We start from the raw sequence: 72,089 nt of genomic DNA on the forward strand, positions 1-72,089 counted from the left end.
GTTCAGCAAAACAACCACTAAACAAAAAAAATTGGGCTCCGGCTATGTCTAGAAGTTTCCTTCATCGCCCAATCCTGTAGCTTAGACCTTCGCTGCATCTTCACCACCAGCTCCACTTGCCTCACCACCCTGATCCTTGCCACTGCCTCCAGCCTCAAGTGTCAGGATCTCCTCAACCTTTTCATCGTCCTCCAGTTCAGCCAGCCTTGCCTTCCAGCCCTCCACATCCCAGGTGCTCTTGTCAAAAGCAGGATCCTGAGCTTCCATGGCCATTTGCAGCTGGATCTTGTACATTGCTATGGCGGCGGAGACCTTGGCATCCTAGGTGATCTCGTGCTTCTCATAATCAAAGTTGATCAGCATCTTGGCAGCCTCATTCTTGGTGGCCTGGAGATCCTTCTAAAGATCGGCTATCTTGAGGTCCTTCAGCACGGCAACCTGTTGAAGATCAGCAATCTTGCTATCCTGATCCTCAACGTGGCCAACATAGGTTTCGATCTCAGCAAATTTCTGCAAGGGAGACAAAGGATAATGTCAGAACCAAATGATCCTCAAACAAGCAGGATATACAAGCAGGCACAGTGATCCTTACCTCATTGAAGTAGTCCATGAATTGTTGGCGGATCAAGGGGAGGCCTTGCAGATCCTCAGCTTCGGAGGCCTTTCTCTTCTTGCCTCCCTTCCCTCTGAGGGGTGCCTTGGGGATTGAAGCAGTGGGGCTAGCAGGAGTCTTCTTTCTCGAGGATTTGACATTGGTGAGATCGGTGATGCTAAACTTCGAAGCAGACTTGGTGGATTTTCCAGCACCTACACAATCAAAACAAGATAAGTATCTTAATTTTACTTGAATATCATTATTTAATTGAATCTTTAAAACAAGGATACTTACTTGACATTGTGACAGAACCAGAGGATACTTCCTGAGAATCTTGGGTGGTAGTCTTGAAAGTTCTTGTTTCAGGATCAAGTCTCTTGAAGGCCAAGAGTCTCTCTTTAGCAGCAGGAGTTAATCTGAGGTGTGAAACGGAGATAGCTGCACAACAAGAAAACAAAAGAATGTCAGTGATCCTTATTCTGAAGGATAAGTTCTATGGTGATCCTCCTCAGGATCCTCCATCCTACCATGGGTAGCCCACTTCTTGGGTAGATCCTTCCCATCAGGGATAGAATCTCTTCTCACAAAAAAGAAGTGCCGCTTCCAGTTGGTGTCATTCTTGGTGGCTTTGAAGATTGGATGCTCCTCTCCAGGCCTTCGTTTGAACAGATAGCGATGGGAACCAAAGGTGGTAAGATCATACAGTTCTCCTAACTCAGCCATGCCTAAATCTATCCCCTCCTGCTCGATGATCCTTTCAAGGGTATACAAAACCCTCCAGATCATCGGCATGGCTTGGATGTAAGATATGCCGGTCAGGGAAAAGAAGGATTGGGTGAAAGCTGGAAAGGGGTATGTGTAGCCTATGGCAAACGGGGTCACAGGGAAGGCAACCCATGAATCAGAAGTGTGATCGCTCAGGGCAGTAAGATCATAGGGTTTGAACACGGTGTTTGCGGGAAAACAATACCGGACCCTGTCAATTTGAGGATCGGTGAAAATGCAGCGTTCTTTAGCGGAATCTGTGATGATCCCTTGACTCTTGAAGGGGCTTACTTTCTGGTGATCCTTAGCAGGGGAATTCCGGAGCAACATTTTGAACGGAATGATGGAAAAGAGAAGAAAAACAGAGCAAGTAAAGAGAGAAGGTGAAGAGGAGAATACCTGTTTGATCTTCTGAATGCGGTTATAAAGGGAGTAGCTCTGGATTTTAAATGCAAACGATCATATCTATATCTCCTATTTATAATGATGATTTTGCAGGGGTGTCACTTCTGTGACGTCATAATGCAACGGATAGTTCGATATTAACGGCTATAAATCCGTTGAGTTTGTTGCAGATAAGATCAAGAAAACATAACTCGTTCATTTTACATTTTACTCCTTATATTTTGGGGGCAATTGTTAGGGGAGGATTTTCTAACAATTAGTGATCCTTACTTGTTATCCTAATAAGTGATCCTTGTTTCTGTGACAGACAGTGATCCTCAGAAGAGCTTCAGGATCAGGATCATGGATCACCCTAAGGATCCTCATACTAACGATTAGCTGTTTGTGTTTCGTATTGTTTTGCAGGAGTATTGAGCTTGACTTGGTCTTGGCAACGTAACTATGGAATATTCCACGGGTATTTCGCACACATTTGAATAGAAATGGACGTTGTGGAGAACGTGGGAGCATGGCACAAAAGTCGGACAATTAGTTAGCTTAGTTAGCTTTCATTTTTAAAGGGGTGACGAGTTAAAATTAGAACACTTAGCCATTTTCGGTTATACACACACACTCTCGTGCAATTGCAGTCTCAAAGCTCTCAACAAACACTTAACAATTCTCACACTTTTACACGATTAACCATAGTGATCCTTGTACTTAGCTCGTCACTATCCGAAGTTGTAAACTTTTATTGATTTATTTGAGCTTGGTGATCGGTAGTTTCCATCACCCGAGGTTTTTTATGCCGGAGATCATTCATTGATCAAGGGCTTTTTCCTCGTATAAATCCTTGTGTTGTTTGTGCAATTTACATCGAAGTGATCCTTATTATTGTTCTACATTTCTAGCATCATTCCCCGTAACTAAGAGTTTGGTTGCATTATCCTCATTAGATTTTTAACCAAAACAAATAGTTACACAGAAATAGGATAAGGATACTCATCTTGTTTTGAATGTGTAGGTGCTGGAAAATCCTCCAAAGCTGCCTCCAAGTTCGGTATGGCTGATCTTGACACTGTCAAATCCAAGAAGAAGGCCATCGCAAGCCCGAGCGTCTCAATCCCCAAGGCACCCAGCAAAGAAGGGGTGGCAAAAAGAGAAAGAGCTCTGATGTTGAGGACCTACAAGGCCTACCGCTGATCCGCCACCAGTTCCTCGAATACTTCAATGAGGTAAGGATCACTGATTCTGCTTACATATCCTACTCATATATCCTCCTCATTTGAGGATCACCTGACCTTGAACTGCTTTGTCTTCTTTGAAGAAATTTGCTGAGATTGAGGATTACGTGGGGAGCGTCGAGGAGTTGGATAAGAGGATGGCTGACCTCCAACAAATCTCAGTGCTCAAGGATCACAAGATCGCTGATCTTGAAAAGGCCCTCCAAGCTGCCAGGACCGAAACAACCAAACTCCTGATTGACATCGACTACGAGAAGCATGAAATCGTGGAAGGTGCAAAGGTCTCTGCTGCTATCACAATGTACAAAACAAGACTGCAGATGGCCCAGGAGGCCCAGGATCCTGACTTCGACAGAAGCAGCTGGGATGTTGAAGGCTGGAAGGCAAGGCTAGCTGACCTGGAGGATGATGAGGAGGCTGAGGAGATGTTGGCGCTTGAGGCCGGAGGCAGTGGCAAGGATCAAGTGAAGGATGCTGGAGCTGGAGAGGATGAAGGAGCAGCGAAGGTGTAGGCTGCGTGATTGGGCAATGATGGACACTTCTAGACATAGCCGGAGCCCAATTTTTTTAGTTTGATGGTAGTTTTTGTTGAACAATTGTCGGTTTGTACTTTGAACAATAGTTTTAGGATTAAGGATCCTGGATCCTCCAGACGATAGGTAGGATTGCAAATGGTGGAGGGATCCTCTGTTTGGGGGATGAAGCCATTGTGATCCTGCCGCCTTTTAATTTCCTGCATGCTATGACCGCACAAACAATGGACACTCGTTGCCAACCCATGTGGACGGGCCACGTTTTGCTGGTAGAAACGTGGGTTGGCAATCTTGACAACTTTTGGTGGTTTAATCTTTGTTAATAAAATAACTATAATCTTTTTTGGCTTATCTTGTGTTGTTATCCTTGTTTGTCTTTTTAATTTCCAATTGTTTTGATGTATACTTGTCTAAATAAGAAATCTTGGATAAGTAAGATAGAAAATATTTAGGATATGATCCAGGATCAAATATCCTATAGTTGAAAAATCCCAAAAAGTAGTATATTTTAAGGATCACAAGTTTAGTTGTCAAAATACAAGGGTTATTCAAATAAACAATGAACAAAATTAAAATAGTTAAGGATCATACCTGAGGATCCAAGTTAGGGTCCTAACCTTTAATACCATAACCAGGATAACTATAAGACAAACCTTAGAGAGAAGTAAGGATCAAGGATCCTTGGTTGTTTAACTTCAAAGACCTGAAATAGAACATAACTTGGGACTAAGCCAATATAAGATAAAAGTTAGCAACTGGGGACAAGCCCAAGGATAACTGGGGATAAGCCCAAGGATCGTTTGTAAACTGGAGTATGGCCCTAACTGGCGACTATCCAAACTTAGTGGCATGAAAATGCCAAAACCTTAGCTAACATGAAAACGTTAGAAACCTTAGGAACGGATGTATGGTACGTCTACCATTATACGTAGGATCCTAGGTATAGCCAGTACAATGGAATTATCAGCCCCTAAAGCGAGTACTGGTCCCACTGCCATGAACTATACCAGGATCATCATGCGCTACAGGCGGAACTGGGGTCAAGCCCAAATAACTGGGGTCAAACCCAAGTGACTGGTTGCTTCTGGGGATAACCAACATTTTGCTAAGGATACCTGAACTTTCAAAACTCAGAATCACGTGAGAAGTGGATAAAGGATGCAGGATCCTTATCCTTAGGTGAGAAAGTAAGGGAATGAAATAGTTTGAGATTAGGATGTTACCAAAGTAAGGATCATCGGTGCTTTAAGGATCCTTCAAGGATACTCATGATGTAAGGATCATCTGATTTATGAGGATCCTATTCACATGAAATATTTCTTCAAGTAGACAACATTCGAGGCTCTTGGTAGCAAATCACCTTCCATAGTCAGTAATCGATATGCCCCCTTTCCTGCCTCAGCTTCAATCAAATAAGGGCCTTCCCATTTTGGTGCCAATTTTCCATCAGCAGGATTGGTGGTATTCTGAAATGCTTTCCTTAACACCATATCACCAATTTGAGACTTCCTGATCCTGACATTTTTGTTGTAAGCACCAGCCATTCTTTGTTGATAACTGGCCATCCTTATCCTAGCCAGATCCCTGATTTCTTCAATAGTATCCAGGTCTTGAACCAAGTTCTCATCATTTTCCACAGGATCACGGATACTTGTTCTAGCAGTTGGAACCACCATTTCTGTAGGGATCACTGATTCTGCCCCAAATACCAAAGAGAATGGAGTCTGGCCTGTAGCATTCTTGGGGGTCGTCCTATCAGCCCAAAGCACATAAGGTAGTTCTTCTGCCCATTTCCCTTTTTTGGATCCAAGCTTCTTCTTCAAATTGTTGATGATGATCTTGTTGGATGATTCTGCCTGACCATTAGCTTGTGGGTGGACTGGTGTTGATGTTATCATCTTAATCCCCCAACTGTCACAAAAGTTAGTAGTTCTGCCCCCAATAAATTGGGAACCATTATCACATATAATTTCAGAAGGGATACCAAATCTAGTTATAATATTTCTTTCAATGAAGGATATAACTTCCTTTTCTCTGACTTGGGCAAAAGCTTCAGCCTCTATCCACTTGGAGAAGTAATCAGTCATAGCAAGCATGAACACTTTTCCACCAGGTGCCTTAGGGAGCTTACCAACTATATCCATACCCCATCTCATAAATGGCCAAGAGGAGGATATGGGATGCAAAAATTCGGCCGGCTGATGAAGGATATTGTTGTGTCTCTGACAAGGATCACACTTCTTAGCATATTCCACAGCATCTCTTTTCATAGTTGGCCAATAGTATCCTGTCCTCGGGATCCTTGAGAATAATGCCCTGCCCCCAGTGTGGTTTCCACAATCTCCTTCGTGGAAGTCTTTTAAAACTTCTTGGATTTCAGGATCCTCAATGCATCTTAAATATGGTCCTGCAAGAGATCGCTTATACAATACATTATTTAAAATTGTGAATTGAGATACCTTAATTTTGAAAGCTCTAGGGTTTTCTCCTATAGGAATCTCTCCATGTTGTAAGTATCTCATGATTGGCAGGATCCATGATCCTGATCCCGAATGAGATCGAGTATCCTCACTAGGGATAACTGCAGAATCCTCTCCTATTTCCATGGCCACATGATCCTCGATGGCAGGAGCCAGGATATGGATAATGGGGATACTTATATCCTCCGGGATCTTCAAAGATGATCCTAGATTAGCCAATGCATCAGCTTCTGTATTTTCTTCTCTTGGTACCTGTGTCAAACTAAAGGAAACAAAAAAGAGTGCCAATTCTTTGACTCAAGATACCTGATCCCCATATGCTTAGCAATTTGCAAACCAGCTATCAAGGCTTCATACTCAGCCTCATTGTTAGTGGTTTGGAACTCACAAGCTATAGAGTGGGGTATTATGTCCCCCTGTGGCGATTTTAGTAGTATTCCAAGCCCTGTTCCTTTGACATTTGAGGATCCATCAGTATAGAGTATCCAAGGATCCTTGGTCTCCTCTAGCTGCTGGACTTCTAACTCAGCTTCCTTTTGCAAATCACTACTGAAATCAGCCACAAAGTCAGCTAACGCTTGGGATTTAATGGCTGTCCTAGGCTCATATCTTATATCATATGCACTAAGCTTCACTGCCCACTTAGCCATCCTTCCTGACATTTCAGGTTTCCTGAGGACATTCTTAATTGGAAAATTAGTTTTAACAATAATAACATGAGTTTCAAAATAATGTCTTAATTTAGTGGATGCCATAATAAAGCGAGGATAAGCTTTTCTAGGTGTGAATACCTGGATTTAGCATCAAGTAAACTCTTACTTACATAGTAGACAGGATGTTGTGTACCTTCGTGATCCTTAACAAGGACTGCACTTACTGCTTTTAAGGATACTGCAAGATATAAGGATAGCACATCTCCTTTTTCTGGTTTCATCAAGGCCGGGGCTGAGGATAGGTAATCCTTGAGAGCTCTTAAGGCACTTTCATGCTTCTCAGTCCACTCAAACTTCTTGTTCTTCCTTAGGATATCATAGAATTCCTTGCATTTCTATGAGGATTTGGATATAAATCTGTTCAAAGCTGCGATCCTGCCTGTTAGCCTCTGAACATCTTTAGCATTGGCAGGAGATTTGATATTCACTAAAGCTTTGATTTGTTCTAGGCTGGCTTCAATGCCTCTCTTTGTCACCATATACCCTAAGAATTTACCTGCTTTAACACCAAAGTGACATTTTGAAGGATTAAGTTTCATGTTTTATTTGTCAAGGATATCGAATGCTTCCTCCAAGTCCCTCAGGTGATCCTCAGCTTTTATGGATTTTACCACCATATCATCTATGTAATCCTCCATAGTTTGTCCAATCTGATCCTTGAACATCATATTCACCAGCCTTTGATAAGTTGCACCTGCATTCCTTAGTCCAAATGGCATAGCAATATAACAATATATACCGGTTGGAGTCATAAAGGCCGTATCCTCTTGATCAGATGGTTCCATCTGAATTTGTTGAAATCCAGATGAAGCATCCATAAAAGTCAACAGTTCATGACCCGCCGTTGCATCCACTATGGAGTCAATGTGGGGTAATGGGAAAGGATCCTTGGGACATGCCTTATTTAAATCTGTGAAATCGACACATACCCTCCACTTTCCATTTTTCTTTTGAACAACAACCACATTGGCCAACCATCTTGGATACTTGACCTCTCTAATCATACCTGCTCGGAGCAATTTCTCTACCTCTTCCTGGATAATGGCATTTCTTTCTGGTGCAAACTTCCTCCTTTTCTGATGGATTGGTTTGAACGACCTGTCAATGCCAAGTTTGTGAGTGATAATATCTTTAGATATACCTGTCATATCCTCATGTTTCCATGCAAATGTAATTTTCCTCCTTTTGAGGAAGGATATGAGGTCTTCTTTCATTTTGCCAAGGATCCCTGATCCGATATAGATTTTGGATTCAGGATCACCAGGATCCATGAGGATTTCTACTACATCCTGCTCTCTTTCCTCCAAGACATCCCTTGGAGGACACTTTGATTGCTATTGTTCCCTTGACTTTGAGGCTGGTTTCATCGATGAAGTGTAACAGTTTTTAGCCTCCTGCTGATCACTATCAATCTTCACTATTCCCCAAGGACTAGGGAGCTTCACACATTGATGGTAGGTGGATGAGACTGCCTTCATATCGTGTATCCAAGGCCTGCCAAGGATAACATTACAACAAGATAAACAGTCAATAACACAAAATTTTTTATAAGAATGTAGGCCTTCGATGTATATTGGGAGTTTAATGTCCCCCAGGGTATTCTTAGTCTCGCCACTGAATCCCACGAGCACAGAGGATCTCGATATGATATCTGATTCGGGGATACCCATCTTCTTTAGAACATCAAGCTGGATAATATTCACAGAGCTTCCTCCGTCTATAAAAAGAGTGATAACCAAACCATCGTGATGAGGATCCTGAATGTCAACACGATCATCCTCATCAAAAGTTATGACTTTTCTTTCGGAGACACTAGATGTTCGGATGGGTCTATCTCCATCATCCATTTTGGTTTCCTTTGCATGCCTTTTAGCTGCTGAGAAGGATGTGCCACAAATGTCTGATCCTCCAGAAATAAAGTTTATTACTTGTGCATCTGCTGGAGGGGCCGGAGCTTTCTCAGGGATCCTTTCAGGATCCTGAGTCCTTGACTTTTTTTTACCCAATAACTCTTTCAGGTGCCCCTTGCTTAACAAGTATCCAATTTCTTTTCTCAGTGCAATGCATTCTTCTGTGAGATGCCCAAAATCTTCATGGTATGCACACCACTTTGATTTATCTTTAGTTGCAGCTGGTCTGTCATTTTTCCTGGGCCATCTAGCTTTATCACCTAAATTCTGCATTGCAAGGATTAGTTCATTGTTATCAACAGAAAAACAATATTCAGAAATTGGAGGATAATCCTCATCATCCTCTTCTTGATCAACAGCATGCACATTCTGGTTATCAGATTTGTTATAGGATCTGAACTTGTTGTTCTTGAACGAGGATTCTTGCTTTTCTTGTTTTGAGGATCTTGCTAATCTCTCCTGGATCCTCTTATCATCCTCTAGCCGGATGAACCTGAGTGCCCGGGTTCTTACCTCATCTAGGTTCCTGCAAGGTGTCATAACAAGATCATCATAGAACAATGAATCCCTAAGCAATCCCATTTTAAAGGCCTCAACAGCCGTGGCTATATCTAGGTTAGGAATGTCTAAGGATTCTTTACTAAATTTAGTGATATAATCCCTTAATGATTCATTATGACCCTGGGTTATCCTATATAAATCACTAGTTAAACGTTCGAATTTTCTACTACAAGAAAACTGATTATTAAATTGGTTAACTAGATCAGCAAATGAGGTAATAGAGTAGGGGGGAAGACTTAGCAGCCATTTGAGAGCTGATCCAGTAAGAGTGGATCCAAATCCCTTGCACAGACATGCTTCCTTTAACCTTTCTGGGATCGGATTGATCTCCATCCTCTCCCTGTATTGTGCTATGTGTTCTTTAGGATCCGTTGAACCATCATACAACTTCATGGTTGGCACGTGGAACCTCTTGGGTATCTCAGCATCACAGATTGGTGGTGCAAAACGAGATATCTTATGGCTCCCATCTGCAATCTCCGGGATAGGTTTGACCACTCCTGGGACACTTGATATCATGTTCTTCAACTTTTGCAATTCTCTGGCCATGGCACGATTGATACCTGTATCCTGCATGAATCCATGGTTAGTAGTAAGAGAATTATTAAAAGTGTTACCTCCCGCCGGGTTCAAATTAGTAACTCCGGATGTGAACCCATATTGTTGAGACTCTGGAATGATCGAAGGACTAGTGGAAGCAATGGTCTGCATTGGGATAAAGTCCCCCTGATGGATATCTGAACTTCCTGATTGCAAACTCCTTAAGGATCCCGGCATCTGGAAGGATCCTTGAAACTGGGATGATCCTGGAACAAAGGAGGATCCTTGAACCTGGGAGGATCCTGGAACAAAGGAGGATCCTTGAACCTGGGATGATCCTGGAACAAAGGAGGATCCTTGAACCTGGGATGATCCTGGAACAAAGGAGGATCCTTGAACCTGGGATGATCCTTGAAACGGCCAGAACCCTTGAATCTGCTGCGCTCCTGGGTATCCTCCTGAGCTTGTGAAGGATCCTGCATGCTGAGGATGGGATCCTGTTGGCTGGAAGTATGAACCTGATGCCTGAGTCATTGTTGTTGATCCGTAGTGCACTCCTTTTGGTCCTCCCACATATTGAACGTCTGGAATCACTGAAGGCTGAGAAGTTATCACCGGAGTATCAAAATTCAAAGATCTGGGCACCAGTGGGGAATGATCCTCTGCCGATCTCTTTTGTTTCTTAAGGTCTCCGATTTCTTTGAGAATCCTTTCGTTGGTCTTATCCTGCTGCTGTATATGCTCCTTCATCTGCAAAATCAAAGTAAACATGTCACTAGTAGTAGGAGTATAAGAAGCAGAAGAAGTTGGAGGTTTTGAGAAAATGAGAGTTGGTTTCTTCTCAACATTTTTCTGAGGTTCAGCAGGTGGTGGAGGCAAAGGTGGAATGCCCTAAGATGAATTGACCGCGGACATTGCAGTAGAAGTATTCTTTGATGATGAAGCCATGTACTTGAATGCAATGAACCAGAATGATCACAAACAGAAAAACTTCTTAGGAATGAAGCACCAATTGCCCCACGGTGGGCGCCAAACTGTTTTGGTCAAAAATCAGATGAGGATAATGCAACCAAACTCTTTGTTACAGGGTATGATGCTTGAATTAGTGAACAACGATAAGGATCACTTAGATATGAATTGCACAAGTGACACAAAGATTTATACGAGGAAAAAGCCCTTGATCAATGAATGATCTCCGGCATAAAAAACCTCGGGTGATGGAAACTACCGATCACCAACTTCCAATTAACCAATAATTGTTTACAACTTCGGATAATAGCGAGCTAGGTACAAGGATCACTACGGTGTAACGTGCAAAAATGTGTAAAAATTGCTAAGTGTTTTGCTGTATGCTCAAGAGTGCGGTTGCACGAGTGTGTGTAGCCAAAATTAGCCAAGTGTTTCTAAAGCTAGCTCGCTACCCCTTTTAAAATAGAAGTTAACTAGCCTAACAAACTGTCCACAATTCGTGCCATGCTCCCACGTTCTCCACAACGTCCATTTTCAATCAAACACGTGCGAAATAACTGTGGATTATTCCTTAGTAACGTTGCCAAGACCAAGTCTAACTTATTACTCCTGCAAAACAATACGAAATTCAAAGTAAACAATCGTTAGTACAAGGATTCTTAGGGTGATCCATGATCCTGATCCTGAAGCACTTCTGAGGATCACTATCTGTCACAGAAGTAAGGATCACTAATAGGATAATAAGTGAGGATCATAGGTCATTAAAAAATCCTGCCCTAACAATTATTATTATTATTATTATTTTAACGACAAAAACACATCACTATACATACTCTTAAAATCTACACCACTTACATCTAAAGAAACTTAAACTCTCCTCACTTAAGATCACACGATATGGGCGTTTACAAGCCGCATGGAAGCTCGTCAACGTCGTGCACACCAGCCCGACCATGGCGTGGGTCATGCGGCGGTGGAAATCCCATGGGCGTTGAGACCAAATTTGCATTGACGTGGCACATTTCAATTGGCGTGGGTATTAGCCGTTTGATAATAGGGTTTTTTTTTTTTTTTTTTTTTTTAAGCTTAACTTAAAAAAAAACAAATTTTACCCTATATAAACCACCCTCTTCTTCCATTTTTTTACAAACTCTCACCTTTCACCCAAATTTTTATAACCTCTCTCCCATTTCCACTTTACAAAACCGAAAATATCAACCATTCCTTGGACCGAGAAAGTGGATATCACAATGTGCGAGTAATGGGTCGAAGCCTTGAGCCACTACACGCCTCATAGCCGCTCAAGCGGTCCGTTTTGGGGGAGAATTTTACAACACTTTTGCGTCCATAGGGGTGAGACCACCCGAACCATGGACTTGCTTTCTTCTCGTTTTAGGGTTAAACCCTTTGGATTGTGAAAGAATCGAGACGGTGCACACCATGGTGGAAAACGCGGGATGGTGACCTTGGGGAGGACGACATCATACAAGTCGCTCTATCAACTTCAGGCACGAACACAATCGTGAATTCCGTCATATTTCGGCTTGGCAGATTGTTAGATTTTTTGTGTAGTATTTTTTAATTTTTAGGTTTTATTTTGATTATGTAATGGTTTTTATTTTTAAATATGTAATGTTTAATAATCAACGTTATTTGTTTAATTACTATTGTTGTATTTTTTTAAATTAAATAGATTTCATAGAATTTTTAAATATAATTTAACAATAAAAAAGTGTGACACGTGTCGAATAACGCTAACGCCACTCTTCTACACCTCTTATCACACGGTTTTTGCTCCACGCCCCCCTTCTGACGCAAGCTGACGTATCTTTTACGTATCGTATAATGCCTATTTTTAGACCCTCCAAACCGTATAGTCTAAAAGTGACATCAATGGAGCATTATAATACCATTGGACTACTAGCTATTTCGTTTCACTATTTATTACAGTGTTAACAGTAATATAGATAAACAGCACTAATTCAAAAAAAAAAAAAACCTATATCTATGGTGTTTTCTCATTTGGTTTTCATTCTAATAAATTTAAAACTACAATGTATGTCCATGACTTTATAGCTTAGTGGCGTCTTGGTGGTGAGATAAGACTTTAGGACATACAGGTCCTGGGTTTGATTCCCATAAGGAGGGTTTTCCCATATTTATTGGGTTTCCTACTGAATTGGTGTATAGGCATTATGTGTGACACCCGACAATTTTGCGGTTAACTCCGTTAACACAAACTTCATTCATGCATTACACTTGATTAGGGTAAATTAAGTGTGTCAGTTATTTCACAAACACTCACATAATGGTAATTCGGGGAATTACTGGATCACACATGGGTTTATATTCGAACATTGGCCAGAACAGTATTCCTAAACAAATAAATAAATATAAATTTGGTGAATTTATATGTTATGTGACTTATATGTGGTTAGTGAACCTTCGTGAAACCGTATTTATTTTCTTGTAACAACGTGTTATTTACGAACCCATACAAGGAGCGTATAGTATATCTTAGCCTAAATTTCGAGGACGAAATTCCCGTAACATGGGGAGAATGTGACAACCCGTATTTTCGACCCTGGTTGATTACGTAAAGTTACCTGTAGAAATATCAGGGATTGTTTTTTAGTAAATAATAATAACTTATAGCGAGCGAACACTTTATTTAATTGACAATTACAGTGACGCCTTGCCACAATTCTATACGCATATTTTTCTACATGTGTGTGTATATATATATATATATATATAGGTTATACATATTCGTTTTTATTAGATTAGTAAACATAATTTAAACTATATATTTAATCGATCATTTATTCGAGCAGATTTATTTAAAGCGAGAATCAACGGTGTTCGTATACGTATTACACACCCATCTAACCCAACGCAAACCCTAGGTATAAAACCATCTTTTTCTCTCATCCTCTTCATATTTCTTTTACACAACTCAAACCCTAGCCCCACTAACTGATCCTAGAGAGAGAGCGCACATTATCGTTTTGTTTTCAAAACCTTCTGCCGCAAAACATCATCACCTTCTACAAAACAAACCGTATCACGTTTTAATGGTGTTCTCCTTGATTGCTTCGAGCGACGGCCTCAAGAAGGTAGGAAGAGTTCCGCCAGATATCTAGTTCCACCATGACACTCAGCTCCAGATTGCAAGGTTCGTCTTTCTCACTTGTTGCATACATCACATGACTAGTACACATTTGTTTATGACGTAACATACGAACACACACTCGTCACTGTAGCATGATAGCATGAATTGATTGCTTGCATTATGATGCGTTAATAGTATGTCATAGTCCTTAGAATCTTGTGATCTTATTGTTCTGATAACCTCTGTTTGGCACTCGAGTTTGAGGAACCATTTGACATGAGTTAGGAGGAACTGAGATGAGCATGCAAATCACAATATTATTGTGGGTGCACACATAATAATGATGTGGGGTGCATGCGAGTCCCAGTGAGGCTTAACAAGTGAAGAAGGGGTTTCGTACCGTCACTTGATCGATGTGAAACATAACAGTCTATACGAGTCATAACAGTGATTGTCTCTTACTTGAATGTGGTCTTTTCACTCCTTTCTGAACCCTTACGAATCCCGATGCTATCGAGTATTACCTGAACACCCATCTGAACGCCTAGCGAATTCTGTAGAATGTTAGGTGCTTGTACGAACGTCCCTGTGTTGGATGTTGCAGCGTCGAATGATTGGTCAATACCTTCTTACTCCTTTCATTGGTTGGAACTCTGTGTATTGACGTCTTAGATTCCGTAAGTGCGATCGTTTCTGCAACACCCTAGCAACGTACTGTGTATTACTTGACCAACTTGCAAGGTCGAGGGGCAAGGGGGTGATTGTGGCATCTCACCGACTTCAGTATTGGAATGGCCTTGGTTTCTGGAAGCGAACATCAGCAATCTGACTCCAGTCGAATCATTAACCTTAGTTAGCGAATTATGGGACTCAACTCTTACAAATTGATCGGGATATAAACGATGACGATAGACCATGGTGTGGAATGTGAAACTGTCAGCACGATGAGTAGTGCTTTAGGACGTGGCACGGAATGTGAGAAGATGGACTTGGTTGGTGAAAGATCGTAGGGCTCCTCAAGCAACGAACTTAGAGGTAAAAGTCACGCCATCATCGCGGTATTTGTAACCATGGCCTACAATATGGGAATGAAGGTGCCTATGACATGGAGTGGCAGTTGTTAAATCAAAACGACAACAACCAAGGAAACGACGGCAGTACTGGGAATCCTTGCAACGAGTATAGCCACACTGGAAATGATACTCATGGAAGGGCATTTAGGATTGGCGTGGGCGACACCAGGATAGTGGCAACATGGAAGCTTGTACGGGTAGCTAATCGCTTCATCTATGTTCTGTTTAACCTTGAAGCTTCTCGAAACCGAACTTGTTGTGGAATCGGTTGATGGCAAGTCAATGGAAGTCTCATATGTTTGTGGGGATGCAAATTCGACTGTGTGGGACAAGTTTTCGACATCGATCTTCCTTCTACTACCCTTCACAGTTTTGATGCAGTAATTAGGGTGGATTGGTTATTCAGATATCGTGCAGATATACCCTGTAAGAAGGTAGTTTTGCATATCCTTCTCCCTAGCAGAGGACCGTTGTCTGTTCTAAAGCGTCTACGGGGGGGGGGGGGGATGACCTCGCTATATTAGCAACCGTTTCTGATGATAAGGCTAAGGAGAATAGGATCAAGGATCCACCAATTGTTATGACGCATCTCAGTGTGCTATTCAAGGAACTTTCAGGTTTACTACCACAACTGTTAGTCGGAATCCCAGTTGATCTCACGCCAGAGGCAGCTCCGAATACTCGTACTCTTACCGTCTTGCACCAGGAGGGTTGCAAGAACTATATAAGCTACTACAAGAACTATTGGACAGGAGTTTTGTCGGACCTAATTTTCTCTTTGGGAAGCCCCAGTTATACCCGTGAGGATAAGCCTTTTTTTGTTTGTGTACTGATTATCGAGAACTCATCAAGGCGACAGTTGAGAACCGTTTGCTTCGACCATATATTGACAACCTGTCGACTAGTTGCAAGGGACGAGCTCTCATTCGAGTATTGATTTACGAGCAAAATAATATCAGAGGGAAGTCCAAGGGGAGAAGGTTATTAAAGCGGCTTATCAGACGCAATTCGGCCATACGACTTTGTATTCCATGACATTTGGGGTAATCATCACACCCGCAGCTTTATGGATCATGTGAACCGACCATGCTATTGGTGGCGTTTTGAACCTTTTCCAGGAGAAAAGAACATCATGGACAGCTTTGTATCTTATCTAAGAGCTCCTGGGGGAGGAGCCACACCGCGCGGAGTCTTGATAAGTGTAACTTCTGAATTCGAAAGGTACCCTTTTTGGGTCATATAAGCAACGAAGTGGAAATGCACGTGGATCTTGCTAAGACCTGTTTTGGTTGGAAGCTGATCGACACCAAAGAGTCCTTCAAGGATACAACAATTTCTTGGTCCCGCTTGATATTATCGCAGATTAATCACAGGATTTTCGAAGGTCGCGTAGCTTAAATCTCTTTAGCACAACCGGGTGCTGTGTTCGTGAAATACAGAACAGGAGGACGTCTTTTCAGCTTTCGAATCCCAACTCTACAATGCACTTAGCATCGTCTTTACCCGAGGGTGCGGGTGATTCAGTGGTATATCATTATGGTTCGAATCAGAGTCTGCAATCCAGTTACACGTCGACGCAACACGAGAAAGTGATGATTTACGTAATGGGGTTACAAAGAGGAATTGCACAACACACAACCGGTGGTGGAAACCGTGGTCTTTGGATTTACTTGGAGGCATTACTTGGACGGTACCGAATGCGTTACTTAGACCGATCACAAGGGCCTCCCATGTACCCTGGTTTCGGAAGAGATAAATCAGTAAATGGCATCGTTGGATGGAACTTTTGGGGAGGATTACGACTGTGGAACTTGAACATGTATGAGCTTTGTAGCTCACTATCGACTCTAACTTATCTGATCAGACTCGCTTTGTTCACGCCGGAGAACTGAAGGGAGAGAATTTTCAAGTTGAACCAATGCGGGGCATGGAGAAGCAACCTTGGCAGGTCGGACGATATTCGCTACCTCATGGAACGAATGTGGATCTCCTTTTACAGCAGCTGTAGGAAAATTTGTGTTGAGCAAAGCACCCCGGCCTCGATATTCTAGTCGTCTGGGTTTTGATGAGAGACTTTAGGATTTATAAACCTTGTACTGGTAATCGGGCATGAAGGCCCACCTAGCTATGCATGGGAATGATGTTTGACTAGTCGGAAAGTCAAGGTAAAGTATCAACAACCAGAAACACCCATATGGAAATGAGAACAGACTGTCGTTGATTCTGGCACTAGTCTGCCTACAACTCGAAATGGAAACAATATCACCTGGGTGATCGTCGATGGTCTCACGTTACCAGCACATTCTCTTTCAACCAAAGAAACTGACGAGTCTTCACAACTGTGAATGTTCCTCTGAGAGAGGCGGCTTTTAGGCACGAGGTGCCAGCTCCAGTTATCTCTGATTTTGATCTATACCTGATTCAGGACAAGCCTTGCACGACACTCTTGGCTCGCGTATGGACATGAGCATTATCCGTCATCATAGGACAAACGGTTAGAGTAAACGAACCATCTGGACACTCAAAGACATGTTGCAAGCATGTGTGATTGACTTAGTGGAATTTGGAAGGACACATACCTTTGGCTGAGTTCTACCGTAGCAGTTACCATTCTAGTATTCAGACAACTCTGTTTGAGGCACTGCATGGACAGTACGCTAACCTCCTTGTTGAGTTAAGGAGGGTGACAACGTAATCGCAGGTCCAGGGCTTGTACTTGGAAACCCTTGGGAAGATTGTTTGGATCGGAAATCGTTTGGCAGCCACGAGTGACCATCAGGAAAGTTGATAAGCTTAGGAAACACTGGAAGTTCGTGTAGGCGGTCGTATCATGTGAAAATCTCACCCTGGGAGGGTGTGGTACGCTTGGGAAGCGTGGCAAGCTTAATTTACGTTATGTTGAGTCATTCAGAACTCTGGAAAGAATCGGTAAAGTGACCTACAAACTCAAGTTACCTGACGCATCGGGTAATGTCCACCATATCATTTATGACTCGAATCTAAAGAAGTATTATTCAATGGAACACTTGTGATGCCCCTACTACCGTCTAAGGTCGACGACAAGTTGCAGTTGTCAAGTTATCTATTGAGAGCATGAACCAGGAAGTCGAGATTCGTTAACACAGTTGGATTCCAAACGAGAAATTTTGTTGGAGCTCAAGACGTGGACCGGAGTTCACAAGGGAGAGCAGTAACCGGAATAAGCTCTAGTATCCTCAGTTGTTCAAACGGTTGTATCAACTTCTGATATCATTGGCAAATTTCGGGACGAAATTTCTTTCAAGTTGGGGATGATGTGACACCCGACAATTTTCGGTTAACTCCGTTAACACAAACTTCATTCATGCATTACACTTGATTAGGGTAAATTAAGTGTGTCAGTTATTTCACAAACACTCACATAATGGTAATTCGGGGAATTACTGGATCACACATGGGTTTATATTCGAACATTGGTCGGAACAGTATTCCTAAACAAATAAATAAATATAAATTTGGTGAATTTATATGTTATGTGACTTATATGTGGTTAGTGAACCTTCGTGAAACCGTATTTATTTTCTTGTAACAACGTGTTATTTACGAACCCACACAAGGAGCGTATAGTATATCTTAGCCTAAATTTCGAGGACGAAATTCCCGTAACATGGGGAGAATGTGACAACCCGTATTTTCGACCCTGGTTGATTACGTAAAGTTACCTGTAGAAATATCAGGGATTGTTGTTTAGTAAATAATAATAACTTATAGCGAGCGAACACTTTATTTAATTGACAATTACAGTGACGCCTTGCCACAATTCTATACGCATATTTTTCTACATGTGTGTATATATATATATAGGTTATACATATTCGTTTTTATTAGATTAGTAAACATAATTTAAACTATATATTTAATCGATCATTTATTCGAGCAGATTTATTTAAAGCGAGAATCAACGGTGTTCGTATACGTATTACACACCCATCTAACCCAACGCAAACCCTAGGTATAAAACCATCTTTTTCTCTCATCCTCTTCATATTTCTTTTACACAACTCAAACCCTAGCCCCACTAACTGATCCTAGAGAGAGAGCGCACATTATCGTTTTGTTTTCAAAACCTTCTGCCGCAAAACATCATCACCTTCTACAAAACAAACCGTATCACGTTTTAATGGTGTTCTCCTTGATTGCTTCGAGCGACGGCCTCAAGAAGGTAGGAAGAGTTCCGCCAGATATCTAGTTCCACCATTGTTGCACGTAAAGCTTAGATTTCGTATCTCAGTCGATCGTTCGTTCCATATTTAGTTCGTTGGTGGTGGTTCCCATTCTTGATTCTTCTTTAATCACATGTATGAAAATTGATTAAAGCAACCTTATGAAGTTAGTTTGGTCACCGTGAGGGAACTGGTTGTAACGTGGTTGTGGGCGTGGGGCTGAATTGTCGACCATAGATCTCACGTCTGTTTCGGTTTGATGTTGCGACTTCAAGATCATCTCAGGTACGGTTGGGGATGGATATTATTGTTTAAGATTTGTGTGTTGATCGGTATGATATAAACATAAGCTATTAATATTTGATAATATTGAATCATGATTAGTAATAATTGGGCCTCACATGCTTAGGCACATGCATTTCTGATTAAGTCAATTTGGGGCCGATTGTGTAAGTAATGATAAAGTTGGTTAGTGTCTTGGGATGGGGCCACTATTTTAGAGAACATGACTTTTATTTAGACTAGGGCCGATGACCATAAATGGCCTGATCATACTCGATTTTAATTGGACCACATGACTAAACTTGACTAAGCAATGGCCGACAATTCAATCTATTAATCTAATGTCATAGAACAGTGTAACAACATGGGGGCTGCTAGAATTTATTAACAAACTGCAAATTGTCGGATCACTTTTTCAATCTTTATCTATTACATGTTAATAATGTTATCTTGGAATGAGGATCATGATTTGATTTGTGTGAGTAGCCGATACATAGGTTAATGGTTATTACGTGATATGCATGATACGTGTTGTACACTAACCCTGTGATGAGTGCAAACTGTGTAATATATGTGACATGGTTGATTGTGAAACTGACTATTTTTGGTAACCACGGTAGGGTTGGTTGACCAACTGAGAACGGATAATGTATCAAAACATACCGAGCAAATCAAGGTGAGTTCACTGCACTTTTCTAAGCATGCGTCCCGGTGGTTTGGGACATCTGGTAAACGTTTCTGAAGGGAATACTGGGTAAACTGTTTATTTGGGATGTTGGTTATTGAACACAGTATAAATCATGTAAGACCCCATACATCTACCGTGTTGCTGAAGAAGCAACGAGGTATTTAGTTGATAGCGCTATTAGGTTTGGCACCCTCACACCGGGCCGAAAGGACGGGCGTGAACTAATTACCTGGACCTCATGACCAATGCCTAGTTAGAGGCATTGGGGTTGGGCATTCACATCGTGTACATATAAGACCCCTTACATCTATTCAAGGTTGTTTGATACCTTGACCTCATGACCAATGCCTAAATGGAGGCATTGGGGTTGGGCATTCACATCTAGTCGCCACATACGGTAATCGAGTAAATAACAACATCAAATCAAATTGTTGAACTATTTTATACACATATCTGGTAACTAAACGCGTTAACAAAACTTTGAACTCACCAGCGTCGTCTGACACACTTGTCTGCATGCTTGCAGGTCGTTAGATTTCTGATTATGGACTTGCTATCTGGGAGCGCTGGAGTGGTCATGGATCGAGACTCTTGGATACTTGTCACATTGGTTCTTGAACACTTGTTTGAAACAATTGATTAACTGTTACTATATGCTTCCGCTGAACACGTACCTTGGTTTTAAACTTATGACTTGGATTTATATTTTGAAATGAATGGAATGTTTTATTTAAATATTATGTGTAGTTCAATGTGATTGGTGGCTTGGATCCTGGTACATCACATGTCCCGCGGTGATTCCGCATATGGTATTTTGGGGGTGTGACATTATGCCTAGTGGAGATGAATATTATCGGGTGGTTCCATTGGTGGCACGATGATACTCTAGTGGTCCGTCAGTGATCCAAATTTGCCGTTAAAAAAAACTATAATGTATAACACAATAATTTAAAAATAGTTCAAACTAGTAAAGTAAGAAAACCTTTGAATGCATTTTTCATATTATTACCTGAACTCGTCAGATTCTTTTTTATTTATATAAAAAACTTTTTTAAGAAAAGCATGAGTTTTTGTTCCGCCACCGGATTTATGTCTACATGGTTTTTCGCTAACTACGTTTTAAGGCTAGAACCATTGGTGACCAAATGGTTGGTTGGTTGCCCAAAAAGTGAAAAAAAAAAAATCACTTTTATCTCACGACTTGGTTGTTGGGGCAACTTTGGTTGTGAAATATTTTAATATTTTCAAGATGACACATGTTGACAAATAAATGGTTAGTTTTTTAATTTTGTTTTTCATTTTTGTTGTATAACAATGAATTCTACTTAAAACATGATTTCCTTTAATAACTTATTAATATTTAATTATTAAAAAAATCTGAAAACACAGTGTTGTTTAATTTTTTTTTTGTGAACATAGCGATATAAATTTTATAAAAAACCGAGTTGATTCAAAAAAAAATATTTTTTAATTAATTTTTCTTATAAAAAATGCATATATCTTTGTTTTCCACATGTTCTAATCTTATTGGTTCGTTAGATTTTTTCGATAACTTTATTATCTAAAAAATCTAACATTATCTGATTAAAGAAAACACAAAATATTAAAATTCATGATTTTTCCCTATAAATATTACATATGATTAACTTATATTTTTGTTATTTATTTTGATTCTATAACAAATCGGTTTCAAATGAAAATATTAATTGTAATTATTTTTAATGCATTTATGGATAAACAATAAGCATAAAAATATATATTTAATATAAAATGTTTTAAAGGTTGGGTTGTGAATGTGAGTAAAAGGTTGAAGTAGGTTGGGTTGTATAGGTGGAAGAGAGAGAAATTAGTTTTTTATTAAAAGGTTGGGTTGAGATTGGTTGTGGATGGAGATAGCAAAATGGTCTAAAAACTAAAATAAATAGTCTTAAAATCACTTTAAAAATGCAATCGCATACACACACCTCTTCTACTGGTCAACCATCTTTGGTTCAAGGGGAGAAAAAGCATAAAGGTTCAGTCTTTTGATCGTTTGAGTGCTAACAATATAATCATTAACAAAAACTATTTTTTCAAAGATCGAAAATGGATCTTACAATGCCTAGAAACCCTTGGAAGTTCAAGCAACTTTGCACACAATCGTTTTTCTTCTTCTAAGCATAAGTTTTCTCCGGTGATTGTTACCGTCTTCAAAACCTCTGCATTCCCCAACACGTATTCCAGAAACTTTATATCACATTTCCACCCTCGCGAAACCGAACACTTGATGGTTGTAAGGTTTGCTAGCATGCAAGCGGGGACCAACTTCGGTTCAATCCAACTAGATTGTTTAGGCTTCTGTTTTTAACACAAGCAACAAAGAAAAAAACTTAATATTAGACTATGTGTTGTGAGAGGTGTGAGATGTGAAAAAAAGTGTGCCACATAGACGCCACGTAGACAATGAAGCTTTAATATATATTTCACACCATGTAAGGTGTGTAGTGGTGTTATGAAATGTGGTGGTGGGCAAAGGTGGATATAGATGATTGGTGTATATATTAATTATAATTAAAAAAGTGAAACACTTGGTGGGGGCGTGGGGAAGTTCCCACGCCCCAACCCCGCGCCTCCGTATGCGCCCCGCCCAAGCAGTTTCCCATCCCCACATCCCACCAACGTGGCACTAAACCACGCCCCACAACGTTCAGTCTTACATTGCGATAAGAAATAGTTAAACAAGTAAAGAAGAAAAATCGTCAAACCTTGAAAAACCGCCCAACTACCTCATCAATACACAAACTTTTTAACTCGGGACAACTTTTAAGATATTGAGGGATTAGTCCATATTGCAAAAAACCCTTCAACTCCAAATGCTTCATATTTGGAAAGATTGGAAGAACTGAAGTGAATTGGACCTTCAAAAAGAGTGTAAAGTTACAACTGATGCAAGAACTAAAAATCATTTAAAGAACTTAAAAAACTTACATCTTGAATTGAAAGATTTTGAACTCCTCTGATTTCGTTTAGAAGCTCAAACCACATATCACTAACCATTCCTTTATAACATGCAATAGATGCCCCAACCAAAGACGACAAATCTTCCATTACAAACAACGAGTGCAATACTCCACCAACAAACAAATATTCAAGATTAGGGACGCGTAAAACAACTTTGTTGATAACATAGTTGGTACGTGATCTAAATATTAGTTTCAGGCGTTTCAAAGTAGGGATATTGAATATGTAATCTCCTTCATTGTTGTGTTTTGCTATTTCCAAAGATAAACTTTCAAGCACTGGGCAGCCGTGGATAAGTTTAAATACATTGATTATCGAACTGCTATAACGTGCAATATCAATAGTTTTAAGGCAAGGAAGATAGACAGAAGACGGACACACCCAATTATAGTAATGATTGAATTTATGTGTTATTCTTAACTTTGTTAGCGTCTTGCAAGTGAACATGCTTAAAGGAAAGTCAAGCTTGGGACTAACTATGTCAAGCTCATGAACGTTTAACCTGACTGCCTTATCGATCAATTTGGATACACATAAGCTTCGAACTTTAGGGCAAAGTAAGTGTAATCGAAATAATTTAACTTGAGATGTTTTGCAAGAATTTAGCACCCGAGCCACAAACTTAATGAAGCTCCTTTCATCGGATGGGTGACGGCCATTATAATAAAAGTCAAGGTTTGTGACCAACGTCCATCTATACCTCCAGCTTTTGGATAAAATGCTAGTTTGCACCGCAGATTTCGTAGGCATCAGAGAGAGTATGTGCAAAAGAATAACTTCAGGCAACCTGTTCAGTCTGGAACTCATGGTTTGTTTCCTGAAAAATCAAACCCAAAAGTTCAGAATATTTCCAATTCTTTTCAAATTAATATGAAAAATGGTTGTAAATATTCACAGCACTTAAGAACTTTCGATTTTAAAGCATGCAACACTCCATGATGGTGTTGAACTATTAAGGAGTTAAAAAGCAGATATTAAACATTCCATACAAAAGCAGGATCATTCAAAGTGACAAACCTGATTAATTGAATTCTTTACTTACGTGCAAAGATAACAAGAAAAGCTATGAGGGTTTGGGATTTAAAAGAAAAATTCCTAGTGGATTACAAATTTGATCTTAAACTCCATCTCAGAGCATTGAGATTCAAATCCTCATCCATATCCATGTAATCGAGCTAAAAATGTTTTTATCTCTAATATTTGTTCTTTAATTTTAAAAAAATCACCCCACATCTCATTTTTTTAAATTTATCTCTATTCAATTAAATAATATTTATTTATAATTTTTTATTATATTTCCACTCACAACTACTCATAAAAATTATAAAGAATAAATAGGAAATGTATCAAATTATTCAGTTTAGTATAGGGTAATTGAATGGATGATGAAATGGAATTGACAAAGGAATGAAATGAATTATTACTTTTTGTTGTTTGGTAGGCAGGAAAAGATGGAGGAAAAAAAATCGATGGTGGGTGGCAGCAGTGGGTGGTGGTGGTTGTCGTAGTGGGTGGAGGTGGTGGGTGGTTGCAATGGTGGTGGGTGGCGAGGGGTGGCGGTAAGTGGTGGCGGTGGTACTTGTGGTCAGCGGCGACGACGATGGGTGACGATGGTCAGTGGTGGTGGTGGTGGTGCCGGTGGTTGGTGGCGGGCGGCGGCGGCGACGAGTGGCGGTGGTGATGAAGGTGAGAAAGGGAATGGAATGAAAAAAATAAGAGGGTGAATAGAATGGATTTGGGGTTTTTAGAATGAATAGAATGACTCATGTAATGTGATTTCATTATCTTGACCAAACAAACACGTTTTTTTTTTTCATTCCTTCGCAATACTCATTTCATTTCATCTCTTATTCATGCACACCAAACACTACCATAGTGTTAGCATATGCCAGTTAAATTTAAGATTAAACTCCTTTTTCAATTTTATTTTTAAATAATTTGTGGTTGTTGATAATAATAATAATAATAATAATAATAATAATAATAATAATAATAATAATAATAATAATAATAATAATAATAATAATAATAATAATAATTGTGAAGTTTCATATAATTATGAAATTAAAATCAACGTAATATAATAATTAATCCAGAAATTTAAAAGTAAGTTTGAATGCAAATCACCAAATCAATTTTACCAACTAAATAACCTACGTAACCTAACTTCAATACATCTAATCTAATCTAATTCATTATTAAATTAAAATCAACGTAATATATATATATACTAGGTTATGGCCCCGTGTATTACACGGGTTGATTAATGAAAACGATATAATTTATTATTTATAAATACTTATTATTTTTAATCTACTCTTGATAGTTTTGATTGAACATTCGTAAGTTGTCATTAATTAATAGCATTGAATTTCATGTGACAAAGCTCTAATAACATTGAATTTTATGGGATAAACCTCCTAAAATTATAAAATAAAAAACCAAGTCATCAAAATTCACACCAACAAAACCGGAAAAAGTTGAATTAAAGAAAGGAATATTGGTTTTTAATAATCCCAACTATTCGTCGTTTCCCGCTAACAGTTCCAATTTCAAAAATAACCACTATCTGTCCCAACTATCAACATATTAGCTTCAAATGATCCATGACTAACAAAACCCTAATGTTATTAGTCTCCGATCGCCGGAAAAACATTTTTAGCCGGAAAAAGATTCCTAAAGGTCTGATCTAAGGTTACATAAAGGTTGGGGACGAAAATATTGAGTTTTCCAGCCAAAAACTTGAGTTTTCCGGGGATGAAAGAATTTACGACGACCTCAATATTTGGGGCTTTTAGTATAAAAATATTCCTAAAGTAAGTAATAAGGTTACAAAGAGGTTTGTGACAAAAAAATTGAGTTTTCCGGCCAAAAATAAGTTTTTTCGGTCAAAAACGTTTTTCCGGCGACCGGAGACTAACAACGTTAGGGTTCTAAAACATTAGTATAATCCATGAGTTACCTATGCTTATTTATTATAATACAATTTTGATAACTCCTATTGTAAAGTAAGCACAGGATAAATATAAATGGAAAAAAATAGTAAAAGATATAATTCATAGATTAAAATAATATATTCTTTATTTGAATATATTTTTTATTTGAATCTTATTAACAAATACTATCTATATCTATTTGTTTAGGGTAAAAGATAAAAAAATAAAACTTATGGATTAAAATAATATATCTATTTGTTTAGGGTAAAAGATAAAAAAATAAAACTTATGGATTAAAATAATATATTTTTTATTTAAATCTTGTTAATAAATATTATCTATATTTATTTATTTAGGCGGGAAAGATAATTGAGATCACCTCATAGAACGCCATGTGTCATTTATATGATTTACTTTATTATATGTATAGATATATTTTTTTGAAATGTATACTTCATTAGAAACAACCAGCCCAAAACCTGGCCAGCGCAAACAAAACAAACTCTACATCAATTCAAATTTACACCAATTCTCCCATATGACATTGTTGTATTTCGATCTATTAGAAAACCACAAAAAACCTAACGCCTTCACTTCACTTGTAATGCTCTCAATTCTAACCGGTCTTCCGGAGAACTTCAACTCGTTCCTCGCCTTCCAAATACTCTAACATATCATGATGATACCGTGTAAAGCTTCTTTCCTTTGCTCCGTCAACCCGGCAGTGTAGTGAAGCTCGAGAAGGTCCTTAAAGGAAAAAGCGAAAACGTTTGGAATTTTACACCAAGCGCTAACGAATTGCCAAACAAAATCAACAACCACTCAAGACGTGAAAAAATGTTCAACCGTCTCATAATATAATAATTAATCCAGAAATTTAAAAGTAAGTTGCAATGGAAATCACCAAATCAATTTACCAACTAAATAACCTACGAACCTAACTTCAAATTCAAATCATCTGATCTAATCCATTATATCAGGGATTGCCGGTTTGTAGCATGCTATTTTGCCCATAAAATATGGTCTGGATGGAAGAGGTGATGTATTTGCTCAATTGAGGACATCCCGGGATGCTTATCCGGTGATTTAGTTGACCGTGCAGAAAAAAAAAATATGGTCCTAATGTCATCTGATTGTTCATTTTTGACGATCTAGTTAACGTATTGTCACATTTAACCTCTTTATCATTTGAAAATTCCTACGCGTCTCTCTTTAATTCCGCCATCCAAATATATTAATTTACATTTTTATATTGTTGCATGTCATTGTCGTACGCTCTAAATTTGGACTTTAGACTTGTTGTGCATTCAATGTGAATTATTAGGTTTTTACTCATTATCACGCGTTCCTTTAATTTGACTTAAACGATGATTTTATACGACTTATGTTTGGCCGTTTGACTGTGATATTAAGTATCGTCAATGACTTGATGTTCCATTTGAACCCCAATACACAAGCAAGCCATGTAGGAAACCATCAAGGCACCGACGTGTTGCACCATCCATAGTGTGATTAGACCAAGACGCCTCCAAAATTTTCGCATTGGACAGGCAATGAGGCATCTTGATTCATCCTTGAACTATATCATATTGGTCGGCTTTTTTAGGCGTTTAGAGCAAGTAGGTAAATACCACTTTATTGCCTTAAACTAATCCAATACACATTTAAGAACATTGAATATTAGGATTACTAAATTCATGTAATTTAGTAATCCAAGCTGCAGCCATTACTACTATTTTTTCTATGTAGTTTACAAATTATTGGCACACGGGTATTTATCTTAGCAGTTAATAAACGATGGGACTGGCATCTCACAGGCACATTCTATCATGTGGAGTGCATGATTGAATCAAGCGATATAATAAACTCATGTTGGTCTCGATTCAGCCCCAAAACCACAAGCACAAAACTAGGTGAATACAATGTAATTGAATTCTTCATCAAATGTCCAAAAGAAATAAACGAGATGCATTGTAAAACGCAAAGTTCGCATCAAGATTTACCAGAAATGGAAACAACTTGCATCTTGAACAGCTACTGGATTCTTGATCTTCTATAGCTCACCCGAACAATTTGCATAAAAGGTTACCAATGTGAAAATGTATTCATTGAAGGCTACTGGTTCAAGCAATCAATAAAATGCCTCTGCTTCATCAGTGTCATCGTATTCGAATTCCTACAAAACAAAGATTTAAATTATATTTCTTCCAAAATTTTCATCTAATAAGGTACTAAAATTGCCATTATATCCATTATTAGTTCACATATAATAGTGCAAATCATAATATTGATAAACAAAACTGAAATCTAGAAACTAAAATGAAAACTATATTTATGGTGTTTTCATCCAAATAATTCAAAAAGAGTAACATTTTAGTCCATGTGGTTTGAGCCATTTTGCCAGTTTAGTCAAAAGGTTTCATATTTCACCTGTGGGTCTAAAAAGGTTTCACCGTTGCCATTTTAGTCCACTGGGTTAACTTCATCCATTTTTTCTGTTAACGAGAAGGGCAATTCGGTCATTTTATATGTAATTCTGTTAACTAGAAGGGCAATTTGGACATATAAAATGACCGAATTGCCCTTCTCGTTAACATAAATAATGGATGATGTTAACCCAGTGGATTAAAATGGCAACGGTGAAACCTTTTTCGACCCACAGGAGAAAAATGAAACCTTTGGGCTAAACTGGAAAAATGACCCAAACCACATGGACTAAAATGACATTTAACTCATTCAAAAACTATTACAATTTGGTAAAGTAAGAAAACCCTTTTGAGGGCATGGTATCATATCGTATTTAATTCGAGTGTTAACAATATAACCATCAACAAAAGCTAACTAAATACCTGAGGCGGAGGCAATTTCCGTGTTCGAAAACGGATTTCACAATGCGGGGAAGCCCTTGGAATCTTTAGCACCTGTGCACAAAAACACGGGTCTTCTTCTATGAGTAAGTTTTCCTGAGCGAATATAGTTACCGTCTTCAAAACCTGTGCATTCCCCAACATGTACTCCAGAAACTTCATATCACATGTATCACCATCGCATTTTGAAAACTTGATTGTTGTCAGGTTTGTTTGCATACAAGCAGGAATCAACATAGATTTTTCAGGCTTTTGTTTCTAACACAAACAAAACAGGAAGTTAATCTCAATATCCATCGTTTATAAAAAAAAAAACGGCTGAGGCATGCGTCTCGAAGCGCCCAAAAGTTGCGCTTCAGGGCGCCTCAGGGGGTTTTAATTTTCTTGACTTTTTATGTCAATTTCAAACATTTCATGTCTTTTTATGTGTGTTTTTTTATGTTTTTGATGATGGAATTAGTTAATATTTTATTTTATATAAGAAATATAATTTTTATATTTATTTTTTAATTCTGCCTCGGACTTGGGCCTCAGTTTGCCTCGAGGCGTACGCTTCGTGAGGCAAAGGGAAAACGCCTCGAGGCACGACTCCGTACTTATAAACCTTGTCAATATCATATAATGATTAAAAAATGAACTGAAACAAGTTAAGAAGAAAAATCAGGTCAAACCTTGAAATCCCTCCAATCTACAAAATCAATAATCAAAATCTTCAACTCGGGACAACTTTCAAGAAATTGAGTGATTTGTCCATGTCGCCAGGTACCGGTCAACTCCAATTGCTTCATATTCGGAAAGATGGGCAGAGGTGAAGTAAACTGGAACTTCAACAATGAATAAGAAAGTCAAAATTAGTCCAAGAACGTGCATAAAATCATTCAAAGAAGAATTAAACTTACATTTTCTATTGAAAGATTTTGAACCCCACTGAGTTTGTTTAGTATATCAGCCCACAAGAAATCAAATTTACTATGCCAACATGCAATCGATGCCCCAACCAAAGACGACACATCTTCCATTTCAAAAAACGAGCACAATACTCCATCAACAAACAAGTATTCAAGTTTAGGGACACGTAACATAATTTTGCTGTTACCATTGCTGGAGCCTGATCTACATATTAGTTTCAGCCATTTCAAAGTAGGGATGTTCAATACGAAATCTTGTTCATCATTGCATGATACTTCCAAAGATAAACTTTCAAGCACTGGGCAGCAGCCATGAATGGCTTGAGGATTGTTACACCCAACAATGTCAAGAGTTTTCAAACAAGGAAGATAGATCGTAGACGGAAACTCCCAACCACCAAAATCACAGGCACTAAGTTCTAATCGTAAGCTTGTGAGGGTGTTGCAGGTGAACACGCTTAAAGGCAACTCATATTGGATAACACATATGTCAAGCTCACGGACGTTTAACCTGACTGCGCTATCAATCCAATTTGATACACTTGACCCTATAGCATGGTGATAATTAGAAACGTGTAACCTAAACAATTTTACGTGAGAAGTTCTGCAATACTTCAATGCCCGATCCACAAATTTTATGAAGTTTCCTTCATTCCCGTCAACAAATTTTTTAATAATCTTTTCATTAGAGCGATGATAGCGAGTATAATCAATGTCCAGGTTTGTGACAGACGTCCAAGTGTACCTCCATCTTTTAGATAGAACGCTAGTTCGCACAGCAAGTTTCGTAGGCATTAGAGAGAGAATGCGTGAAAGAATATCTTCAGGCAACATGCTAAGCATGTCGTCTACATTTTCAGTTGAGGAACTCATATTGTATGGCTCTTAAATTTTTTCCTGAAAAACCGAACCCAGAAGTTCAAAATCTTCCCAATAAGTATCCAATATGAAAATTCACCACAATCCAAATGATTGTAAATATTCACAGCACTTGGCAGCTTTAGGAAAAATGAACGCTAAAACGCATAATGCTCTGTTTATTTGTTTACTATAGTTTGGTTGTAAACTTGAAAAATATATATAGAACATTCATTTGAAAACCAAGATTTACGTTGAGACTGCGAGAACCGTATCATACGCTTATACCTATAGTTTTAAGTTACATAAGGCGTTTACATAACCAGCCCACCCTGTTAACTTTTTCTCCCCTGTTAGATAACCAATGCACCATGTAATGTGTGTGTTTGTGTGTACATATAGATTTGGATTCATCCATCACTTGTGGTCTAGTGGTTGGAAAGACTTGGGTTCTCCTTGGAGACCCAAGTTCAATCCCCACTAGTACCATATTTGGTGGATAAAGGCAATGAAGGCTAGTTCTCCCAGATCCTAGGTCAAGAGTTCGAGCCCGAGCCACCCCGGGTTTTAGTCCACCGTGCGTTACGCCAAAGAGATTCTCTCTTGTGGCAACGCAAGCCCCTGCCGCTGTCAGTGGGTGGTATGGTTTCCCAGGGAACGTCGTTAGCGAACCTCTGACACCAGCGTGAACTCGGTTAAGACAAATAGGCTGACCCGAGTAGGGTTAGGGCCTCTGCGTTAAAAAAAAAAAAAAAAACTATAGATTTGGATTCGGCCAAAAAGAACATTTTGCCTGAAAAGTGGAAAAATGATTTTTACTAAAGCTGTAAACAAACTGAACCGAATCAAACGAGATCTGTTCGTGATGGTTCATTTAAAATTTACCGGACAAACACAATGATTAAAGAACACATAACCGAAGGTGCTCATTCATCATGTGCATATATATAGAAGACAATAGGGATAAATGTAAGTGGTCTAGAAGCCCTAATGGACAGGACTAGTATCGGTCTGTTCCCAAACTATTGAAAGGCTTGTAATTTAAACACAAAATCTGTGAAAATAACCAAAAGTGAACCATAAAGAATCCCCTTCACAATAATAAGTTATGATGCCGAACCAAAAAACAAGCAAACTTACGTCAGAGGAAGCCCTAATCGACGACGAAAGGAAGAATGAAGCTACGACTTGAAGATATAACAACCACCAACGATCCACGATTTGAAGATATTTGAAGCCCTAATCCACGAATGCCATATTTTCCTATTAAAACACAACACACAGCAAAATATTTTAACAGATTTTTGTAGTGTAAACAACGTCATTTTAGTCCGGGCCATTTTGCCAATTTAATTCAAATTTTCATTTTTCGCTTTCGTCTTTGTGTTTAAAAAGTTTTTATCATTGCTATTAGCGGGGGGGTGGGGGGGGGGGGTCAGGGCGCTCTGTGGTGGCAACCCATCACGCATTGTTTAGCGTGAAACACCGCCGTTACCATTGCCCAAAACGCGTGAACCCCATAACTCGTGGTAGCCACAACACGTTGAAGATTTCTTCTGCTTCCTTCTCCTTCACTCCTGCTTCACATGTGGTGAGTGATGGAATCAAGCTCAATAACGTGACGGACAATGATTGGATGTGCTGAGTGATGTAAAGTGGAGCATCCTACCCCATTATAGTCCAACTAACTTAACTTCATTCATTGACCTCACTTAATCATGGACAATTTTGTCATTTCCTTTATTATTTTAATTACATCTTTTATTAAACCCACCATTTTTATTCCCAAATCAAGAACCATTAACATTACAAGCAACTTTCCCAGATCAAGAAGCATTACAAGCAGCTTTTGAGATGGGGAGATTCATCTTCAATGGATCATAATGATCTAGCCCAACAAAGTGTTAAGTGGGTCAGAGTTTTTTTTTTCTTTTTTACTTTTGGTCTAAGATATCCAACCAAATGACCAATAATACCATATGCAACTATGAACTATTCGTATCAGTAGATTCTTATCACCATCTTTTCCTAGTTAATTTTAGATATAACCATTTTAAAATATTCTTATCTTACATAGAGCAGAAAAAAAAAAACACAGTATTTGTATTTTTATAAACAAAAATGATCACCATCATTTTTGTTTTTGTTTGGGGTAACAAGTTTTGGTTTAGCAACATGGGATCTCACTACTAGAAAATGGGACAATTTCCTACACAATTTTTTCATCACAGATTACAACACTTTTTTGACGAATTTCCTACAAAAATTTTTTTCAAGATTTTGTTACAAATTTTCGATGCATCCATGACGAAAAACAAGAAAACCCTAATTAATTGACAGTTACGTCACAAATCTGTCAGAAATAACCTATAAAAGGTTAATTATTATTATTTACCGAATAAATATTAATATAAGCAAAAAATATAAGGGAAAATAATATCGTTTCCTACACATTTGTGACGAAAAATAAGAAAACCCTAATTAATTGACAGTTGCGTCACAAATCTGTCAGAAATAATCTAAAAAAGGTTAATTATTATTTTTTACCGAATAAATATTTATATAAGCCAAAAAATAAGGGGAAATAATATTGTTTCCTATACATTTATGACGAAATATTTATTTTTTAATTAACTTAAACCATCCGTCGGAATTCCATCACAACTTGTGACAAATTTCCGACAAAAAATAAGAAAACCCTATTTAATTGACAGTTCCTACGAGGTGTTTTCCTACATCAGGTGTTTGTCATAAATGCGTAGAAAAGCCAGTTTTATGACGCATTCCAAACCAGATTTTTCCCCATTCTTCTTCACCCACACCCTCCCCCCCCCCCCCAAAAAAAAAAAAAAGAACATCGTGCATTGGACCGAAGAGGAAGAAATCGCACTTGTGACATCAATTGTCGATGCACAACGTATTCTACAACACGGTCAAACCGCGTATTGGGGTCGAGCGTTTCAACAATACCAACAATACATTGGCAACATGCGTCACAACTTAAACGCGTGTCAACACAAATGGCGTTAGCTCAAATCCAAGTTGGATCCATTTAAAGTTTGCTTCGACCGTGTCCCCGCGGTCGACTTGACCCACAACGATCGAGTCGAAATCGCGAAGATAAAGTACAAGCACGATGGGAATACGGATTTTAAGTGGGTTCCCCACTTTAATATTTATCGTATTCTTTAGTTTTTTTTTTAATTTTAGAGTTAAATGCCATTTTAGTCCCTGTGGTTTGGGCCATTTTGCCAGTTTAGTCCAAAGGTTTCATTTTTAACTTGTGGGTCCAAAAAGGTTTCACAGTTGCCATTTTAGTCCACTTGGTTAACTTCATCCATTTTTTCTGTTAACGAGAAGGCCAATTTGGTCATTTTGTATGTAATTCTGTTAACTAAAAGGGCAATTCAGCCATATAAAATGACCGAATTGGCCTTCTCATTAACAGAAAAAATGGATGAAGTTAACCCAGTGGACTAAAATGGCAATTGTGAAACATTTTTGGACCCACAGGTTAAAAATGAAACCTTTGGATTAAACTAGCAAAATGGCCCAAACCACAGGGACTAAAATGGCATTTAACTCTAAATTTTATTAAATCTCTTTTGTTTTTATTTTTTTTTTATTTTTTTTAGGATTTAATAAGTAGGTTTTTATTTTTTAGGATTTAATAAGTAGGTTTTTTTAGGATCTAATAAGTAGGTTTTTATTTTTATTTTTTAGGATTGTGTTTTATGTATTTTTTTTTAAATTAATATAAATTGTGTTTTTTATATAATTGTCAACTAAAAAAACACATGTCACCCTACGTGCCACGCTGCTTTCACACCCCACTTTTTTGGTTGTGGACTAATGGAGCCCACATCTGCCATATATCGAGTAATGCCCCCAACCCAAGCCCCTTCACATCCCATAGTCTAATCCAATACCTTATTTGTGCATCGAATATAGGGCCGTACCAACATTCACAATTTCTAGTTCATGTAGTTCAGGCTAGTGGGTGTGGTGATGACCCATCCTTTGAGGATGTGCCTCCATGTAGGCGTCGAAGGTGTGTGATAACCCTTAAGGGAATGGAGCAAGGGTGTGGAGATGGGTCTCCCCCTTTATTTTATTTTTTTTTTGTTTTTCAAATTTAAATAACTTAGTAATTAAGACACAAAATAACTTTAAAAAATTAGATAACTTCAAAAAACCATTACATTACTTGATAATGCCTCCTCCTCGATTTTTTACCAAGGTTGCGGCTTCGGTTTCAAAGTTTGATCAATGGCTACACATGCCGTTTGATTCCCTTTATTTCGTTTAGAAGTTTGAGGTTGCCTTTCGAGCACAAATTCTTCAACCTCATCTTCTACGAGCTGAGACGATCTTACCGGTGGCGGTGATGATTGTGGTTGCGATTGAAATTGCATCGATTGCATTTATTGCATTTGGTTAATTTGAGTGAAAGCATTGGGGCTTTGTTTGAAACCCGCAAAATAAAATTGCAATGCCGACCAACTCGGATCGACTGTTGAAGAGTAGGCGGGTAACGAGAAAATGTTTGGATTCGGGTTGTTTTAATTGTAGGGATCCATGGCTAATATTTATAAAAATGAAAAGATGTATAAAAGTGAGAGATATTGGGTTGAGATTGTGTGAAAAAATTGGAATAAATGGTTGGTATTTATAAAGGAAAAAAGTAATTTTTTTTAATTAACAGACCCGTTCAACCGCTATAATATTTGAAAAGAGGCCTGGCGAGATCGTCTTGGGGTAGCCGTTTGCGACGGGACGAGACAAGGGGTGCGGTGTAGCCATCCCTCGACGTGGCTAGTCGCCCAGGGGACGAGTCCCACACCCCGAGCCTTATGGTCTTGCATGGGAGTGGGGATTTGTGGACCCACAGATGCTGCACACCTATATCCAGTAACTAAATGCCATATTAAACCCCTTTTAATAACCAACATCGTCAAATGATCCAACATAGACGATGTCATGCCACCAAATGTTGTAATGACATACCTATGGTACCTCCATAACTCCATAAGTAGTTTTAGAATCGGTATCGAGGTCAAGTAAAAATACAGTTTAAAGGCAATTCGTTATTGACACGCTAGGTCCTTTTTAAGCGTTTAGATAGTAAGTAGGTTGAGTAATAACTAAACGAGTTCATACATACGAAACAAGTGATGTTGAGTTCAAGGCAACAATAACTATAACGATGCATAACAAATTCCAAGTTCCAAATTTAAGCAAATTACGATAATGAGACAGAGGATCGACGCTATGCATTTAAAGCCAAATACTTGATGATTAATTTGGATGTATTAGGAATTGCCAAAGGCACAAGAATGTGAAAGGCTTTCAGTGGTCAAACAAAGATTAAGAGTACAGTAACTAATAAATGATATAACGGTAAGACATATATTGTGTACAGGACTACTCTGGACGAGCGGTTAATAATAAATTATTTATTGTGGTACGGAAGTACCCTGAACAAGTGGTTAATGGCAGTGCAAACAAGCCATAAATTGTCTCATGAGAACAAACTCAAAGACAATGAAGCTGGAGTTCAGTAAAATACAGATTGAACAACCGTTATGCAGTGAGCCAATGTTGAAGCTCACATGTACAGCAGTCAAATTATATAATAATTTAACACAACGCAAATATTCCAGCTATACCAAACATTCAGCCAATTTAAGGCATTTATCTCCTATGAAAGCTGCAAATCAGGCGAGGGCCACAAACTACTTAAGAAAAGTGCACAACTGAATCAAGCCTAATAACAAACTTATGTTGATCGATTCGGACATAAAACTGCAAGCACAAAAGTAGATGCACACCATGTAACTGAATTCTGCATCAAAAGTTCAAATAAAATCAACTAGATGCATTGTAGAATACAAAGTTTGCATCAAGATTTACCAGAGATGAAAACAATTTGCATCTTGAACAGCTACGGGATTCTTGATCTTTTATAATTCCCTCGAACAATTTGCATCAAAACTTACCGACGTGAAAACGAGTTCAATGAAGGCTACTGGTTCAAGCAATCAAAATGCAAATCCTTAGTCAGAATCGTCGTATTCGAATTCCTACAAAACAAAGATTTTAATTATAATTCTTGTTATATTTTCATGTGTCCTTCATACACTAATCATACAACAGGGTACTAAAGTTGCCATTATACCCATATATATTCACATATTTACCAATAAATAATGTTAACTCATTAAACTGCCACTAATAATAGTGTGAATAGTAATATAGATTAACAAAACTGTAATCCAGAAACTAAATCATCATCATCATCATCATCATACTCCGTAAATCCCACCAGTAGCAAAGCTAAGGTAGGGTCTGAGGAGGGTAGATGTATACAGCCTTACCTCTACCCTGTAGGAATAGAGTGGCTGCTTCCAGTGAGAGACCCCCGGCTCGATTGTAGTTTTGTATCAAGCCTTGGACCTAAGACACATAACACTTAAACAATCGGGACAGAGACTCAATGGTGCATGTACCCCCGTGTCTTTCAGCTATCAACGTCACAACATGATGCATGATTAACCATCCACCGCTTTTAACGTTATTTTCACGAAATTAGTAAAATAACGTTAAAGTTAGTACCATTTCACTTTTGCCCACCGAGCGCCCACACATATATACATTATACGTGCACACCGCAAGCGGGGCAAAACCAGAAACTAAATCGAAAAACTATATTTGTGGTGCTTTCACAATGGGTTTTCATCCTAATGATTTAAAAATTATACACACAGTAATTCAAAAACTATTAAATTTGTTAAAGTAATAAAGCCCTCTTTAAGGCATGGTAAACTAATTACCTGAGGTGGAGGCAATTTCCAAGTAAGAAAACCCTTTGGAAAATGGATTCCACAATGCGGGGAAGCCCTTGGAAGCTTAAGCACCTGTTCACAGAAACACGAGTCTTCTCGGGTGATCACTGTTACCGCCTTTAAAACCTGTGCGTTACCCAGCATGTATTCCAGAAACTTTATGTCACATGCATCCCCCTTGCATTTTGAAAACTTGATGGTTGTGAGGTTTGTTAGCATACAAGCAACAGGCTTTTGTTTCTAACACAAACAAAACAGAAAGTTAATCTCAATGTCATACAATGATAAAAAAAAAACTTAAAACAACTTATGAAGAAACATCATGTCAAACCTGGAAAACCCACCACTCTACAAAATCAATACACAAAATCTTCAACTCAGGACAACTCTCAAGAAACTGAATGATTTGTCCAGATTGCCATATACCAGTCAACTCCAATTGCTTCATATTCGGAAAGATGGGCAGAGGTGAAGTGAATGGGAACTTCAAAAAGTGAATAGTTAAAGTTAGGCCAAAAACGTGCATAAAATCATTCAAAGAAAAATTAAACTTACATTTTCTATTGAAAGATTTTGAACCCCTCTTAGTTTGTTTAGTATATCAGCCCACGGGAAATCATATATACTTTGCCAACATGCAATCGATGCCACAACCAAAGACGGCATATCTTCCATTTCAAAAAGCGAGCACAATACTCCATCAACAAACAAGTATTCAAGTTTAGGGACGCGTAAAATAATTTTGTTGTTCACATTGCTGTAGCCTGATCTACATATTAGTTTCAGCCGTTTCAAAGTAGGGATGTTCAATATGAAATTTTTTTCATCATTGCATGATACTTCCAAAGATAAACTTTCAAGCACTGGGCAGCAGCCATGAATGACTAGAGGATTGTTACACCCAACAATGTCAAGAGTTTTCAGACAAGGAAGATAGATCGTAGACGGTAACTCCCAACCATAATAATCACAGGCACAAAGTTCTAATCGTAGGTCTGTCAGGGTCTTGCAGGTGAACACGCTTGAAGGCAACTCAGATTGAATAACACATATGTCAAGTTCACGCACGTTTAACTTGAGAACGTTATCAATCCAATTTGATAAACTTGACCCTTGAACCATTTTATTTGAAATGTGTAAACGAAACAATTTAAGATGAGATGTTTTGCAAAACTTCAATACCCGATCCACAAATTTTGTAAAGTTTTTTTCATTCCCATCTTCGAATGTGATAAGTATGTTTTCATTAAAGGTGTGACGTCTAGTATAATCAAAGTCCAAGTTTGTGACAAACGTCCAAGTGTACCTCCATCTTTTGGATAAAATGCTAGTTTGCACAGCATATTTCGTAGGCATTAAAGAGAGTATGCGTGCAAGAATATCTTCAGGCAACATACTAAGCCTGTCGTCTACATTCTCACTTAGGCAGCCTGTAGTGGAGCGCGAACAAGGGCATAGCGCCCATATGGAGCCCCCCACACCGCCCCATGCAGCGCCATGAGCAAAAAAAAAAAACCGGCGTGATATAATTCGCGGCGCGAGGAGGTGAGATTTGTTCTCCATTTTCCATTTTGGTCCCTGCATTTTACAATTTGGTCCCTGCATTAAAACACTTTGGTCCCTGCATTTTACACTTTGGTCCCTGCATTTTACACTTTGGTTATGATGAGGTAGGGCTTTATGACTACGGCCTCAAGCCCCATAAAGCCCCGGGGTGACGTGGCATGCCACATGGCGCATAACGCCCCTTTGGGGGCTTTATGACTACACATGGCCTTATGGAACTCATTGTTTAGCCCTTAACTAATCTGTTCCTGAAAAACAAAACCCAGAAGTTCAAAAGGTTGTAAATATTCAGAGCACTTCACAGCTTTTGATTTGATAGCATGCAAATCACCATCTTGATTTCAAAGTAATAAGTGTGACAATGCAGATATTTTAGTACTAAACGTTCAATAGCAAAACTACACAGGCTCGTGTTTTAACGTAATTAACAAAAACAGTGAAAATAACTAAAACAAATCGGTTTCAAACTCATCCAACCCCTTCAATGTACGTTATTATTGTTGGTATCATTACCACAGGCTTCCCAGGCCCAAGAATTCAGAGTAGACGAATGATAACAAGCGATTACATAATCACTACACATCTCGCACCAATACATGATTGAAACAATAACTTGAAAGAAACTGAACTAACCGAAACAAGAATCGAAACTTGAACCAAACAGAACTTTAATAATCAGAATCTTGCAGTACATGAAACTGGGAGTGGAACCGTGCATTTATATGATGTGAACAGGTGTGTCTTCAATGGTCGCGTTTTTCGCTGCAGGGACGTCGTTTCCCAGATGACCGTATATGCGGTTATATGCAAACTCACACCTTTCCATCATATACACAGCCCAAACCTTAATGACCCAATATTTTAACCTAATGGACTTCTAGAATTTGACCCAATACATAACATGGCCTCAGGCCCAAATCCAAATACATAAACAATAAACAGTAATATGTTCGACCCATATACTAAATAAATATAAACAAACTACCGGCCGCAACCGGATTGCGGATGATCTTGATTACCTACTTTATTCACCGCCCTAAGCAAGAACATCCTAACCTTCCACTTGATCACTTGGTGTCGTTGTTGGTGGTGACCTCGACCACGATCACCAAATCTTCGTCTCTTGAATCGTCGATCCAGCCGTTGCTCTTTTCATCGACCAATTTGCTTTCTTCATCAACCTTTGCTCCGCTAGTACCCGCTTCATGCGTGTTGTCTTCATTCTCTTCGCGCTTGGTCTTCATGAGTTCAAAATACCATTCCACCAATTCGATGTAACGAACATATGCAACCTTCACTTCATAATCGTCATCACAATCGAAACCGCAAATTGTAGAGCCACTTTGTTCCATGCATTATCTTGTACAACCTTCTTGAATCCACCATACTCTTTAACAACTTCGTAGAGTACAACCAAATCAATGGGTTTACCGTTCAAGAGTGTCGGTGGCATTTCGCTTGTCTTGCAAATTCTAAAGTAACATGGTATGAACCATGTTATGATTTCTTTCATGCTAGCCTTGAAGAATCCTTTATGTTCCGCCACTTCTTCGTGTAGAATGATCAAATCGAGCACGTCTAGGCAACTTTCAATTACAGTATCCTTCTCTATTACATCTTCTTCGTCTTGCGCTTTAGACACCGCTTTCTTTTGCATCTCTTCTCTTGATTCTAGCGGGTTCTTTTCCATGCCTTCTAAGTAAGTTATCAAACCCAACTTCGCCCGCTTAGAATATTCAACATCAACATTTTTCGTTCCCGAAGTCCCTTCTCTGGATTTTTCTTTGCTTTTCTGTCTCTCTATTTCAAACTCCTTTTCATAATAATCTTCAATATATTCTTGCAGTTTTTCTTTTTCGTTGAGATAACCATTCTCAACGTCTAAGTTCTCATAGAACTTATCCAAATACTCCTCTTCGAGATCCACTTCAGACTTCTTTTCAAATACATCAAAACCTTTCGCTCTATCACCAAACATCTTCTTCAACGTACACGTATCACCCGAAGTAACCACTTCAATCCCTTGATATAACAATTGTTCTAAACTAAGAACATTACGCTTCATCTTCGGCACGTAATTCACACAAGGGATTTTCTTCTCCTTTCCGCCAACCGGAACTTTAACTTCGCCGATGCCGTGTATGAACGAGAATTCCTTACGCTTCTCATTGGTTATGATCCCAAAGTGTCGTTTAAACACTTTGAACAATTCCCGGTTACCCGTCATATGTGTTTTAAAAGTGGGATCCACAACCCATATTGATTCCCACTTCCCTCCGCAAGTATCTTTTACCAAATAATCACCGTTCTCTAGTAACGGACTGAGATTGATATACTTACTTGGGCAAATTGATGCAACATGACCGAATTGCATACACGTAAAACACCATATCCCTGATTTCCTTGGTCTTCCCACTGGTCGAGACTTTTCCAACTTGTTTTCTTAAAGAAATCTTTCGGAATCGTCTTCTTGGGGAACTTGTTAATCGGCGACTTCCATGAACGAGTGGAGTGCTTCCCCTGCGCGTACTTACCCTTCCTTCCGCTGCCCTGGCCGCACCTTCCCTTGTTCATCCCGGTGTCGCGAGAATCGGCACCAACCGATTTACCCTTGTTCACCCTTAGACAATCTCTGAACCCGTCATCCTTCTCCTCCTTGATCTTGGTAGAACCATCGGTTCTGATACCAATGTTGGAATCAAAATCCCTCCAACCTACATAATCAATAATCAAAATCTTCAACTCGGGACAACTTTCAAGAAATTGAGTGATTTGTCCAGATTGCCATGTACCCTTCAACTCCAATTGCTTCATATTTGGAAAGACGGGCAGAGGTGAAGTGAATCCGAACTTTAACATTGAATAAGAGAGTTACAGTTAGTCCAAGAACGTGGATACAATCATTCAATAAAAAAATAAACTTACCTTTTCTATTGAAAGATTTTGAACTCCTCTGAGTTTGTTTAGTGAATCAGCCCACATGAAATCAAATGTAATATGCAAACATGCAATCGATGCCACAACCAAAGACGACATATCTTCCATTTCAAAAAGCGAGCACAATACTCCATCAACAAATAAGTATTCAAGTTTAGGGACGCGTAAAATAATTTTGTCGTTCACAGTGCTATAGCCTGATCTACATATTAGTTTCAACCGTTTCAAAGTAGGGATGTTCAATATGAAATTTTCTTCATCATTGCATGATACTTCCAAAGATAAACTTTCAAGCACTGGGCAGCCATTAATGACATGAGGATTTTGACACCCAACAACGTCAAGACTTTTCAGACATGGAAGATAGATCGTAGATGGAAACTCCCAACCCTTAAAATCAAAGGCACTAGGTTCTAATCTTAAGTCTGTCAGGGTCTTGCAGACGAAAACGCTTAAGGGTAACTCAGATTGGATAACACATATGTCAGGCTCACGGATGTTTAACCTTAAGGGTAACTCAAAGAATGGTTTGATTCGGTTCTTCCAACTACTGAAATCGGCTGATCCTTTAAACTTTGAAGGTCGGGTTGCGGTTCCAGTTTCAAGTTCAACTTGTGCAATGCGAATTAACTGATTTTGAAACATTTTTTAATCTCAAATAAAATATTTGTTTCAACTCAAAACCCGGGTCAAACTACTTTGAAAATAACCCCGTGTCGGCTCCAAATTTTAATAGTACTTGGCCCAAATAAAGTTGAAACACCTGGCCCGGTGAAATTTTGCGAACACAAGTTAATTCAAAAGGCCCAAAAAATAAACTATAGAAACCCAGCCCAAAAAAGGATCAAAATTCGAGGTCCATGAATACAAATTTTAAGACCCGACCCAATTTTGGTTAGAATAATCTTTAGCCCAATAAAAATAACCCCGAACCAACACAAAAGTCAGGCCTACACAAGAAATATGTTTTTTTTTTTAAAAGTAAACTTCATTAACAAACGCAACCGACCCAAAGCAGGCCGGCCCAACCAGGACTACAACGAAATTACATATTTACAAAAGAACACCAATCTTTCCACTCTATACCTTTGTGCTTTGATCTAAGGGAAAAACATAAAAAACCTAAAGCTTTAACCTCACTTAAGATGTTTTCGATCTTGATCGGCGAATTAGAGAACACAACATTATTCCTAGCACGCCAAAGACGCCAACAAGAAATAATGATGATACCTTGCACCGCCTATTTCTTCCTTTCTGAACCACTCAAATCCGTATGAAAGTCAAGAAGATCTTTAGTCGAAAATGCGAGAATACTAGGAATTTTACGCCTTCCATTCCAAACCGTCGAAGCAATGAAACAAGAGGTGAAAATGTTCTCCGTATTCTCATCCTCGAACCTGCATAACGGACACAAGGAGTGTTCTATCTTGATGTTTCTTTTCCTTAACGCGTCTCTAGTCGGGATCCTATCCATCTCCATACGCCACACATGAATGATGCATTTAGCCGGCGTCCAACGGCACCAATCCATCACAAAGCCGTTAACAACCTCATGATCAGAATATAGCATTTTTTTACAGCCTTAACAGAAAATTCCCCATCCGAGCTAGCCGACCACGTCCATTTGTCTTCTCCAGCCGAAAGCTGGACATTATCCAGCAGCCGCGAAAGCTGCTAAAGACTATTAGTCATGCCCGATTCAGTGACTGTGGATCTCCATTCCCACTTCAATTCAGTATCGCCATCAACAGTGGAGACCCGGTCAACCACCAAGCATTTTTTGTTTATTTCTAGCCCAAACAATTCAGGAAATTTCTCTTTTAAAGGCTCGTTAGTGAGCCACGGATCCAACCAAAAGCGAATCTCCATACCATTACCTAAAACTTCTTTTAAATAATTTTTATGTGCCGCCCACCGACTTTAGTAGAGCTACATACCTTGGCGATGTTATTGCAAGAGCCACTTAAAGTTTTCTTAAACGGGATACACTCCCACCCCACTCTACTGGAATGAAGAGCGTCAATAACTTTCCTCCATAAGTTGTTCTTCTCCATCTTGTATCTCCATCCCCATTTAATCAATAAGGCTATGTTAACCTCACGGAGTTTGTTAATTCCAAGACCACCTTCCTTTTTGTGCCGCGAGACCCGATCCCAAGCAACCCAATGCATTTTGCTTTCCCCCGAGTTACCACCCCATAAAAACTTCTTTATCATAGATTCGAGGTCGTTTATCACCTTTGTAGGAGCTTTATACAACGAAAAATAATAGGTCGGTAAACTTTTCATAACCGCTCTAATCAAGACCACTCTTCCTCCAATCGACAAAGTGTTAGACTTCCACTTGGCCAACCGATTTCTGAATGTGTCGTAAACCGGTTGCCAATTGGAAATCCGATTCATATTTGCACCCACTTAAGACCAAGATACTTAAAAGGAGGGACTTCCGGTTTACATCCAACCTCATTAGCCATAACCCCGGTTTCCTCCAAATCCACACCAATTCCGTAAAGATTAGATTTATCAATGTTTATTTTTAACCCAGAACAAAGAAAAAAACACCGAAGAATTCTCACCACGTTCACCACTTCCTCCTTGGTCCACTCCCCCACCACTATGGCGTCGTCCACGTATAAGAGGTGAATAATAACCGGTCCGTTATTACCCGTGGAAATCCCTTTAATAATCCCGGCTTCCTTAGCTAAAGAAATCATACATGAAAGAGCTTCCATAACAACCAAAAAAAGAAACGGAGAAAGAGGGTCACCTTGCCTGATACCTTTTTGGCATTTAAATTGAAAAGTGGGAGCCGCGTTAACCAACACAGAAGATTTAGCCGACTTAAGAATGCCCATAATCCAACTACACCATTTATCTGGGAATCCCATTTGAAGAAGAATATTGACCACAAATTTCCATCTAACGTTGTCATATGCTTTTTCAAAATCTATCTTGAGAAAAAAACGCCTTTGACTTCTTCTTTTTAATCCAAGACATTATCTCGTTGATGATGAGAGGACCATCCAAAATGAATCTTCCCGACAAGAAAGCCGACTGAGCGTCCGAAATAATACCGTCCATAACCTTCCTCATTCTGTTGGCTAACACTTTGGAAAGAACTTTGCTGATGACACCGAGTAAGTTAATCGGTATATAATTGTTAAGAGTGACGGGATCTTTGACCTTAGGAATTAAGGCAATAAAAGACGACCCACTCCTGACACTAATGTCACCGCCCGAGTGAAAGGAAGCAAAAATACTGGCAAAATCTTCCTTAAACAATTCCCAAAAGTGCTTAATAAATTTGAAATTCATCCCGTCCGGAGCCGGGGCCCGATCGTCCCCACATTCAAAAACTGCTTCCTTAATTTCTTGACCAGAAAATGATTCGATTAACATATTACTTTCAGCCTCGGTAATTTTCTTCAAATTGTCACAAAACACATCTGGACGATCCTGAACTTCGTCTTTGAATTTGTCTCGAAAAAACGAGAAGACTTCTTTCTTGATTTTGGATGGTTTCGTACACCGTTGATCATTAACATTCAAACCATGGATAGAATTCGACGCCTTCCTACTATTGATTAATGCGTGAAAAAACTTTGAATTCTCATCACCATCCGTTGCCCATTTTGAGCAAGCTCTTTGCTTGAGATCCAAAACTTTCCTGATCTCCGTTTCTTTAATAACTTTCCTGTTTTCTGCCAAAATCCATTCTTCTTCTTCTTCTTCTTCTTCTTCTTCTTCTTCTTCCTCCGAGAGATCCCTATTTTCCATTTCCGTTTCTAACGGTTCCAATTCCAGTAAAGCATTGTTCTCCTTTTCTTTTTCTTTGACTAAGAACTCATTTCTCCAATTCTTGACCGCCGTTCTAATCCGAGCAAACTTGGCAGAAAGACAATAATCCGGGGGACCAGATTCTTCAAAACCCTCCAAAGCGTTTTTTTACCACCTCCTCAAACCCAGGTTTACCAATCCAAGAGCTAAAAATCCGAAAAGGCCGCGGACCAAAATTCAAATCAACCAACTCCAAAACGATGGGACGATGATCAGAAAGAAGACACTGGAGCACTCTAACACATGCTGACGAACATTTATTAAAAAAATCCGGACTAACTAGGAAACAATCCAGTTTGCTGAGTTTTTTGCCATTTTCTCTAACAGAAGTAAACTTTCTCCCCCGCATAGGATATTCAAGAAGCCCATTGTTGAGAATAAAGTTTTTAAAATTATTGGCACATACCGGTCTGAATTTAGACTGCTTTCTTTCTTCAGGAAACCGCACCGAGTTGAAATCTCCCGCAAGAACCCACATACCAGAATCCAGAATCCGGAGCTAAAACATTAGAAATTTCCTCCCATAAAATTCTCTTCTCCCCTATGCTCTGTGGCGCATATATGTTAACCATGTTATTGCGATCCCCACTACCGACAATAAACCCACTAATGATTAAAAACTGTCTGTTCTTGCTAATACTATCTATCTTCAGAATCTTAGGGTCCCACATCCAAACCAAACCTCCAGACAACCCGACCGCGGCAACATCTGCCGATTCAAAATTTTTGTTTCCCCCAAAACTAATTAAATCAGAAGAAGAAACTGACTCAACCTTAGTCTCCTGAATCGCAACAGCTGCAATTTTGAAAGAATTCCTCTTTTCCTTCAACCATTGGGCTTTGCCTAACCCTCTAATCCCTCTGATGTTGAACGACAGAATATTCGTTGATTCACCACATTGTTGCCTTCATCTCTAATTAGACTTCTGATTAAAGGGTCGTGATTATTCCAATCTACTCCAACAATATTCCCCACGTTCACAGTTGCAGCTACCTCTTCAGCCAAAGGGTCAGCGATCCCAGAGCCGACCGCCACTGCCATTACGTTACCTTCAGGCATAACACCTGACGGAACCGAATTGGAATTCACATGATCGCCTGAACTATCTATCTCCTTATTTGCCATATTCTGTATATCGAAGTCTGTCTCATTAGTGGTGTCACAATTGACATTTGCCTGAGTGTTGAGATCGAAAAGGAAAACTCCAGAGTCCCTCATTCTTTTCTTGGGCCTTTCTATAGAATCTGGACTTAGATCCCTAACAGACTTATCTTTTCCATTCCTGGGCTTTATTCTAGCCACATGTCTTTTGGGCCTAACATTCTCCATTGGGTTTAAAAATAAATTAGGAATGTCAATGTAGGGCTGCTTTGAAACCATCTGGGGCCCACCCATATGTAAAAGTGGAGATATTTGTTCCTAGGGACTTGAACCGACATTAGAGCCACCAAAATTGTCCCTGTTATTATTTTCAACCTCGTTTCTGACATCAAATCCTAAACACCCAATATTATTACCAATAAGCCTTTCATCTCCCGAAGGGAACGGCGTAACGACCAAGGGACCGTCATCATTATCGTTAACTTCCCGATGAGGATTGTTCACCTCATCTAGCAACGAGTTAGGCTGATCGATACCTATGACCTTTTCAACTTCCATCGGTGATTCCTCCGGTGCTGGCGACCGAGGATTCTCCACTCTCTCTTCCTCTTTCGATCCGACAATCCCCATACAGTCCGGGACCCAAATATCATTAACGTCCGTTATCCAAACTTGGAAACTCCTATTTTTCCACTTAAGGAAAACTGTATTGTTTATAACTTTCCCATCACCGACCAATATTCCCACACATGCAGTAGAAAGGTACCGTCATCTATGGACAACTGAGCAGACTGAACAATCAAGCTAAATTCTTTCGCTATATTATCGAAAACTGAATTATATCCTAAATGTAAAGGCACCCCGGCCACATTCAGCCATGCTACCCTCTCATATGGCAGCGTTTGACCTTCCCACATGTCTAATACCGAAAACCATTTTTTCCATAATTCTTGATTTAAAAGAAAGTTCGTCGCTTCTCCCGGTTCATTGAATTGTAACAGAAGCGATAACCCGCCTACGTAATGTATCTCCACCCCGTTAAACCCTTCCTCCCATAAAGATCTATCTATCTTGGTGAGAGAATTAAGATCAACCGATCTCCCGACTAGAGCTCTACCATACAGATAGTGGAACGCTCTAACATCATCTGGTACATTAATATTTTTGACTGAACATACCTCACTACGATTCTGATCAATACTCTTACCTTTATCTTTAAACAAATCAGCAAACGAACGACCACCATTCTGTCTGAATGAGTTTGAATCAGGACGAGAATGTTGAAATTGGTTACCCGTCTCCGAACCCCCAGGTGCAGCCGGCGTCGAATGATTAGCATCGACATCCATAATACCGTTATTTTCGATCGCAAACTTTGCTATGTTGATTTTGAGGATGAACCTGCCCATCTTAACTCCGTTCATCCTTCGTTCCATGTCTTTCGCGTCCGAAACGTTTTTGAATACCAAATCGTTCCATGTCTTTCTCTGTCGAGTTTCCTTGCAATGTAAGTCCCCACCACCTCTCCATAATACCCTAAGAATTCCTTCACCTCCCAAGGAGTGAACCCAAAAGGGAGGTTAGCAACGTAAAACTTCGTAACATTCCAGTTTAGCTTTTTCTCTACATTCCTGTTCTTATGACTCCGATGATCCGGGATGTCTCTCCAATCCTCCTCCTCAAAGTCTCTCCCAGCCATGAACCAGGGAAAAGCTAGCCAAACCCCAAAAAGCGAATGGAATAGGGCAGGATCTAACTAGAGAGTAAAGTTTAATCTAGGCTGCAACCAATATGCAAACCGATATAACTCCCCACGCTAGTCAGATTCTTACCTTCATCGTCGAGCCTCTTGGCGGTGGCTAGGGTTTCGGCAGAGAGAAAAAAAAGTGCTTCTGTACACAAGAAATACGTGTCAACTTGTTTTAATTCATTCAAATTTGACTGCTGAGATTTTCTAAATCGCCTTCACAAGCCGACAGACTTCAAAAGAAATAACAATTGCATTTGATTTTCACTTTTGTATTCCCAAGACCAGCAACATACCATTCTTAGGGTGTAAGGGGTGCTCACCTAAGAGGTGAGTCCCCTCTCTGACGCCCAACCAATCCTCGTGTGCCACGTCAACTCCCCTCTTAAACTCCCCTAACACCCTAAATTGATGGCGGCACTCCCCTCTTAGGTGAATTGTTTTTTTTTTAAAAAAAAGAAAAAGAAAAGCATTGATTGGACGCCCAACCCTCTCTCCTCCCCCTCTCTTCGGCAGCTCCCCACCGTGCTTGGTCCCCGATTTGCCTCACCGCACCAACGGCGGCGGTGTGCCCGCTAGGTGACTTGGGTCACCGAATGGGGTTACCGCTGACACCCCGGACACCCTTATTTTCACTTTCTTTTACAACATTCGAAGTTCAAATTAAATTATCATCTAGATTTCAAATTGATTAAATTCATTTTACTTTTAGTTTTTTTTTAATAAAACTAGGTGATGCCCCGCCCGCATTGCAGGGCGATGACCGGATAATTCTCAACCAATTTAAAAAACAGTACTATAGTTTTGCTACAAATAAAAAGTAAAAAGAGTGTTAGGCAGCTCTTTGACACGATTTTTAGCTGGGGGCAAAGTCATATTTTTATTTTTACTTGGGGGAAAAATCAAAATTTTTCCCCGAGGATAAAATCCTAATTTTTAGCTAGGGAAAACCATATTTTTATTTTGCACTGGGGCAAAAACGTAATTTTGAATTGAGGGTAATATCGTAATTTTGAACCGAGGGGAAATTCGTAAATTTTAGCTGGGGGCAAAAGCATAAATTTATTTTTAACTGGGGGCAAATGCCTAATTTTAAATTGTGGCCAAAACCGTAATCAATTTGAACCGAGGGCAAAATTGAGAAATTTAGCTGGGAGCAAAAGCGTCATTTTATTTTGAACTGGGGCAAATACGTAATTTTAAACCGATGGCAAAATCATAATTTTAAAGCGGATATAAAATCATAAATTAATTACTGTTCTCTTGCCGCCCATGTCAACCAATAAAGGCCAACAACTATTGTCGCCGATACTGTTGTTTGTAGATGTTGAAAATATGTTAGACCGTGGGGTATGGGGGGGGCGGGGGTTTGGGGCATGGGTTGACACGTGGACTTCGAGGGGCACCGCTGGTGAGTGACGTGTTGGGTCGGTATGGTGGGGCGTGGCTAGCCCGCGTGGGTTGGCCAGTGTTATAAAAATAAAAAAAAAGTTTAAAATTAAAAAATACATACAAAATTTAAAAAAAAGGATTACAAAATAAAAAAAAGCCTAATTAAGCGTTAGGTAGATTTCGAACAGGGCGAGCTTGTCAAACGGCTTCCGCTCCTTGCCCCGGAACTCGATGTTGGCCACCGCCACCCGGTCTTCGAGGCTTATATCATCGCCCGGGACGCTGTTGTATAGAAGTTGGGTGAAACAGTTATTTTTAAATTTTAAACCTAGCCGCTATAGCCAAGCCAACCAGCCAATGAGAGTCGGCCACGAAAGACCGCTAGGCACGCCCAACGCCCGAGCTGAAACCCCCGCCCAAGGGGCCACACCAAAACCCAAGCCCAACCGGGATGATGACTTGGCCGTTTGTACCCAACCCACGTCCCATACCCCATAGTCTTAGTCTTTTTTTTAGGTGAAGACAAAAGTTTTTGTCACTGTTCATTTCATTCAATTAGCCAAACGGTTTTTTAAACCTAGCCGCTATAGGCTAGCCAACCAGCCAATGAGAGCCGGCCACGGAAGACCGCTAGGCACGCCTAATGCCCGGGCTGAAACCCCCGCCCAAAGGGCCACACCAAAACCCAAACCTACCCGGGGTGATGAGTTGACCGTTTATACCCAACCCACGTACCATACCCCATATTCTTAGTCTCTTTTTTTAGGTGAAGACAAAAGTTTGTCACTCTTCATTTCATTCAATCTATAATATAATATAATATAATGTATAATGTATAATTATCTAATTCAAAGCACCATCTTAGAAAATAAAAATCATTTTCATCGAACTCACAATCTCATAATAGTAAATAGATTATGTCAATTTTCATCGAACTTCAAATCTATCTATCTACTATAATAAAAGAAACCAACTTTTGAACACGTGTCATTCATTGAAAACATCCTCAAATATATACTTATCTTATATTAATTAATTAACTAAATAAACAATAAATTAATATTAAATCTTATCATATTTTAATAAAATATTATCCTCAAATCTAAATTGTTAATTTAATATTTTTTTTAAAACAAATACATCTATTTCCTACTTATCTTATATTAAATATATAAATAATAAATTAATATTAAATATTATCCTAATTTATTAAAAATATAACTTTTTTTATTATCTGGTCTACAAAATTATATTTATTCAACCCGTGTAAAACGCGGGATTTAAAAAATTTAACTTTTATTATTTACTATACAAAGTTACATTTATATAACCCGTGTAATACATGGAGTTTTTAAAGATATAACGTTTTTATCATTTGCTATGTAAATTAGATTTATTCAACACGTGTAACATACGGGGCTTTTAAGGATATAGTTTTTTTTATTATTTGGTAGTTTTTTCAACCCGACTATACACGGGTTTTTTAAAGATACGACGTTTTTAGTATTGAATATACAAAATTATATTTATTTAATCTGTGTAATACACATGGTTTTTAAAGATATAACTCTTTTAGATCTATTCAACACGTGTAATATACAAGGTTTTTAAGGATGTAATTTTTTATCATTTGGTAGATTTATTCAACCCGATTATACACGAGTTTTTTAAAGATACGACGTTTTTAGTATTTAGTATACAAAATTACATTTATTTAATCTGTGTAATACACATGGTTTTTAAAGATATAAATTTTTTTATTATTTGATATATAAAATTATATTTATTTAACCCGTACAATATGCGAGTTTCATAAAAAGATAATTTTTTATTATTTAATATATAAAATTACATTTATTCAACCCGTGTAATACACGGGCTTCTAACCTAGTGAACTTTAAAGCAATTTTAACTATTTCTAATTTAATTTCCAATGTCAGCTCTCTTGTACTATCTTTTCAAAGAAATTGCTTTTCTTTTACGCAAAACAGTAACGTGTTTGTGTGGATGAGAATCCCTTTTCCGGCTTCGGCGACTTCCATTTTCGGGATTTCGAGGCCATCGATAGCAGCCCGGGGTCGAGGAAATGGAGGAAAATCGTTCACATGGTTGTGTTGGCATCGATATGGAGAATATGGATGGCTCGTAACAAGAAGACGTTTGATGAGGCTTTTATCCCGGTTAAAAGAATAGTCGAGAGTATAAAGGAAGACTCTTTCCTTTGGTTGTGTCATAGGGGAAAGGGAGCATCAGTTGGCTGGGACAAATGGTCCAACTTTGATGTTGTCGAGTTAGTGTAATGTTGGTTTTCCTTGTGTTTTGTTTTGTTTTTTTGTTGATTGTATCTTTTGTTTCAGCTTCTTGCTTGGTTCTATATATATATATATATATATATATATATATATATATATATATATATAAGTTTCGCCCCTTCAAAAAAAAAAAAAAAACAGTCACTATCTTTAATTATTTAAAAAAAATGATTTAACTTTTCATTCATCTCGTATTCCCAAAACAAAAATCCCATCAGATAGTATCATATAATTATCATTAGGAGTGTTATAAATATACCCAAGATAAAGATTAATATACCCAAAAGTCAAATTTAGTAATGATTAACTATTTTATTATATTATTTTATTATAAATTTAAAAGTAAAAGTCAAATTTAGTGATGATTTAGTAATGATTAACTATGGATCTAACCATTTAAATTTCAGACAACTAAACCCGGTTTATAAACGAATAGTTCACAAATCTTTGTTTCGATTGTTTGACCCGTTTGTTTTGTGATATTTTTCATCTTTCACTTTTATTGATTTCTAAGCTTTGTTTCCCATTTCCCGGGCTTGTCAACTATGGCGTATCATCACCATTACATTACATGGTTTTACGCACGCACTAGAATTTGATGCTCGTTTTTCCATAATTCGAGCAAACCGCTTTATACAAATCTTGCAAGCAATTTCTAATCATCTGACCCAATATCAAGGGTTCATAAAATCAATTTGGTGCATCCAATCTCTTGGCATATCACCTCCTATTGTCAACATATAATGTGACTTTCAAGTCTCTACATACATTATCGTTTTGAAAGCATACTTTTGACCCGTTCCATTATCAAGTGAAAGCCTTCACTTTGATGACTACCAAGATTTATTCAAATTGACCCGTTTGACCTATCGAGTGAACTTCGTCACTTCAATGATACATCAAACATCCTTCTCACACTACGACATTATTTACAAAACATAATAATCATTCTTTGTAACTACGTAACGGAACTAATAGTTACGTACCTTTAAAGCACCCCTTTCAAGCGCGTATCCCCTCCGGCTTGTCCACTTGACGATCCGGATTCCTTGCCTAAAGAGTTCAATTCACAACCCTTTTAGAACCCTTTTTATAAGTTTTAACGCATAATTTGCCATATAAATCAAACACGCCTTTTCATCCGATTTTCAACACTTTATTCCTCACTTAGGCATTTTAACGAACACCTAACGGGTTTAATTTTTACACAACTAGAATCAAGTTCATAACTTGTTATTTTTGCCAATTATAATCATACATTTCGATTCCATTATGTCAAGCATGCATACTATTATCAGAATCATCTTATAAAATTCAAGTAACACCACTTTTGATAGTCATAATCTTTGTGTTCATCCTATTTCTACAAAACCCATTTAACCTATAAATGGTTTACCATGAATTTCATAGTTTGAACATAATTTCAGCAAGTTATCAACTAGGATTCACTTCTAGACGTGTTTTCATTACACACTTCATCTAAACATCACATAGTCAAGCTCCAATTTCGATTTCACAAAGTATCAAGAATTTGAGATGAAACTAAACGATAAAATTTAGCATACCTTATGATCACTTCGTTGAGATGATCACTAATTTATGCTTGGAAATCGATTTGGAACATCAATCTCACATCAGGGAATCATAGCCCCTCGCTACACTTGTTGCGTTTTTAGCATTACATCATACTCATCTCACATTAGGCACATATGATGCGTGCATGTTAAACCAACCCTACAAGATAATCACACTCCAATTTAAATTCATCTAGACACCGCCATGCATAATGGTTGAATTGTTAGTTAGATTTATGGATATAAGAATTTTGAAATTTTAACTATATCAACATACAACTATTAATTACAGATTTTATAAACTATACACATGTATGTATATTGTTCAGGGGTATTCAGTATTCTGAAAGAGTGGTTAAAACAAAGCGAAAAATTTCACTTACACCAATATTCCAATCATCTAAACAATTCAAGGCATTTATGCCCTGTGAGAGCTGTAAATCAGGTGAGGGCCACAAACTACTAAGAAAAAATAATTGCCAACCGGCCAAGTGTATTACAAATTATTGGCACGCGGGAGTCCATTGATCTTAACGGTTGGGACTAGCACATTATTGAAGCAAGCATATTTTATGAATGCATTTTGCTCATTTTAGCCTCAAAACCGCAAGCACAAAAACTAGATGCATACCATGTAACATTATTCCACATCAAAAGTCCAAAAGAAATCAACTAGATGCATACCATGTAACAGAATTTTACATCAAAGGTCCAAAAGAATTGAAATCAACTAGATGCATTGTAAAATGCAAAGTTGCATCAATATTTATCAGAGATATGATGAAACAAATTGTATCTTGAACAGCTACTGGATTCTTGGTCTTCTATAGCTCACCCGAACAATCTACATCAAGACTTACCCAAGTGGAACGAATTCAACGAAGGCTACTGGTTCAGGCAATCACAATGCTTCTGCTTCATCAGAGTCGGAGTATTCAGATTCGTCGGAGTATTCAGATTCCTACCAAATAGAGATTTAAATTATATTTCTTACTATATTTTCACGTGTCCATACAATCAATGTTTTAAAAACCGGTTTTTAAATCAAACCGGATTACGCTAAAAAATGGTTCAACCAGTTAAACGAGGTTGTACCGAGCGGTTCAACCAGGTTGACTAGCTAACGCTGTAATTTCACAACATCAACTCAAAAGTTAATAAAAAAATGCATGATTACATATTAAAAGTATTAGCACCGTATATTATTATTATTATTTAGATTATTCTAGAATGTTTATATTTATGTAATAGGATTCTTTGTAAATTAGGAATGATTATAGTTTCCTAATTAGGTGCTAGTTTAGGTTCATGGTTCTTCCCTATATAAAGGGATCTCTTGTATTCTATTCAATCAATCAATAATATTAATCCATGAACACTTTCATGGTATCAGAGCCTCGGTTCTGAAAAACCTAAATTTTTCTTCCTCTTTTCCAGCCGCCGACAATTTTTTTCTTCTTTTCCAGCCGCCGATCTCTTCCCTCCTTCCGATCAACATGCCTGACGCCGACAAACCGGAATCCTCGGATTCCAATTCAAAGCCAAACCTGTTGCATCCTGCTTATTCTGTTACGAATATTCAACCGAAAATCCGTACATTGGATGGCACCACGGTCACTTATTCTGCGTGGGTGAAGATATTCAAGTTACATGTCGTTGCCTACAAGGTTTCGGCCCACATAGATGGCACTACCGCCCCATCCAAAACCGACCCCATGTACGAATCTTGGCTCGAGCTTGATGCGTTAGTTCTACAGTGGATTTGGAGCACCGTCTCTGACGACCTCCTACCTCGTGTCATGGATTCGGACGGCACTGCACCCGGTGCATGGGTCAAACTAGAGAAAATTTACTTAAGCAACAAGAAAGCTCGTGCGACGGCATTAGAAACCAAATTCGTGAACCTTACTCTTACCGCATGCTCTTCTTTGGATGCCTATTGTCAAAAGTTGAAGGAGTTAGCAAATCAGCTTGAAGATGTTGATCAACCGATTTCCGAATCGCGTCTCGTTCTCCAATTGGTCCGTGGATTGCCTCAAGAATTCGATACTACCGCCTCATTAATTAACTCTACCAAAGCTGATTGGGATCAGGCTCGTTCCATGCTCACCGATGAACTTATCCGCATAGAGGCACGCAAATCCAACTCGTCCTCGGTCATGGTTGCCACTGGCCCTTCCAATCGGCCCTCACAGCAGCAGTCCTCCTAGCAACAGCCGCAATCCTGGAGTCAACACCAGCCGCCAGCTTGGTCTTCACAGCAGCCGCAACCTCCAAACTTTACCCGTGGACGTGGACGAGGCCGGGGATCTTGGAACAAAAACAGGGGAGGCCGTGGAGGCCGGGGTTCAGGCCGCAACCAATCCTACTCACCTTGGCCGACTCAGCCACCACAATACCCTACATGGGCTTGGTGGAATGTTCCACCATGCCCCTACCCTTCACAACCGGCCTGGTCCAACCTTGGCCCATACGCACCGCATCACACCGGTGCCCCTCCATCCACAGCCAACCGGTCGACTAACACCGGCCCCTCGGCCCCACCTGCATACTATACGACCGGCCAACAATCATCCGTGTCACACCCCCGACCATGTAAAACAACAAATCGTGGCGGAAACGTCGGGGAGTGTTGTAACAGAATCATTGTTTCACAACCATGGATCAAATAGTTTTGTTTTATTAAATTATTGAACTCAATGTTTTGGTACAATTCAGAAAAATACAAATAATTGTTTCTCAGTTTTAAAGTCGCTAAGGCACAAGTCCATCCTATGTGTAGCATGCATCAACAATCATCACATAGCAGTACCTGAAACATATATGAAAATAGGTACGTCAGCATAAAAATGCCTGTGAGTAACATAGGATTTTGTGTATTAGATTCGTGGCTTTGGATAATGCGAGAAAAGAATTTATGTTTTCAAAATAGCCATGAATCCAATATAAAAGCTTTTGTTTTTGAAAACGTGTCGTTTTGGAAAAAGGTTTATAGTATAGACAAAAATATACTTTGGTTTTGAAAAGTATGTATAAATAGTATAACAAAGTATACTTTAGTTTTGAAATAGTTAAATAGATAGTATATCGAAATATACTTTAGTAATTAAAATAATAGTTTTGGTAGTATATCTCAAATATACTTTGGTTTAAGGATAAAAGTATCGGTAGTATATCAATTTATACTTTGATTTAAAAATAGTATATCAACTATGCTTTAGTTCAAAAATAGCATATCAACTATGCTTTGGTAGTATATCAATTTATACTTTGGTTTATGAAATAACAATGTTGGTAGTATATCAAACTATACTTTGGTAAATAGTAGCATATCAAACTATGCTTTGGATAGTATATCAAAATATACTTTAGTTTAAAATAACAAGGTTGATAGTATATCAAACTATACTTTGGTAAACAGTAGCATATCAAACTATGCCTTGGTAAATAACAAAGTAGTATGTTAAAACATATGTTGGATTTTGTACTTATTATATCAAAATATACTTTGGTAGATCACATTTGAGAGTACATCAAACTGTACTTTGTAGTATATCAACATATACAAAAAGAGTGTGATTTGGTATTCAATCAAGCCTTAGTGTATCAAACTACACTTTGGAGACTATAGAAATACCACGAAGGCAATTTCTATTTGGTTAAAATTTGGTTTCTGACATTCCATACAACAGGAATGGGGTGTCTACTCCTATAGCGCTATATCATACTACCAATCGGCTGGGTGAATGTATAAAAATGGTTCAATCCAATAATTTGTTTATTAAGTTTTGGAAAATCAGTGTTTAAACCATAGGTAATTGTTTAATTTGTCAAAAGAATATGTATTAAGCATGTGTAATCATATAGTTTAAAATCAGGAAATAACAGATAGGCATATATGTTTCACCCCAAAACAATTGAAAACAGTAAAAGAGGGGACTATGTACTCACTTGAGATTGCAAGTATCCTTGATTAGGTGTCCTAACCAAGCTCGGGAAATCAAGGAATCAAGTGGCACCTAGTATGGATCACCATGTTAAACAATCGGATCCTAAATCGGGAGATAGGATAGAATGAGGTTCTATAAATCAAATGAGTAATTGAACTCATATGGTATGATTTAATAGACCCTACATTCTGATTGGAAAGCCTACCTAAGTGCTTTTGACCCGTTTCGACACATTATGGTAACATAAGTCACTATAATGCGTCGTTAGCGTAAAACTATGTCCGGATGGTTATCTATGTGCTATGTCAAGTCTTACATGCCCAATTATCCCTATACATGTTACTTAATCAGATTATATGTCGAAAATATGTTCACATAATCAAAATACGGATTTTAGCTTCAAAAGGGCATTTTGGTCATTTCCTATGGGCATACAAGGTAACTAGCATATGACTAACCAATCCTATGTGATCATGAGGTATAACCTCAGTGGTTATTCCCTATCCAACTATGATCACTAATTAAGCTTGGTCGGATCCTAAAGATCGACAAAATGGGTCGGGTTCGAAAGGCTAAGCGGTTGTTTAGACCGCTTACCTTACGACCCTAAACAAGCACTAATCTAATAGTGTCGAGTTAAACATGTCAAAACATGTCTAACCTACTGATTTGGTATCAAAACAAAGCGTTTTGATACCCTAAAGTAGTTCCGTTGCAAAATGCGTGCTAAAACGCATTTTGACCGAAACTTTGACTCGACACTACAACTAGTTAACGTGGTAATCAGCGGCTATAATCACGAAGGATTATAACTATCGTGATTACAATCATGTTTCAAAGTTCAATTGAACTTTGACTTGACCAATTGATGGTCAAAACCGAAAGTCAAACTGTTGGCCAAACGTTTGACTTTCTGCACAACATCAAGAAAAAGCAATAAAAAGAATGAAAGAAGCTCACTAAGGGTCCTTGCTATCTTTTCAACAAGAAGACAAAGTCCCAATTCAGCTTAGGAGAGCTCCAAAGCAGATGTGAAGGAGAGAAAGAAGGAATGAGCAATGAACAAGTGAATGGAGTGGCCTATTTATACTTGTTGGTGATCAACAAGATCATGACAAGTGGTTTGTTTAGCCATTAAGCAATGAATCACAACCGTACAAGTGTTAGGGACAGTTGGTATTACTTGGAGAGCACATAAACTTGCCCATCACACAAAGAAATTACAAGTTTGGTCCCTGAATTAACAAACTGTTGCTGAAAACAGACTTTCTGCCCAGATGTGATGGTCGCGTAGCGCGACGGCATAGGCAGGGGATGGTCGCGCTACGCTACCATGTGTCTGATTCAGCAAGTTTCAAATAATTACAGTTTTGGTCCCTGCACGTGTTTAAAGCCTTTTTCGATGCGTTTAGACCCCGTTAACCTCATTTCAAGGCTCTAAAATGAAGTTAAAGTATAGGGGACTCAAAACATGCTCAAAAATATCTCGGATGTCGGTTCGTTTGATCGTACAATCGGTTGTTCGGTTAATTACGACGGAAGTCGTAACGAACGCAAAAATCGATCCAAATTAAGCGACGAATGGAATTTTTGCATGCCGATCACTAAAATAAAAATATTTTAGTGTGTACAAAAATTTTGGATGTCCAGATGTGGTCAGAACGTAAGATATGCGCGAAAATGCAAACTTATGTCGTTTTTGACACTTTTAGCCCCTGTAAGATCATATAAACATGTTTTCGCACACCGAACCTATCAAAGCTTATTTCTAAGATATGTTTAGGTTATATATGGTATGTTTAGCTTATGATCATGTTCCGGACTATTCGTTACCTTACGAATCGGTATAGTTTCGCAGTTTGACGCAAATAGTCCCTGCGATCGAATAAACTTGTTTTTGCCATACCAAACCTTCCAAAACTTATTTCTAAGTTATGTAAAGGTCATTTAAAGTATGTTAAGCCTATTTCACTATTCCGGAGTGTTTGTCGTGCTAAACTGATTACGTTTACGCACCAGTGCGCGTATAACTTTCCAGAAAGCGATTTAAAGCTCGGAATTGAACAAGAATTGATATGTGCAAAGGATACACATATTTATACACATCCCAGGTATGAAACACAATGTTTCATAGGTTTGGCATTTGTTTGGTGTTCGTGGTGACACAGGTGTCACAGTCTCCCCTACTTTAGGAAATTTCGTCCCGAAATTTAATTCTAGAGGAAACTTGTGAAGACAACTGTGATCGTTTCGCTTTCAAATGAATCCTTCGTTTCCCAAGTAGAACTCTAGGTCACGTTTGGATTCTTAGCGAATCTGTTAACTGCCAAAATGTCATTGTTGTAGTACCGAAAACATGGGGTTTTGAACAACGGATAGGAGAATGTTTCCTATGAAGACTATTATAGGAAACTTGTGTATGCTCGAAATCAGAGTCGGAGAATGCAAAATAAGATTGACATTGGTCAAGGTCCAGGACTTCTAGCAATTTAAATAACGCTACTTTCGCAATGTAATAAGGAACACTTATATATAGGAAGTACCAGCGGCGTATCCACCATGCTCTTTTTAAATTGTTCCCGTCTCGTTATTCTTATCACTATAGGTCTTAACACATGACAAAACTTGCTGTGGTTTCTGTGCACTGAATTCCATAATTACGTATGCATCCATAATTACGTAATTCCTTGCACAGTCGGCACAGTTCATCTCATAATGTGTAGGGTAAAATCAATCAAATAACCATGAAATGACTTGACTAGACCACCAAAGGATCTTTTTAACTAGATCAATGAACGATCCTTTTAACCAGATCAACACATGATCTTCCTTAACTAGACCGTTGTATGATCTCTTTAAATAGACCACTTAAGGGATCTTTATAACTCGGAACCAAATAATCGTTTTGAATCAGCACTTTGGAATCCAAGGTTCTTATGTCACACCCCAATAATTCCACGTATTACCGGTGGGCTCGGTGGGGAGTATTGTGACGCAGTTGATATCATCATTGTCAACATACACAAATATATAGCACAGCAGAAGGCTGGGTAATAAACTATTACAAACCATACTGTCTGTCAATGTTCGAGTACAAGATTAAATACAGACTGGAATGTAATAAGATCCACAGGCGGATCATAAAGTACAAAGAAACAAAAACTACAGACTCCGGGTATCTGTGGGATTTGCAAGATCCTCTACAACACCCTATAGCTCCAGCCTATTTCGATAAGTACCTGTCAATTCAATCTTTGGGAAAATATGTCAGTATACACTGGTAAATACAATTTAACTGACTCGTTTTGAAAAGAGTTTATGAAAATTGGTTTAAATGCACAAGGCACAAATCCTTTATAACTTGGGATAATCTTATTAAAATCTTGTATACAGTTTTACATGCTTGTCATACATGTGGGGCCGGTTTATAAACCGGACATGATTAACTGACTCACCACTTATAGAACCCACAGAGGAGTTATCCCCAACTTGTGGGTAAATTAATATATAGCATTTGCATCTGTCAGGTGCATGCCTGCACCCCGTGCATAGGTTGTGGCCATTAATAACTTAAATGAGCCAAGGATATCCAGGACACGGTCGTTAACCCCCAAATGTTTATGTTATCAAACAATACAGATTAAAACGGGTTATGCGGATTTATTAAATCAAAATCCGACATAATAATCCCATACCCGACCAAGCGGTATTAATATACCGTATCCCAAGCCCGTATAGGGAAAATAAGTTAAAAGTATTTACCTGTTGTAGCAGTAAATTCCTAAAGTTCTTGAAAGATACTTTTTACCGGAAGCTATAAATCTGTATAGAAGGTTTAGTTATCTATTAGGATGCTAATGGGTCTTTACTTAAGTCAAAGACTTAGACCGACTAGCTAGAAAGAAACCTTACGAACCTAACCGGTAGATTAAACGGAAACCGGGATAGAATGTGATTTAGACCCGACAAGCTTGAATACTTGTATAATATGGGTAAACTAAACACATTCTGGAAAATGAGGTTTTAATGACAAGGTTAAGCCCGTTTCGGCTATTTTACGTAAACTAGTCACGTAACCCGATCCGAACGCGTACATGCGTAACGGGTAACCGGACAAGCTATAAACAGGTCTTAATCATTATTATGCTCATAATGTGTTAATATAGTAATATATCAATATTTATGCCCAAAAACAATTTAAACCAAAATAGGTCCCATAAGGGTATTTTGGTAATTTTGCATAGGCTTTTAAGGGTTAAAAAAATAGATTTCTGAGTTTAAAACATTAGCTTACTGTAATATTATGTAAATTAGTTTAAAACATCAGTAGGTTATGAGTTTTAAATGATAAATATAGTTTTGACCCAAACTAGGCGCTAAAAACGCTAAATATGCGATTTAAAGGGCTAATATGATAAAAATAGGAAATCTGATATTTTGGTCAGTTTATAAGGTTCAAAATAATATATTTATCATTTATGATCAGTAGCAAAAAGTTTGGCTTCAAAAAGTTATGTAAAACTCATTTTATGCATGAAAAGGGTAAAATCGGTAATTACCGAAACTAGGCTATAATCCTATGTTAAGTTCAGCTTAAAAATAAATAAAAATCTTTAAAAATCCCAAAATATTATTTAACATCAGTAGGTAAAAAGTTTGGTGACAAAAATCGGGTTTAGATGGGCCTTATGCTAATTACGCTTTCTAATTACTAAGAAGTCCCTTAATTACGCTATTGAGCATAACTCCCATTCTAGACCTCAAACTGTTGTCAACTTTTCGGGACATGTCTAAATATCAGAAGCAAAGGTTTGAGTTCATTCACATTGCTAAAAATCTCGGTTTTATGCAAAAAGGGCGTTTTAGGCATTAATGAGCATAATTACGATCAAGAGCATAAATTACAAACGATTAGGCACCATGCAATATAACTTCAGAGAGTTATACTACAATGTAATATGGTCCTAATGGAAGCTTAAAACATGGAAGAAATAAGCTTGAATGGGTTAGAAATGAAAGTCATAGCAAAAGTCAAGCTTTTGCCACTTTCGGTTATAATCTGCCCTTAGATGATTAATTGTCGGATTAGGACTGATAAAACATGTTTATATAGTCATTACCGAGTCATTAGAATGTTATATTATAATTTAGAACCTCTGGTTTATTAATTTTAATCATTTTAGTCAATTCTGTCCAGTTTGACTTTTTGTCAAACTACTTTGACCCGACATTTAACCAGTCAAACAAGATAATTAGGGGACACCCTTTTAGGGGTTAATCACCTATACTAATGTGGTTTCATAACCACTTTCAATTTGATCAGTGGTTAAGCCACATGTAATAAAAACGAAAGTCAAACTAATTATACATTAAGTTTGACTTTTAAGTAATTAAACTAATTAAACAACTTAAAGAGTAATTAGAAGCTTACTAATGGTCCTAGCAATCTTTTCTACACTTCAAGTCCACTTGTTACTGCTGAGAGCTCCAGAGCAAGTCCCACAAGTGAAGTGTTTGCAATTGTGGTATGAGAGTTCAACCCCATGGTCCTATTTATACTTGATCATTAGCTCTTGGATCAATCCCAGCTGTTATGGAAGGCCCTAGGATCACCCCAGGTGTCCTAGTGGTTTATTTTTACCGTCCAACAATCCATGGTATTGAGATTTACATGCTTAAGTCGGTTTAACAGCTTAACATACATCTGTCCAAAATTTCTGCCCAACGACGATCTTACGGACCGTAAGCTGGAAGTCTTCCGGTCCGTATCCAGCTCTTACGGACCGTAAGTCAAAGCGTATGCGGTCCGTAACCGAACTTTAATTTGCAACGCCCAGTTACCACCTTACGGACCGTAAGCTTAGGGCCATACGGTCCGTAACCGTTGACCAGAGGGCAAAAATTTTTATAACTTTTATACACTTCACCATGCATTTCTACTGTCCGAATCTTGACCCATAATTCAGTATAATAGTCCATATAACCAGTTCTGAATGCCCAATAACAATGCCATGCAATTGTGTTTCCTTGTACTTAAAGAAGTTGTCCAAACATGAAGGTTTGTCGGCTTTTCACATGGACTTCAAATTCTTGAATTGAATTATGAACTATTATTAGTAGCCGAGGTTTAACCTCCTTAATAGCCATTTATCAACGTGTCAATATAATTTGTAAAGCTTTCGGGAATTATCCATAAATGTCATTCAGAGGTAAACTTAACATGTTGACATATTTAATTTCCGTAGCCTCATTTTTTTCATATGTATACACCAAATGGCTTCTTGTATTTAATTAACCTTTCGATTAAGAACAAATCTCCCACGAAGTGTCAATCAGAGGCTCAAGTTTGGGCATGTTGACCTTTTAAGTCCTTCACGAGAATACACTCGTTTAAGGTTCGGGACACGTGTCTATATATAACTGGACACGTTTTTACGTGGTGTTACATCCTCACCCCCTTAAAAGAAATCTCGACCCCGAGATTTACTGGAATAAGTGAGGGTATTTCTATTTCATAGTGGACTCCACTTCCCACGTATACTCGGGACCTCTACGAGCGTCCCACTTAACCTTTACTATAGGTACATACTTTCTTCGGAGCTTTTTGACCTGTCGATCCTCGATCGATATAGGTTTCTCAATGAACCTTAAGCTTTTATCAACTTTCACATCCTTATGAGACATTGCCAAGGATTCATCAGCTAAACACTTTTTGAGGTTACAAACGTGGAATACATCATGAATTCCACTCAGCTCCTCTGGCAATCTTAGCCTATATGCTACACTGCCGACGCATTCGAGGATCTCGAATGGTCCGATGTATCTAGGGCTCAACTTGCCCTTTTTACCAAAACTCATCACACCTTTCCAGGGTGACACTTTCAATAAAACTTTATCGCCTACTTCAAACTTTAAGGGTTTTCGTCTCATATTAGCATAGCTTTTCTGCCTATCCCTGGCAGCTTTTAGGCGATCTCGAATTTGAATAATCTTTTCCGTTGTCTCAAGGACTATATCAGGTCCTGATATCTGAGCTTCTCCTACTTCGGCCCAACAGACAGGTGTTCTGCATCTCCTACCATACAGTGCCTCAAAAGGCGCAGCCTGAATGCTGGTATGATAACTATTGTTATAGGAGAACTCAATCAAAGGCAGGTGGTCATCCCAACTACCACCCAAATCAATAACACATGCATGAAGCATGTCTTCTAAGGTTTGAATAGTACGCTCACTTTGACCATCGGTCTGAGGATGGTAAGCAGTACTAAAATTCAGACATGAGCCCAATGATTGTTGGAAACTTCTCAAAAAGTGAGAGGTGTATCTAGTATCTCTATCAGAGATAATTGCCACCGGTACTCCATGAAGAGCTACAATCTTATCGACATACAACTGGGCCAGCTTATCGGAGCTATGAGTCTCCTTGATGGGCAAGAAATGAGCTGACTTCGTCAGTGTTTTGGTCAAAAATCACACAAGGATAATGTAACCAAACTTTATGTAAACGGGGTATGATGCTTGGTTAATAATAAAAGTAAAGGATCACTTTTATGAGAAATATGCAAAGACACAATGATTTATACGAGGAAAAAGCCCTTGATCAATGTATGATCTCCGGCATAAAAAACCTCGGGTGATGGCAACTACCGATCACCAACTTCAATATAAGAAAAATATAGTTACAACTTTGGATGATAATGAGCTGAGTACAAGGATCACTATTGTTTCGAGTGTCTAAGTGTGTGAGAGTTGCGTTGTATGTCGTGTGTCCTTTTCCAAATGATGAAGAGTGGTATTTATACAAGTGTAGGTGACCTATTTTAGGTAAAAGGACTAATTATCAGCTCATTACCCCTTTAGAAATAATAGACAATCTAGCCTAAATTGCCGCCCATAAATCAAGCCATGTTTCCATATCCTGTGCAACGTCTATCTCCGATTAAGCTCTTGCCATAATTGTGAAGACGCGTCCCTTGATCATGATGCCTAGAGCGTATCCTGCTAGATGTTCCTGCAAAACAATATTGTATTAAGCGGAAGTGGCCGTTAGTATGAGGATCACTATAATGTCCCATGATCCTGATCCTGAAGTCCTGCTGAGGATCACTGTCTGCCAAAGAAACAAGGATCACTGGTTAGGATCACGTATAAGGATCACCTATAATAAAAATCCAGCCCTAACAATTGCCCCCAAAATATAAGGAGTTAATTGTAAATAGACGAGTTATATTTTGTTTCGATCTTATCTCTAACGGGCGACTCCAAGAAACTAGCCGTTACACCCGGACTAGCCGTTGCGATCATCACATCATAGATGTGACAATCCCTGCAGATCATGATTATAAATAGGAGATAGGGTGAGGATCAGTTTGTATTTAAATTCAAGATACACTCCCTTTATATTCTGCACCGAAGATTGACCAGGTATTCTTCTCTTTCTCTCTTTTTTCTCTTTGCTCTGTTTTCTGCTCCTACTCTGTTTCCGTCCCGTCACAAATATGTTGCTCCGGAATTCTCCACACAAGGATTCCAAGAAGGATAGTCCCTTAAAAAGCCAGGGGATTATCAAGGATTCTCCTACGGAGAGGTGCTGCTTTACTGATGTTCACATAGACAAAATTCGTCATTGCTTTCCGGCGAATGCTGTTTTCAAGTCCTTCACACCTACCGCTCTGAGTGACTCTGTTTCGAATACCTGGGTGGCTTTTCCTGCTACTCCATTCACCATAGGGTATTCATATCCTTTTCCATCGTTCACCCAATCTTTCTTTTCCTTAACCGGCATCTCATATATCCAAGCTATGCCGATGATCTGGAGGGTTCTGTATACCTTTGAGAGGATCATCGAGCAGGAAGGGATTGATCTGGGGATGGCGGAGTTAGCTGAGTTTTACGATCTCACCACCTTTGGTTCTCACCGGTATTTGTTGAAACGGAAAGCCGGGGAGGATCATCCTGTCTTCAAGGTCACTAAGAACGATACAAACTGGAAGCGTCGCTTTTTCTTTGTTAGGAGGGATTCCATCCCAGATGGGAAGGATCTGCCCAAGGAATGGGCCACTCATGGTAGGATAGAGGATCCTCGAAGGATCACTATCGGCCCTGTCTCATATAATGAGGATCACTAACATCTCTTTTTATCTCTTGTGCAGCTATATCCATTGCTCATCTGAAATTAAGCCCTGCTGCAAAAGAGAGAGTCCTAGCTTTTAAAAAGCTTAATCCTGAAGTCAGAAGTTTCCAAGTCACCGTCCAAGATTCTCAAGAAGTATCCTCTGCATCTGCCACTATGTCAAGTAAGTATCCTTATAGAAAATAAATTATATGTAGGATTGTTTGATTAATAAAGCAACTTATCTTGTTTTTTGATTGTGTAGGTGCTGGAAAGTCTGCCAGGTCTGTCAAATCTGCTTCTAAATTTGGGATAGATGATCTCACCAACGTCAAGTCTTCGAGGAAGAAGGCTCCTGCTGCCAGTCCTTCAGTTTCAGCCCCCAAGGCACCTATCCGGGGCAAGGGAAAAAAAAAGGAAAACCTCTGAAGATCTCCAAGGATTTCCCCTCCTCCGTCAGCAATTCCTTGACTACGTGAATGAGGTAAGGATCACTGCCCCTGTTGGTTATCCGTTTCGAATATCCTGTTTGTGTATCCTGTTTCTTTGAGGATTATCCGGTTCTGAACTTACCTTATTTCCCTCTTTGCAGAAACTTGCCGAGATCGAGACCTATCTTGGCCATGTTGAGGATCAAGAGAGCCAGATTGCCGACCTTCAACAAATGGGCGTGCTTAAGGATCTCAAGATAGCAGATCTTGAGAAGGAACTCCGGGCCACGAAGGATGAGGCTGCTCAGAGGTTGATCGATATGGATAACGAGAAGCAGGAGATCACCCAAGATGCCAAGGTCTCCGCGGCAATTGCTATGTACAAGATACAACTTCAGATGGCTGAGGAGGCTCAGGATCCTACCTTTGACAAAAGCTCGTGGGACGTTGAAGGTTGGAAGGCAAGGCTGGCGGACCTGGAGGACGAGGATGAGGCTGAGGATATTCCCATGCTGGAAGGCGGTGATGCTGAAAAGGATCAGGGTGGAGAGGCTGGTGGTGATGGAGCAGCGAAGGAGTAGGCTGCATGATTGGGCGATGATGGATATTGTTGACTAGACCGGAGCCCAATTTTTTAGGTTTGGTAATAGTTTTTTGTGGTTGTTGATGGTTTGAAACAATTATGGTCTGTAATCTCTGAACAATAGTTTCATAGGGTTAAGGATCCTGGATCCTTTGAACAATAGGTAGGATTACAAAAGGTGGAGGGATCCTCTGTTTGGGGGATGAAACCTTTGTGATCCTGCCGCTTTTACTTTTCTGTACCTGCTAAGACCGCATAGACAATGGACACCCTTTGCCAACCCATGTGGACGGGCCACGTTTTGCTGGTAGAAACGTGGGTTGGCAATTTTGACAACTTTTTGCAAGGGTTAAAGATCCTTTTGCTTAATAATATAACCTTAATCTTTCTGGCTTATCCTGTGTTGTTATCCTTTGTTTATCTTTTTGGTTTCCAATTGTTTTAGAAATATATTTGTAACAATAATTAAGCAAACCATGTTCAAGAGATATAGGATATGATCCTGGATCAAGTATCCTATAATCGAAAATTTTCAAGGAAGTTTATTTTAAGGATCATAGGTTCAGTTGTCAAGGTCTAAAGGTTTTTCAAATGAATAATGAAATTAAAAATAGTTAAAGATCATACCTGAGGATCCAAGTTAGGATCCTAACCTTTAATCGGGATAACCACAAGTAAAACTTTAATGGATGATAAGGATTAAGGATCCTTATTTGTTTAGCTTCTAGAACCTGAAAGATGGAACATATCTTGGGACTAAGCCAATGTAAGAGATAAATTAGTAGCTGGGGACATGCCCAAAGGATAACTGAGAATGATCCTGGAGGATCACTGGGGACAAGCCCATAGGATAACTGGGGACAAGCCCAAAGGATAACTGGGGACAAGCCCAAAGGATCGTATGTAAACTGGAGTATGGCCCTTTCTGGCGACTATCCAAACTTAGTGACATGAAAATGTCAAAACCTTAGCTAATGTGAAAACGTTAGAAACCTTAGGAACGGATGTATGGTACGTCTACCATTATACGTAGGATCCTAAATATAGCCAGTACGATGAGGTTGTCAACCCCGGAAGTGGGTACTGGTCCCAAAGACGTGAACTATATCAGGATCATCGTGCGCTGCTGGCGGAAACTGGGGATAATCCCAAGGATAACTGGGGTTGGACCCAAGGATCTGCGGTGCTTTTGAAGATCTTTGACGATATGCTGAAGATACCTGAACTATCATAACTCAAATGGTTCGTGAGAAGAGGATGAAGGATACAGGATCCTTATCCTTTGGTAAAAAGTAAGGAAATGTAAATGTTTTAAGATAAGGACATTACCAGAGTAAGGATCACTGACATCATCGGGATCCTTCGAGGATACTTCAGTGTGAGGATCACATGCTTGAGGGATCATGTTCACATAAAGTATCTCTTTAAGTGAACAGCATTCCAGGCTCTTGGTAACAAGTTTCCTTCCATAGTTAGCAATCTGTATGCCCCCTTTCCTGCTTCAGCTTCAATTAAGTAAGGGCCTTCCCATTTTGGTGCTAACTTCCCGTCAGCAGGATTAATAGTGTTTTGGAATGTTTTTCTCAACACCATATCTCCGACTTGGAACTTCCTTATCCTAACATTTTTGTTGTAGGCACCAGCCATTCTTTGTTGGTAGCTAGCCATCCTTATCCTAGCCAGATCCCTGATTTCCTCAATAGTATCCAAATCCTGAGCCAGGATTGCAACATTTTCTTCAGGATCACGAGCACTTGTTCTAGCAGTTGGGATCACCATCTCTGTTGGGATCACTGCTTCTGCCCCAAATACTAAAGAAAAAGGTGTTTGACCAGTGGCATTCTTGGGAGTTGTTCTATCAGCCCATAGCACATAAGGTAACTCCTCTGCCCATCTTCCCTTCTTGGATCCTAGCTTCTTCTTCAGATTGTTGATGATGATCTTGTTGGATGATTCTGCTTGGCCATTGGCTTGTGGATGAACCGGTGTTGATGTTATCATCTTGATTCCCCAACTGTCACAAAAGTTAGTAGTTCTGCTTCCAATGAACTGGGAACCATTATCACATACAATTTCAGAGGGAATGCCAAATCTAGTTATAATGTTTCTTTTGATGAAGGATATGACTTCTTTTTCTCTGACTTGAGCAAAAGCTTCAGCCTCTATCCACTTAGAGAAGTAGTCAGTCATGGCAAGCATAAATACTTTTCCACCAGGTGCTTTAGGAAGCTTGCCAACTATATCCATCCCCCATCTCATGAATGGCCAAGAGGATGGTATGGGGTGTAGCAATTCAGCTGGTTGATGAAGGATATTGCTGTGTCTTTGACAAGGATCACATTTCCTAGCATATTCTACAGCATCCCTTTTCATGGTTGGCCAGTAGTATCCTGTTCTAAGGATCCTTGAGAATAATGCCCTGCCCCCAGTGTGGTTTCCACAATCTCCTTCATGGAAGTCTCTCAACACTTCTTCAATTTCAGGATCCTCAATACATCTTAAATATGGTCCTGCAAGGGATCGTTTATATAGCACATTATTTAAGATTGTAAACTGAGATACCTTGATCCTGAAAGCTCTAGGATTTTCTCCCATTGGAATCTCTCCGTGTTGCAAGTATTTCATGATTGGTGAGACCCATGATCCTGCATAAGATTGAGCTTCTTCACTAGGGATTACTGCAGTATCTTCTTCTATTTCCATGGCCACCTGATTTTCAATGGCGGGAGCCAGGATATGGATGATAGGGATACTTATATCTTCTGGAATCTTCAAGGATGATCCTAAGTTGGCCAATGCATCAGCTTCCGTGTTATCCTCCCTTGGTACCTGTGTTAAGCTGAAAGAGACAAAAGAGAGTGCCAATTCCTTGACTATCTCTAAATATTTGGTTAGTTTTTCACCTTTAACAGCATAGGATCCATTAAAGTGATTGGTGATCAATAATGAGTCTACATATACTTTAAGATACTTTACCCCCATATCCTTAGCAATTTGCAAGCCAGCAATCAAGGCTTCATACTCAGCCTCATTGTTAGTTGCTTGGAACTCACAGGCTATGGAGTGGGGTATTATGTCCCCCTGTGGCGATTTTAGTAGGATCCCGAGCCCTGTACCCTTGACATTTGAGGATCCGTCAGTGTGTAATATCCAAGGATCCTTGGTTTCATCCAGCTGCTGGACCTCCAATTCTGCTTCTTTTTGTAGATCACTACTGAAATCAGCCACAAAGTCGGCTAAGGCTTGTGATTTAATGGCTGTTCTTGGTTCATATCTTATATCATGGGCACTAAGCTTCACTGCCCACTTAGCCATTCTCCCTGACATCTCCGGTTTCCTGAGGACATTCTTAATTGGAAAATTAGTTTTAACAACAATAGTATGTGTTAGGGCTGGATTTTTATTATAGGTGATCCTAACACGTGATCCTAACCAGTGATCCTTGTTTCTTTGGCAGACAGTGATCCTCAGCAGGACTTCAGGATCAGGATCATGGGACATTATAGGATCCTCATACTAACGGCCACTTCCACTTAATACAATATTGTTTTGCAGGAACATCTAGCAGGATACGCTCTAGGCATCATGATCAAGGGACGCGTCTTCACAATTATGGCAAGAGCTTAATTGAAGATAGACGTTGCACAGGATATGGAAACTTGGCTTGATTTATGGGCGGCTATTTAGGCTAGATTGTATCTCATTTCTAAAGGGGTAATGAGCTGAATATTAGTTTAGCTACCTAAAATAGGTCACCTACACACGTATAAATACCACTCTTCCTCATTCGGAAGAGGACACACGACATACAACGCAACTCTCACACACTTAGACACTCGAAACAATAGTGATCCTTGTACTCAGCTCATTATCATCCAAAGTTGTAACTATATTTTTCTTATATTGAAGTTGGTGATCGGTAGTTGCCATCACCCGAGGTTTTTTATGCCGGAGATCATACATTGATCAAGGGCTTTTTCCTCGTATAAATCATTGTGTCTTTGCATCTTTATCACAGAAGTGATCCTTTACTTTCATAATTAACCAAGCATCATACCCCGTTTACATAAAGTTTGGTTACA

The 72,089-nt window shown here is 38.9% G+C and overlaps 4 protein-coding genes and 2 long non-coding RNA genes across 7 annotated transcripts; 2 read left to right on the forward strand and 4 right to left on the reverse strand.

The window, feature by feature from the left end:
* The first annotated feature begins 18,862 nt into the window (after window positions 1-18,862).
* Window positions 18,863-20,786, forward strand: LOC110921708. Its single transcript, XR_002582552.2, has 3 exons — window positions 18,863-19,366; window positions 19,984-20,039; window positions 20,578-20,786. It is a non-coding gene; the product is annotated as an uncharacterized LOC110921708 (long non-coding RNA).
* A 1,281-nt stretch (window positions 20,787-22,067) lies between these two features.
* Window positions 22,068-23,138, reverse strand: LOC110925142 (probable FBD-associated F-box protein At5g38565). The gene is made up of 4 exons (XM_022169113.1): window positions 23,019-23,138; window positions 22,796-22,948; window positions 22,148-22,388; window positions 22,068-22,090 (listed from the first exon to the last, which is right to left on the reverse strand). Exons 1-4 carry the CDS (start codon window positions 23,136-23,138, stop codon window positions 22,068-22,070), a joined length of 537 nt encoding a protein of 178 aa, XP_022024805.1.
* Window positions 23,139-27,846: 4,708 nt separating this feature from the next.
* LOC110921743 (putative F-box/FBD/LRR-repeat protein At1g78760) lies at window positions 27,847-31,903 on the reverse strand. 2 transcript variants are annotated; one of them, XM_022166093.2, is made up of 5 exons: window positions 31,761-31,903; window positions 29,754-30,659; window positions 29,526-29,672; window positions 28,837-29,112; window positions 27,847-28,163 (listed from the first exon to the last, which is right to left on the reverse strand). In XM_022166093.2, the coding sequence occupies exons 2-5, from the start codon at window positions 30,633-30,635 to the stop codon at window positions 28,119-28,121; spliced, it is 1,350 nt and encodes a 449-aa protein (XP_022021785.1). In that variant the 5' UTR covers window positions 30,636-30,659; window positions 31,761-31,903; the 3' UTR covers window positions 27,847-28,118. The 2 variants fall into 2 exon arrangements, with proteins under 2 accessions (XP_022021785.1, XP_022021784.1); XM_022166092.2 differs by having other exon boundaries at window positions 29,526-29,678.
* Window positions 31,904-37,809: 5,906 nt separating this feature from the next.
* LOC110921742 lies at window positions 37,810-38,208 on the reverse strand. The gene is made up of 2 exons (XR_004885777.1): window positions 38,021-38,208; window positions 37,810-37,949 (listed from the first exon to the last, which is right to left on the reverse strand). It is a non-coding gene; the product is annotated as an uncharacterized LOC110921742 (long non-coding RNA).
* Window positions 38,209-44,366: 6,158 nt separating this feature from the next.
* On the reverse strand, window positions 44,367-44,855 carry LOC110925141 (uncharacterized mitochondrial protein AtMg01250-like). Its single transcript, XM_022169112.1, has one exon. It carries the CDS (start codon window positions 44,853-44,855, stop codon window positions 44,367-44,369), a length of 489 nt encoding a protein of 162 aa, XP_022024804.1.
* Window positions 44,856-55,427: 10,572 nt separating this feature from the next.
* On the forward strand, window positions 55,428-56,141 carry LOC110925140. Its single transcript, XM_022169111.1, has one exon. It carries the CDS (start codon window positions 55,428-55,430, stop codon window positions 56,139-56,141), a length of 714 nt encoding a protein of 237 aa, XP_022024803.1.
* The last annotated feature ends 15,948 nt before the right edge of the window (window positions 56,142-72,089 follow it).

Source organism: Helianthus annuus, chromosome 17 (genome assembly GCF_002127325.2).
Source record: "Helianthus annuus cultivar XRQ/B chromosome 17, HanXRQr2.0-SUNRISE, whole genome shotgun sequence".
Lineage (NCBI taxonomy): Eukaryota > Viridiplantae > Streptophyta > Magnoliopsida > Asterales > Asteraceae > Helianthus > Helianthus annuus.

What these genes read in the sequence shown, in the direction of transcription:
- LOC110925142 (XM_022169113.1), bottom strand. Translation starts at nt 23,138, where the DNA reads ATGGAAGATTTGTCGTCTTTGGTTGGGGCATCTATTGCATGTTATAAA. An exon ending in TAGTTGGGCGGTTTTTCAAG is followed by an intron (nt 22,389 to 22,795) that starts GTTTGACGATTT and finishes TGTTAAAAACAG; the next exon opens with AAGCCTAAACAATCTAGTTG. An exon ending in TCCAAGGGTTTCTAGGCATT is followed by an intron (nt 22,091 to 22,147) that starts GTAAGATCCATT and finishes TTATATTGTTAG; the next exon opens with CACTCAAACGATCAAAAGAC.
- LOC110925141 (XM_022169112.1), bottom strand. Translation starts at nt 44,855, where the DNA reads ATGGGATTCCCAGATAAATGGTGTAGTTGGATTATGGGCATTCTTAAG.
- LOC110921743 (XM_022166092.2), bottom strand. Translation starts at nt 30,635, where the DNA reads ATGAGTTCCTCAACTGAAAATGTAGACGACATGCTTAGCATGTTGCCT. An exon ending in AAAATCTTTCAATAGAAAAT is followed by an intron (nt 29,679 to 29,753) that starts GTAAGTTTAATT and finishes TCATTGTTGAAG; the next exon opens with TTCCAGTTTACTTCACCTCT. An exon ending in GGAAATTGCCTCCGCCTCAG is followed by an intron (nt 28,164 to 28,836) that starts GTATTTAGTTAG and finishes TTTGTTTTGTAG; the next exon opens with GAATTCGAATACGATGACAC.
- LOC110925140 (XM_022169111.1), top strand. Translation starts at nt 55,428, where the DNA reads ATGCCTGACGCCGACAAACCGGAATCCTCGGATTCCAATTCAAAGCCA.